The 69,915-nt window shown below is 55.7% G+C and overlaps 1 protein-coding gene across 2 annotated transcripts; it reads left to right on the top strand.

Annotated features, from left to right (window-relative positions):
- Positions 1–29,337: 29,337 nt before the first annotated feature.
- On the top strand, positions 29,338–65,101 carry OLFM1 (olfactomedin 1). Of its 2 annotated transcripts, none has more exons than XM_089913951.1 (6): positions 29,338–29,832; positions 41,536–41,685; positions 46,408–46,563; positions 49,221–49,440; positions 56,871–56,977; positions 63,377–65,101. In XM_089913951.1, exons 1-6 carry the CDS (start codon positions 29,767–29,769, stop codon positions 64,049–64,051), a joined length of 1,374 nt encoding a protein of 457 aa, XP_089770077.1. In that variant the 5' UTR covers positions 29,338–29,766; the 3' UTR covers positions 64,052–65,101. The 2 variants fall into 2 exon arrangements, with proteins under 2 accessions (XP_089770077.1, XP_022434006.1); XM_022578298.2 differs by lacking the exon at positions 29,338–29,832 and adding an exon at positions 39,420–39,648.
- The last annotated feature ends 4,814 nt before the right edge of the window (positions 65,102–69,915 follow it).

Genomic DNA, 69,915 nt, shown 5'->3' with positions numbered 1-69,915 from the left:
TAATTGACCATAAGTGTGTGGGTTTATTTCTGGGCTCTCTATTCTGTTCCATTGATCTATGTGTCTGTTTTTGTGCCAGTACCATACTGTTTTGATTACTGTAGCTTTGGAGTATATTCTGAAGTCAGGAAACATGATTCTTCCAGCTCTGTTCTTCTTTCTCAAGATTGTTTTGGCTGTTCAGGGTCTTTTGTATTTCCATACAAATTCTAACATTTGTTCTAGTTCTGTGGGAAACACCATTTGGTATTTTGATAGGGATTGCACTGAATCTGTAGATTGCCTTGGGTAGTATGGTCATTTTAACAATATTAATTTTTCCAATCCAAGAACTGGGTATATCTTTCCATCTGGTTGTGTCATCTTCAATTTTTTTCATCAGTGTCTTATAGTTTTCCTAATACAGGTTTATTACCTCCTTAGGTAGGTTTATTCCTAGGTGTTTTATTCTTTTGGATGTGATGGTAAATGGTATTGTTTCCTTAATTTCTCTTTCTGATACTGCATTGTTCAAAAAGACACGTGTACCCCAATGTTCACAGCAGCATTATTTACAAGTACCAAGATATGGAAGCACCCTAAACGTCCATCAACAGATGAATGGATAAAGAAGGTGTACATATGGAATACTGGCCAGTCATTAAACAAAGAATGAAATGTTGCCATTTGCAACAACATGAATGGACTTGGAGTGTATTATGTTTGGTGAAATAAGTCAGATAGAGAAAAACAAATACTGTATGATGTCACTTATGCATGGAATCTAAAAAATAAAACAAACTAGTGAATATAACAAAAAAGAAATAGACTCACAGATATAGAGAAAAAAATAGTGGTTACCAGTAGGGAGAGGGAAAGAGGAGGGGCAATATAAGGGTAGCAGATTAAATGGTACAAACGTACGTATAAAATCGACTACAAGGATATATTGTACAGTACAGGGAATATAGCCAATATTGTATAATAACTACAAATGGAGTATAACCTTGAAAATTTGTGAATCACTATATTGTACGCCTGTAACTTATATTGTACATTGGCTATACTCCAATTTAAAAGGTTTCACTAGTGTTTCCCTAATGTCCTCCTCTGTCCCAGGACCCACCACCCCCCCTGAGACCCACAGGACATTTAGTCCCTACGTCTCCGTGGGCTCCTCTGGGCTGCCTTGGTTTCTCAGACTTTCCTTGTTTTTGGTAATAACCTTGACAGGTTTTCAGGAGGGCTGATTGGGGATCTTGTAGGATGTCCCTCAGGTGGGATTTGTCTGATCTTTTCTCATGTCAGTGGCTTTGGGAAAATGTTACTCCAGTTACTGCTCCAGACTCCTCTGTCTCCAGTTTAGACTGGGGTGGTGGTTCTGGGGAGAAAAACCACAGAAGTGAGGTTCCCCTTCATCTCGTCCTATCTGGGGTACAGGCTGTCAACACAACTCATCACCCTTGAGGTTGACCTTCACCACCTGGCTGAGGTGGGGCTCATCGGGTTTCTCCAAGCTACTTTTAGTTTCCCAAAAGGGACCTATTTTATTATTAGTGTTTCCTGTAGACTCACCAGGCAAGGGGCCTTTCCCCTGGGCCCAGAGTCCCCTGAAATGCCATGTGCAGTGCGTTTGTCACCTACCATCTCTTCATGGGAATGCTGGTGTGCATGTGAGGGCCACCACTTTCAGGGGACCCAAGAAGGGCCTATGACCTCCTCGCAAAAAAGAAATCACAATTAAAAACAAGGACACCAGTGTTTGAGGGTCCATGAGCCTGCTCACGGCAGCTTCTCTGCCTGGTGGCCATTCCCCTCTTCTCCCCAGGGGCTGTCGCCGGCCAGCCTGCCCCCCGGGCACTGACCTCCCTTGTATGGGGCCTCAGCCTGGCACCAGCTCTGCCGCGGGATTCTGCAGAGCGAGGGCTGCAGACAACAAAGCCTAGATGTATGTTAATGAGGCCGAGGCAGGGAATTTCATAGCTTCCCTGCCCTTTTCAAGTATTTATTTCTCAGCTCTGCCATTCTTCGCTTTCAAGGGGCCTATATCCTAAAATGGTACTTGATTTAGTGCTAATGATGGCAACTGCCTAAACCGAGCCCCGGAGCCAGGGCCGCAGCTGGGGAGCAGGCTCGCAGCTCCTTCCTCCCTGGGAAGCCTGGGGCCTGGCTGTGGGCCATGCCCGGCGATATCCTTGCCGCCACCTTCCGGTCTGTCTCCCTCCCTCCCTCCCTCCCTCCCTCCCTCCGTCTCTCTCCTCTTCTTCCTCCTGTGCCTAAATGGGTCTTTACCAGAATCCTCTCCCTTCTCAGAAAGACGGCCCACTCCCAGATAGACACCCAGCACCGCTTTCAGGTTTGGTTCATGCTACAGGATGATTTGTGTCCCCCAGATTCCCGTACTGAAGTCCTAACCCCAGGATCTCAGTATGTGACCGGATTTGGAGGTAAAGTCTTTCAAGAGGTGGTTAAGTTAAAATGAGGTTTTTAGAGCAGGCCCTAAACCCATCTGACTGGTGTCCTTATAAGAAGAGATTTGGACACAAAGAGAGAGACCAGAAACGTGCAGAGACAGACGGAGGCCATGTGAGGACACTGCAAGGAGGGAGGAGCCGTCTGCAAGCCCCCGGAGGGAGGGAAGCTGGGAGAAACCAGCCCTGCCCAAACGTTGCTGGAGACGTCCAGCCTCTGAACAGGGAGAGAATCCACTTCTGTTGCCGAAGCCCGTCTGGGATGCTGTGCTGTGGCTGCCTGGGCAGACGTCCCACCCACCACGAGGGTGTCTGGGAAACTTGGTCTGTGTTTCCATTCATACACTCGCCCAGCCGCCCTCGGGTGTGGGGACCCAGGGTGGATATTTGAAAGCACACTTCCTCTCCCATTTCCCGGGTTTGCCTGGGTCCTCTGGGGGTCCCTGGGACACCAGGAGTGGGCGGAGGTCTCAACCTCATGCCTGGCCACCTTGTCCGAAGTTGAGGGCCTGCACGCAGGCTGGCAGCCTGCGACCGGGAGCTAGGACTCACCATCCCTGGCATGTGCCTCTTTCCAGTCCTGGGGGCCTGGAACCCTAATCCTAAACTTAAGCCCACGAGGGCACAGCGGAAGGGGGCACCCCCCCGCCTACAGTAAGACCTGTGCGTGGGCGGGACCTGGGGCTGCCAGGTAAAATGCAGGATGTTCTGTTAAATCTGAATTTCAGCCGTAAGACCCAGAAATTCCACTCCTATGCTCCCTACTTAAGAAAAATGGAAACGCGTCCACACAGAATCCTATACATGAGTGTTCAGAACGGCAGGTGGAAACAGCCCAGATGTCTGCTGTTCAAGAAAAAATTTACACCAGGCACATGTTAAAAATAGCAAGACAGACTTTATTCGAGCCACTGTAGTAGGCGAGAGAGACTCCAGTGTAGAAATGAGCTCCGTTCCAAACAAAGGAAGTCACCCGGGGATGGACACTCAAGGACAGGGGGCGTATGGGGGGGAGGGTGTCAGTGGATGGAGGTCACTTGGAGGAACTTGGTATCAAGTGGGGGATTCTGCTATCCTGGCCCAACAGGGTTCCTGCTAAAGGCTGGCCAAGGACTTTGGCATCGAGCATGGGGGACGAGGGATGGGATCAGGTACCAGGGTTGGGGGGACGGATTCTCGATACATTGGCTTTTAGCAGAATTCTTTGCTAAACCTGGGGTTAGCATGCCAGGGGCAGGCAGCAGGCTGAGGTCGGGAAGAGGACACAGAGTAGCCTGACTCAAGTTCAGGTGAGGAGACAGCCCTTGCCATCACCGCTGATGGCTGGATAAGCAGATGTGGTCCATCCACACGAAGGGGTTTCATTAACACGAGAAGGCGTGAGGCCCTGGCACACCCTACAACGTGGATGAACCTGGAAAGCACAGGAAGTGAAGAAGCCAGTCATAGAAGACCACGTTTCACACGATTCCATTCATAAGAAATGCCCAGGGGCTTCCCTGGTGGCGCGGTGGTTGAGAGTCCGCCTGCCGATGCAGGGGACACGGGTTCGTGCCCCGGTCCGGGAAGATCCCACATGCCACGGGGCGGCTGGGCCCATAAGCCATGGCCGCTGAGCCTGCGCGTCCGGAGCCTGTGCTCCGCAGCGGGAGAGGCCACAACAGTGAGAGGCCCGCGTACCGCAAAAAAAAAAAAAAAAAAAAAAAAGAAATGCCCAGAAGAGGGAAATCTGTAGGGACGTAAAGCAAAGTAATGACTGCTTAGGGCGGAGGAGCTGGGGCAAGAGAGCGATAGCCAGTGGGAATAGGGTTCCTTTCTGCGCTAATAAAAAGTCCTAAAAAATGATCGTAGTGATGACTGTGTTTACCTGCAAGCACACTAAAAACTGTTGAATTGTACGGTTGAAATGGATGAATCGTGCAGTATGTGAATATATGTCAATAAAGAAGTTTTTAAAAAAACCGGTGGGGTAGATGCCCACCCAGCACACAAGAAACTCGACTGATAGCTGCTTTCTCTGAATGGTTATATCACCATTATCCTGAAAAAAATGAGAATTCAGATAAACAAAAATCTATGCATAAACATGCCTCCTACAGTATTGGTTGCTCACCTGAAATTTACGTGTAACAGGCATATTCTGTATTTTTATTTGATAAATCCAGCTACCCGCCCCCCAGGCCTGTGGCCATAGAGCTTCTTCTCCAAGTTCAGCTTAGCCCCAGAGGAGTCTCAGCCCGCTCTCCAGGCGCCAGCAAGTGGCTCCTTGTACGACAGGATGGACCAGTGGTAATAACAACAACAATGATAATAAATCACAACCTCTGAAACAGGACGTAAGACAGCTACTACTGCCTGCTGTTTATTGGGTTTTCACCTCGGGCTCTGTATCCAGCTTGATGTCCCAGGTGGGGCGTCTCAGTGAACCTGGATGGGACTCCCACGCAGCAGGATAATTAAGCTCAGGGAAGCTGCCGAAACGGACTCGACCCTTAGGTCATGGGCAAGATCACACCAGCTCAGGGACCCTACAGAGGAAAGGCGTCACAGATGCCAGCCGAGTGAGGCCCTGAATCTTCCCGCAGGTGTCCGTGAGGATGCACCGGCCACCCTGCAGGTGTGCGAACCGCTCCTCCTGGGCCTCCCAGGGCCAGGGTTGGATTCCAGATGCTGGGAGGCTGGTGGAGCTCGGGCGTGGGGGTGGGCAGACAGGGTGCACGGCGAGTTACAAAATCCACACGGATCTCGGACTGGGCAGCGCTGTGTCCGCGGGAGTGGAGCTGCATCCTTGTCTGAGGCCCTGGGGCCTCCGAGACTCAACAGCCCAAACGCCCAGTGGTTAAAAGCAGGCAATAGCTTTCAGGAAGCGCTGCCTGACCTCCGTGAAGAGAAAGGGAAATGAAACCCTAAGTGCTTCTCTCAAAATTTCTCTAGGGGAGGAAGAGAAGCGTGTTCTGCTGACAGCCCAAATCCTCTCTGCGTGTATTTGCAGAAACCCCACCCAGCAGAGGTCCTCTGTGCTAAAGTTCAGCTCTGGCCGGGCCTCTCCCCCTAACGCCTGCCCTGATGTGCGGGGCTCTGCCGTGCCCGTGGCTGACATCGTGCAGCTGGGTTTACGGGAGGGGATTGATCCTGGAGCCCACAGACAACCGAGAATGACGATAAGGACAGCTAACAGCAGGGTCCACTGCTACCTTCTCCGAGCAAACACAAGCAAACGGGTGTCCAGTGAGGCTAAGAGTGGACATTGTACGCAGAAGGGACAGAGCCCGAATCCAAACCAAGCGTCTCGCTCCCAACTGGGTGCCTGAGACACTGTTATTTGGATGATAAATTCCTTGGAAACAACAACACGTGTTTTTCCATCTCTCAGCATCCCTGCACTTTCCAAGACGAGACCTGGCCAATGACAGGTACGGCCACCACCACCAGCCTCGTCAGAGCCCCACTCTGTCCCAGGGCTTAGACCCTGTCTAGCTGGGGCCGACCCTGCTCTGGGCCAGGCCCTTCAATCCTTTCAATTGTCATCAAACGGGCCTTTAAGGTCACCAAAGAGATTGGCCGGAGGGTCCCACCTGCCTTTTATTCCTGTTAAGTGAGTCACCCAGACAGCATTTCCGGACCCACAGGCAGCCTCTCCCTGAGCCGTGGAAACTTACTCCTTGGCCCAGGCCTGATGTCATCGTCAGGGTGGGGTGGACAAGGGCAGAGGGGCTTTCTGCCCAGCCCCCTGCACCTGGGGCCAGCCTACCCTCTTGGGGGCAGAGGAATGAGTGAGGGGCTTCTAACCCCCTTCCAAATAGCCTTCACCTGGAGAGGCACTTTCTGCCCCCTAGTGGTGAAACTACGGGCTCTCGGTGGCAAATCCCTCCCAGCCCCCCAGCCCCAGTCGAAATCCCATGGCATCTCTCTGTTGCATGAGGGTAGCAGGGGAATAAGTGTTCCCCTACGTAGATCCAGGAGATCCGGCACATCAGAGTATGAGTGGGTGGCACCTACCTACCGGGGCTGGGGCAGGAGCCCTGCATCTCTAACCAGCAGTGCCCACCTGCCCGCCCAGACACGCAGGCCTGTCACACCCCTGGCCGGCCTGTGGGTTAGGGTGCCAGGTGCCATTGGTTGGCTCCCTCTGCTCCAGTAAGAAGGATGCTCAGAAGGACCTGTCTAGGGCTTCCCTGGTGGCGCAGTGGTTGAGAGTCCGCCTGCCGATGCAGGGGACACGGGTTCGTGCCCCGGTCCGGGAAGATCCCACATGCCACAGAGCGGCTGGGCCTGTGAGCCATGGCCGCTGAGCCTGCGCGTCCGGAGCCTGTGCTCTGCAACGGGAGAGGCCACAGCAGTGAGAGGCCCGCGTACCACACACACACAAAAAAGGACCTGTCTAGAGGGAGCTGTATCTTTGGGTCCCAAGCCACCTGTGGTCTGGGCTGAAGGTGGACACCTGTGGGTTGTCTTGTTAGCTGCAAACCCAGACCAGGGCTTGGAGGGGTGGCCCCTCCACGGGTAGGTTGTGGTGGTCTGAACATCACTGTCACTTGCCCCGCCCTGGGGCCATGGAGAGCTAAAGAGATAATAGATGTACGTGGACGTTCCCCAGTTCTGAAGCTGGGATGCACTACACAGATGGGAGGTGTTATTAAACCAGTTTATTTCCTGGGACATCCCCCCCAGACAAATCCATTTCAAACCAATTAAACTGAAAAATGGCTGCAGACAATGGTACATTGAGACTCTATGAAGTTTTTAGCCTTGGGCTTCTACTTTTGTGGGACCCCTGCCCGGGTCTGCTCAGCCAGCCTGCGGCCCCCAAAGATAACTGGTCCCAATCCCTAAAACCTGTAAATGTTACGTTATATGGAAACAGGGTCTTTGCAGATGTGATTAAGGATGTTGAGATGGGGAGATATCCCTGGGTTATCCAGGTGGCCCCATGTTATCACAAGGATCCTGATAGGATGGAGGCAGCGGGACGTTTGACCCAGACAGAAGAGAAGCCACGTAAAGACGGAGGCAGAGACTGACTGCAGTGATTCATTTGGCCACAAGCCTGGGGACGCCTGGATCCTCCAGGAGCTGGAAGAGCCTGGCAGGTTCCTCCCCTAGAGCCTCTGGAGGGAGCGAGGTCCTGTTGACACCTTGGCATCTAGAATTGGGAGAGAATGAATTCCTCTTGTTTTTGGCCACCCAGCGTGGTCTTTTGTGGCGGCAGCCAGAACACTGGCCGGGGGGAGAAGCCTCTTGGGGCCTGGGTGGAAGTCTCTCCTGTCCTGGCGGCCTGGGCTTTCCCAGCTGCAGGGCTAGATGCTGATGGAAATAGTGGCTGCCGGCCGAGCAGCGCTGAACCTGCTCAGGTCTGTCCCTCACCTGGTCTGGTTGGTTTGGGGTTCGTGTTACTTTCACGTTTTCTCCACCAGGCCACGCTGACCCCGCCCACGGCCTTGGGAACCGTGAGACCTCCACGGAGCCCCTTTCCTGGGATATGTCATGAGAGGATGTTACGCACACCTCAGTTCTGAGGCTGGCTCCTCAAATAAGACCCAGAAACGTCTTGGCAGCACTTAAACCCCAGGGGAAGCCAGCCTCCCGCACGCCAAGCCCTGCAGCAGTGCCTCCATCCAGAGTGGTCTCAGCAAAGCTCTGCTCCCCGTCCTGGAGTCCAGGAGCCCCGTCTACCAGTTGCCCTGAGATGGATGACTTCACTGGGGGTTGCAGGAGCTCACTGGGCGTCCTGGCGGTGTCTGGGGTGGCCCTTATGTCCTGCCCTGGCCCAGTCTGTTGGTCACCTGCCATGTTGCTGTAAACAGCTTCCCACTTTCCTTGGAGGCCTGGGGGTGTCGAAGCTCGGCTGTGCAGCTGGACACAGGGAAGAAGGATGGAACCCAGCTCCAGGACATGGAGCGATGCCCATGGCCTGAGGGGCTGAGGGGGCTTTGGAGGTTGTAGTGGACGACGAGAGCGCTGGGAGATCAGAGCATTGCCTGATTCCAGCAATGTGCTCTGCTCGCCCAATTCCCTGCAGTTAGGAGACGCTGATGACTAGTTCCTGGGCCAGAGGGGCTTCTTACGGCCCCGAATGCCATCTGAGGACCCACAGCCAGCTTCCTACAAGGCACCTTGGTTCATTCACTCACACATGCCAGCAGGGCCCACGGCGGGGAGAGCAGACGGTCAGAGGCACTCCCAGCTATGGGGACTCAGTGTGCGGGGCCCCGGGGCTCAGCCCCGCAGTCTGGCCTTGCCACCCCTGCAGGAACTGTGGGCTCCCTCTCGAGGCCCTGCAGACCCTCTGACCTGGGCTCAAGGCACCAGAAGCCGCAGGGCCAGGGGGTCTGACCTTCCAGCCAGCCTTGGTGGAGACGCCGATGAGCAGCCGTGGGAGCTGGGCTGGGAAGAGCGTTGAACAATAATTCACACTTATCTAAGCTCCATCCTATTGGGAGGGAAGAGGGAGTTTGCTGGCTGTCTACTGGGCCAAAGCTTCCAGAAAGTCTCTTCCTGATTGGATTCTGAACTTTTATCTCTTAAGTCCCAGAGTTGAAGGCAGCAAGGGATGGGGGAAAAGCCTTTTTCATGGGTGACTTTTTTCTGTACGAAGTCAGGTCTTATGTGTGTGGACTCTAATACAATGATCATTGAATGCCTTTGGTTACAGGCCCTTTCCTCCTCGGATTTCAAAGCATTATCGTGCTGAAATATGACGGTTTCTTGGCAGATTGGATCCCTCATCCCCACCGACAGGCCATCCGTCATCGTTGTGCACTTGGAATGACAATAATTACAGCAATAATAATAGTGTTAGCTCGCATCTGTAGGGTGCTTTATGGCTGATGAAAGTCTTTCCGCATCCTTCATCCTCACCTCATCCCAGCGAAGGACCTGGAGACGGTGTGGAGGCAGCAGGGCCTCCGTGCACAGAAGAGGCGTGAGACCAACACAGCAGGAAGTCAGGCCTTAGCTGTGCCCCGACTGGGGCCCCGCTCAGGGATGGTCTGTTCCGTACCAGGGGCCCAGGCCTGACCCCCCACCTTCTCCCTTCCCTGGACGGTGACCTCCAACGCCTCTCCTGGGATCCCTCGTCCACGCCCCAGGTCTCTGGGGCTGTTCAGCCTCTGTACCGTGAACTGCCCCCACCCACCCCAAAGATTGGTGGAAGCAGAGAGCTGGAGGCAAGGGTCTCAGTGCCCTGGTCCCTGGAAACACCCTTTTCTAGGGGTGTCAGCCTCCCAGCCAAAAGCATCTTGGAAACCACCTTGCCCGTTTTCAGGTTTGAGGGAACCGAGGGGCAGGGGAGACAGAACTGCAGACCCTCTGACCTCCCATCCGCTACCTGTCACCTCCAGGCGTTGGGCTCCCCAGCGGTTCTGAAAGCCAAGCCCCAAGGGTCTCGTTGCCTGAAGGTTCCTTCTTTCCTAGGTGTGGGACCTCCCTGCCCTGGCCACGGCTGAGGCCATCCGAGGGCTGCCCGGGGAAGAGGATGCCTCAGCACGTGCCTCTCCTTCCTCCTGCCAGCCCTGCCCCCCCAGGGCGAAACCAGGGTGTGGCCGGACCCTTGCAGGGCACAGCCAATGCCCACTCTTTCTCCGCCTGGCAAGCCTGGCACTGGAGAGTTCTTGCTTCCTAGAGATGGTTGAACCTCCCTCCTGGGCCACTGATCTGAGGATGGTCACGTGTCCCTCCCGGAGACGCTCAGAGATCCCTCTCTGCCAGCTGAGAAGATGATGTTTCTGTACCCAAAGCATCACCTGGATTTCTCTCACTCCAGGGGCCCTGGCTGTGAGCCCCCGCACGAAGCATTTCCCAAAGCTTGTTCCTTGGCATACAAGGCCCAAGAGGATTCCTAGGAAATGGCCGGCCTCATCTTTCCACTGCAGACCCACTGTGAGCACCTGTACCTGCACAGGTGGAAGGCCAAGGGGTCTTAGGGGAAACGGGGTCATGTGAGTACTGGCATCTTGGCAGGAAGAAGCTGCCAACCCCCTTGCCAGCTGCTCCTGGGGGAACTGCTCACTCAGCATGTTTGGGGAGGATACACAAATGTTAGGATGTTACGTGTTGAACAAAAGATACCCCTTTCATATGAGCAACGGGATCTCAGCTCTAACACACACATGTGCGCACACGCGTGTGCACACACACACGCACACAGTAGAACAAGCCCAGGACAGAGCGCCGAGGACAGCCACCCAGGGAAGCAGGGGGTGGAGTGGCCTGGATGAAGGGGTGAAGGCAGCTCCCGCACTCAGGCTGTGGACACAGCCTTCCGTACGGGTCCCCCCGGGCAGGTCGTGGACAGGTGGCTTCCCCTCCAGCTCCGAGCCTCCTCAGTGGTACCGGGATTAGAAGGTTAAGGAAAACGTGCACAGTTTGGAGGAGGGTCAGGGGATGATGCCCGGCCTTGGTCCACAGCAGCTCCCGTGATGGTCTCTGCTAGGTGAGATGACCAGCGCTCGTTTTCGTCTGTCCACTGTCCCTGTGTTTTCTAAATGTATGACTTTCATAATCACGAGGGCGATAAGCAGCTTGAAACCTGCAGGCCCGCCTGGGAAGGCGGATCCCCCGGGGCAGAGCAGGGAGCCTGGCCCTCCCTCTGCCCCCTGGTTGCAGCAGCTTCCTGGCCGCCCTGACTAATTGGGGCCCGTTGTCCATGAGGGAAAGGGAACCACCCCTGCCCTTGCTGGCCATGGTCAGGGCCTGGGATCTGCTGTCCACGCCCCGCACTTAACAACAGGCAGACTGACAGCCGCCCCCTTGAAATGGAAATAGTGACCTACGTGTTCCACGCAAGCAGGGAGATGGGGTTTGCCAGGCCACCTTCCCTGCCACTGCCTTTGCCATCATAAAGAACCGTGAAGGGCACTTGTTCCCGATGCCACGTCCCATCTTCATGCCCACTGCCCCGGCCGAGGGTCCAAGAAAGGTTCTCACGGTGGGGCTGTGGTGGTGGCTCCGGCAGCAACGGGGCCGGCTCTAAGAATGAAGTGGGACAAGTGTTCCCAGGAGAGGAGCGGCACCCCAGAGGCTCAGAATGTTGGGGTGGCCTCTGCATGGACCAGAAGGAGAACTTCCCAGTCATGGGAGCAAAGGCAGGAAGCAAGAGGAGGCTGGAGAGTCTGCGATGCTCGCCCAGATTCCGTGGGAACTGGGGCTGCAGGACTGGAGGTGATGACAGGACATCACTCCTGAGATCTCTGTCCCGACATCGCGCCTGTGCCCCGGGGCCTGTCCCGCGAGGCTCAGCAGAGACAAGCTGCCTCTGTTCAGTGCGGTCCTCAAACCTAGAAAGGATGTAAACTCAGCTGGTGAGCGTTGGCCTCGAGATTCCCGGCCCAGAGCGTCTCGTTTGGAGGGGCCGGTGGGGCCTGGGAACCCGTAGTCAACAGGCACCCTGGAGATGCTGATGCTGGAGGCCCCTGGGTCACACGCTGGGAGGCACCACCTTAGGGGTCACGTCCCTGCTGGGTGTTTTGCCTGCTGTGAGCCAGGTGCCCGGTCTGTAGCCAACCGTGCGCTGGGAACTGCAGGAACACAGAGATCGCTGTCCGTGGGTGCACTTTTCTGCAAAATTATTTGCATAATTAATGTGATGCAAAATTCTGCAAAAGGCGAAATTCCAGGGATGAGAAGAGATTAGAGGTGGTCAGGGTTGACTGCAAAAAGGCAGTGTAAGAGAGTTTTCGAGGGGTGGGACGGTTCTTGATGGTTCTGTGCTGGGGGATGCAGAAATCTCTCAGTTACTTGCAGACTCATTTGCCTCCTGCCTTCTGCCGGTCACCCCAGGGATGTCCTGCTCACCTGGTATCTTGGACCGGAGTGAATCCAGCTGAACTCATCACCCAGCCCCGACACACACCCCTCATCCTTCTGTCACCCTCAGCTAGGAGAGTGGTGCCAGCTCGCTTCAGGCCCCCAGATCTCTCCAGGATCATCCCGCCCAGCTCCGCATCCCGTGCCTGCCCCCACCACTCCCAGACCCTGTCCTCTCTGGTTCCCAGACACCCGTGAGCCCCACCCACTTCCTGTCTCCCCCACTGTAAATGCTAAGTTCAGGTCACCTCCTTTCTCCCCCAGGTGAAGGTCACAATCCTCTCACTGGCCTCCCTGGATCCAACCCTACTCTCCATTCTCTACCCGGCCGCCAGGGTTCTCATTTTACTGTGTTCACTCCTCCCGCTCCCGAGGGCCTTCAGAGCACAGATGGCCATGTCTGAAAATGTTTACAGACGTGTGAGTATACATGGGTGAGTGTTCACACACCCGTCTCCTTGTTCCTACGGCTGAAAGGGCCTGGAAGCAACAACACCCCAAGGGCAACAAGCACACCCAGATCCCAGATCTTGGTTTCTAACAGCATTCTCTTCTCTAACTAAAGGCTCTGGGGCTCCTTGAAGAAATGGCCGATTCTAGACTGGGCAAGCCAAGACTGGAGCATCTTGCAGCGCCAGGGAGTAACGCAGTGTCCTCACGCACACACACAGACACGCACAAATATACCACGGTGGCCTGTCAAAGGGGCGAAGTCACCAACCTGAAAGACTTCCCAGTGGCCAAAGACGGAACTATTTGAACAACAAAATAAAGTAGCATCCGGTTGTATCTCAAAGTTTAAAATACATGTGTGTGCGTTCATACTGATTTAGGAAATGATGGAGCCAGTCACTAAATGGGGTGGAAGAGGCACAGCTGTCCCGCAGAAGAGCCCCAGGTCACGTGTGCAGCGACCCCGCCCTCAAGGAGGTGAAGGGTAACTCCCACTCCTGCAAGTGTGGACCGCACATCGTGACTTCCTTGCATGGAATACGGGGCCGGTCCCTGATCCACGGGGGCCACAAGGACAGCCCTGTGACCACGGATGCTGAGGCTACTCCGCGGCCCTTAAATCCCTACACGTGGGGCTGGGCGGAGCACGGGGCTCTGGGTCAGTGGTCAGCAAGTGTCACACTGTCGTGACGATGTGACCACCACAGCCCAGCTGTCCTGGTGTGTCCTTCACGCGCTTGCCAAATCCCCCTGCGGACTCAGAGGGAACCGGGGTGTATCCTCCAGCCACTCACCGGCCTTGGCAGGAGTTGAGCAAACAAGACACCGTTTGAACGTGACCTTTGGCTGGAGCCTCCATCCTCCGTCTTCTGGGTCGCAGCTCCTGGGGCAGCGGAAGGAGACGCTTCGCGCAGTGTTTCTCTGGGAGAAGGTCGCGGGGGCTGCTTGGCCCAAATGGGACACAAAAGTGGGACGGGCTGTACTTGGAAAGGCACGACAAGGTCTTTTCTAAGTACGACACGCTCTGCGCTCCACCCCCAGAGCAGTGCCATTAAATCACACTTGGGCACAAACAGTGTCTCCAGAAGGTTCCCACAGGAAGTCCCATATGTCGGCCCAGGAGCCCAGGTTGCTCTGTAATTCCCCACCGTGGCCTTTGCTGGTGGAACCTGACCTCTCTGCGGGGACTACCCCACACCCCACTTCTCAGTACCCACCTCCCCAAACCCTGGAGGTGGCCCTCCAGCCATGTTGTTCCTCTCTCTCCGACTTTCCCCTGCATGGCAGCACCCCTGCATGCCTGCACACCTGCATGCCTGCACCCAGGGAATGTGACCCTTGTGCCACCCTGATGAGCCCTCCGCCTGACCCCTGACCCACTCTCCCAGGCCACACAGAGAGATGCTCGAGCAGAGGACAGGATGGGGGAGAAAGAAAGAGAAGAGGTGGGGAGAAGCCCGTCAGGAGCGTCCCGGGAGCCACGGAAGAGAGTGCTTCCGGAAGGTGCCGTCTGCGGTTCTAAATGCCGCCAAATGGAGTCAGATGCCAATGGGAACTGACCAAAGGGCCTGCCAGGGGTGGGGCCGCTGGACAGGGTGCTGGGGCAGTTTGGGCACAGGGTGGGGGAAGCGGGGAGGGAGCTGGGTCAGAGAGTCAGATGCTCTTCGGAGTTGGTTTGGGGTAAAAGAAGGCAAAGAAATGCAGTGGGGTCTGCAGCACCCCAAGACTGGACAGTCTGGGTTTCTCATCGTTGGGGAACGTGCTGGTGAGAGAGATCCAGTCATCGTTTTGTGGGGGGGGGGGTCAGAAGCAGAAGCCAGTGGGCACGGAGGCTGCCCAGGGCCCAGGCTGTGGTGTGGGTGGGTGAGTGGGGAGGGGGAGTGTGGGGCTGTGTTTTGTTGGCTGCTGACTGCCCTGCAGCGCTGACCGCCAAGGATACAGGCGCCATTCGGCATCTGTCAGCTGCCATCCAGGACCATCACAACAAGCTAAACGTCCTGCACTGTGTAAACACGGGGCCGCTTATGGGATTCTGAATCCTCAGGCTTTCCCATAGCTGCTGGGCTGGGATCTCACCACCAGCATCCTGGGGATAATGGTGGCCTGGATCCTGGGAGAAGGGGCGAGGGACCATCCCTGTTGTGTCTGAAGTGAGACCCACCCACTTGTGTGCTGGGCAGGCTGAAGGGACAAGCCGGAGCGTGAGAAAGGGGTGCACCCCAGCCCACAGAGCTGCCTCCCCTCCTGCCCCGGGCCAGCAGAGCATGCTCTCAAGGGTCAGGGAACAGAGAAGGGGGCTGAGCTTCTGCCACTGTGCCGTGAGGGCTGAGCAGCCCTGGCCTTGAAGGGGTCTTTGGGCTCCCCGGCCAGGTGGTTCCTGCTCTGGCTCAGAACGACCCTTGAAGCCAGCTCCCCTCAAATCCTGCCTGTCCCACACTCCAGGTCCCCAAGTGACCTGAAAACTCCATTAAAGGCACAGCGGTCACTGGACTGGAGGACAGGAGCGCCTCTGGGCCCCATGGGAGGTCGCCCTGTCTTGCTCTCTGGATTCTCGGTCCCCAGATCCCAAACAGAGAGCCACCCTGAGAGATGCAAGTGGCCAATAAGCCAGCCTGAGCTGTGCTTTGCGTCCTTACTTCTCCCCGCTCTGGACCCCGTGCTGAGCTCTGAAAATCAGTTTCAACAGGAACTTGACTAGGTGTGGAATGTTTTTGTTTCATCTCTCCTCACACTCCCAAATTTGCCTGGTTGGGTTATTAATGGGCCTATTTTCTTCTGCTCTTTGGAGAGCAGAAGGCTGCCTGAGGGGGAAGTACCACGGGAAATGATGGGGAAAAAGCCCGCTGACCTCAACATGCCCACGTCTCCCACAGCAGCTCCCTGGCCGGTGGTGAGGGGCCCCATACAGATGGCCGTCTGTTTAAAGAATAAATCCCCCACGTCGCAGCTAATGGGGATGGATGGCCCTGCACCTGCTAAGAGAATTGAGAGGTTCAATCAATACTTTTCGTCTGTGACAAAACAGTGTGTTACACAAGCGCACCATCGCTCCCTGAACACGGCCTTGGAAACTAGATGCTTGGGAGCTGCTCATCTGAAAGCCAGTCTGGCAGCCCTGTTTGCAGAAGGGAGATTTGGCCACCCCAGCCCCACCTCCACCCCTCCCCCACCCACCCCTCCCCCACCCCACCTCCCCCCACTTCCCTCACCTCCCCCTACCCCTCCCCCACCCCTCCCACCTCCCAACCTCCCCCCCACCCCCTCCCCTGCCTTCACCCCACCCCACCCCACCCTCTCCCACACCCCTCCCACACCCCACCCCACCTCCATCCCCTCCCCCACCCCCACCTCCATCTCCATCTCAACTCAGCTCAGCTCACCTCAGACTCGGGAGGATTCCTGGGGGGATTTTGTGCAAACTCCATTCCCATTTCCAGGAGTAATGTCAGCTCCTTCCAAAAATGTCTCCTCCACATCTTGTCCATAACATACCAGCTGGAAAAAAAGTCTTCAGTGGGCACCGTGGTCTGTGGCAGTCATTGCCAGGCCTGGAGTCACACCCGCATATGCTGCCCCGCCATCCATAAGCTCCCTTATTTCTGGTTCACGGGCAAGGGTGAGAAAACTGACTGCAACCAGGAAGCCAGAAGCCCTACCCCGGGCACAGGAGCCGTGGGCTGTGTGTGGCACAGGCGTGATCTGCCATGTGGGGGGCGCCCAGACCCCAGTGGCCAATACCTTGTACAGGAAGGGGCTGCCTTCCATTCATTCCAAGACAGGAGGGTCATGGGTCAGGGGCCGGATGTGGAGGTTGACCCTCCACAGCTGGTGGACGACTCAACTCACAGTGGACATGCGAAGAGCCAGGCTCTCTCGTTCTGAATCACAGCAGCATTCCAGAGCTGGAAAGACTCATCAGATACATTAGGCTAGGTGACTGCCTGACACCCTGGCTCTGCCTGCCCACTGACCCCTGCTCTGCCTGCTGTGTGCCCTCTGACCTTGTGTCACAAGCTTTAGACAGGCCTGGCCCCACGACACCTCTCCCCCTCTCCTGCTATAACACTGGACATGTTGCACTGAGTTCAGAATACTCAGGGTCCTCAGGCCACCCAGGGGACCAGACGTAAGGGCAGTGAGGAGGGAAGCAGCACTGCGGACCAGACAGAGTGGGGAAGAGACAAATCTCCAGGTCTGTGAGGTGAGCTGAAGGCTCTGAGGAGTGGACGTAAGCAGGCAGATATAGGATGGGAATAAGAAAGGGGAGGCAGTGAGTGTGTGTGGAGAGTCTTAGGTTTCTGCAGCTGTGTCCACAGGGTGGCCCTGGTCACAGGGTCAGTGCCAGGCAGCTAGCACTCCTATGGGAAAACCTGCTGTCCTTCTGGTGGGCACGAACCTCAGGAAGGAGCCCAGGCAAGAGTGAGGGGGACCCAGAAAAGGAGAGAGCCAAGAAGGGGAGCCCATATTCTATACAAAGGCTCAATCTGGGACTGTGGCTGGACCCTGAAGCACACGCCCATGAAGCAGACGAAAAGCAGGTGAATTGGGATTTAGGCTCAGTCATCCACAAGTGTGACAGAGTTCACAGTTTGGGTCTAACCAAGTAAACTGCCTTAAAAATACCAACCTTTTGGAGCCATACAACAGAATCCAAAGTCTCCGAAAAGCAATAATAGTTTCCAAGGGTATTCAACGATTGGAGAGTCAGGAAAATGTGGTATGTTTACAAGGAAAAGATCCAGAGATGGACCAAATGTAAATCAGTGGACAAGGGCAGCCATTTTTAACTATGTCAATGAGGGAAGGAAAATACCCTCACAATGAATGGAGAGATAGAAAATCAAGCAGAGAAATAGAAAATGTAAAAATATCCAAATGGAAATTTTAGAATGGAAAAATAAAACATCATAAATTTAATTTTCCAGATGGGCTTAATTAGCAGATTGGAGATGACGGATGAAAGAACCAGTGAACTTGAATATATTGATAGAAATCACCCAACGTGAAGAAGAGAAAGAAAAACCACCAAGAAAATGAATGGCATCTTAGAGGGCATCCTTAAAGAAAACCCTCTCAACCAAGACGTTTACATCCACTTAGAGTAACTTCAACAATGAAGAATAAAGACATTTTTTGTTATAAGACAGGAAAGAGCAGCCTTCTCCAGATGCTACACTACATGGAATGCTGGGGTGTTCCTCGGGCAGAATGTAACGATGCCAGGTGAAAATGTGGACCTTCAGGAATGAATGAAGGGTATCAGAAATGGCAAGTATCGAGGTCAATAGAAAGTGACCACTTTCCCCTTAATTTCTTTAAAATACATGTGACTGGTTAAAGGAAAATGTAGACACTGTCTTTGGGATTCATAATGCATGTGAAGTAGTACATTTGACAATGATAGCATGAAGGATGAAGGTGTGACTGGATCTAGGGAGTTGTAAAGTGGCACAATATTAACCCACACAGACTGTGAAAAATTAGGGAGTGTATATTGTAATTGCTAAATAATCACTAACATAACAATGCAAAGATATACAACTCAAAAGTCCAAAGGTAAATTATAATGGAATTATTTTTAGAACAGTCAAATAATCCAAAATAAAGTAGGAAAGGAACAACAATAACAAACAACAAAAAACAGAGGAAAAACCAGAAAAGAAATATAAAATAATACACCTAAATATTAATAGAATAAGTACTCCTATTAGAAGTATCAGAATGGATTTTTTTGAAAAGCAAGACCCAACTCTATACCGTCTACAAGAGAAGCACTTTAGTAAGACAAAAACAGGTTGAAAGTAAATGGATGAAAACATATATACCATGCAAAGAATACAAGTAAGAAGTTGCAGTAGCTTTATTAATATCAGATAAAATAGACACCAAGACAAAGAATGTCGTCAAAGGCAGAGATGGACATTTCATAAAGATAAAAGGGCCAATTCATCAGGAAGACAAAACAATCGTGAAAGTGTGTGCACCTAATAACAGAGCCTCAAAGTACATGGAACAAACATCAACAGAGCTGAAGGAAGAGACACAAGATTGTAGTAAAATATTTTAATGCCCCTCTCCCGACAATGGACAGAAGAGCTGGAGACCAAAACTTGGAGGACCTGAACAACACTATCTATCACCATGACATAGTTGATATGTATCAAACACCACACCCAACAAAGGAAAATGCATGTTTTTTCTAAGTGCATATGGTCTGCTCACCAAGACAGACCATATTCTGAGGCACACAGCAAATAAAATAAATTTAAAAGAATTGATGTCAGACAGAGTATGTTTCCTGACCACAGTGGAATTGACTTAGAAATCAAGGACAGTAAGATATGTCGGAAACTCTCAAACATATGGACATCAACAACATCCAAACAATCCATGCTCAGGGAAGAAATCACAATGAAAAGTAGAAAATACTTCAGACTGAATGGTAATGAAAGGACAACTTATGACAATTTATGGGATGCAGTTAAAGCAGTGCTTTGAGGAAAATGTATAGCTTTAAATGGCTTGTATCAGAGACAAATAAAGGTCTACAATCAATAACTTAAGGTTCTACCTCAAAACTAAAAGAAGAGCAGAATCAACCCAGAGTAAATAGAAGGGAGGAAAGATAAAGATAAGGAAAGAAATCAAAGAAATAAGAAACCAACAAAAAAATAGAGGCAATAAACAAAGCCAAAAGCTGATTTGTCAAAAAGCTCAAACGATTGGCAAAACCTTAGTAAGACTAACCCCCCAAAATGAGAAAAAACACAAATCATCAATGTCAGGAATAAAAGAATCGTTGCTATTTCAGATCTTAACAAGATAATAAGAAGATAGTATGAATAACTTAATGCTGATAAAATTTAAAATTTTAATTTTAAAAATTAAAACATTAACATTAAAAATTAATAAAAGAATATCATGAGTAACTTTACGCTAAAAAATCCGACAACTTTGGTTAAAAGGAAAACTTCCTCAAAAACGTACCCAAATTTACACTAGATGAAGGAGAAAAGCTGAATATTTCTACAGCTATTCTTTAAAATGAGCTTTTTCAAAATAAAAACGAACAAACCTTCCCTCCAAGAAAATTCCAGGCCTAGATGGTTTCCCTGGTGAATTCTATCAAACATTCAAAAAGATATAACATCAAATTTACACAAACCCTTTCAGATAACAGAAGAGCAGGGAAAACTTCTCAACTTGTTTCATGAGGCCCGCATAATTCTAATATAAAAACAGACAAAGGCATTGCAAGAAAAGAAAAGAACAACTATGAATCAATATTTCTTATGATTGTAGACAAGAAAGTCCTTAACAAAATACTAGCAACTCAGGAAATCTAGCAACGTTTAAAAAGGATACGCATTACAATTAAGTAGGATTTATCTCAGAATACAAGGATGGTTTAACATTCGAAAATCAATCAACATAATTTACCATATTAACAGAATAAAGAAGAAAACCCACATGATCATGGTAATAGGTATAGAAAAAAAGCATTTGACAAAATGTTTTTCTGTAATAGATACAGAAAAAAAGGATTTGACAAAATTTGACAAAATTAGATACAGAAAAAAGACATTTGACAAAATTTGATAAAACTCTCAGGGACCTCAGAATAGAGCTATTCAGGGTAGGTACGTGAAATCTACGCTAACACCATACTTAATGGTGGCGAAGGTTTTCCCCGTAAGATTGGGAACAGGCAGGGATTCCTGCTCTCGTGGCTCCTGGAGAGTCTAGTCATTGCAGAAGGAAAACAAAGAAGTAAAAGCATACAGATCTGAAAAGAAGTAATCCAGTCTCTCTTTGCGGTTGAAATAATTGTACTGTCTCCATAGGAACAAGGACCAGAGACCTTCACCTCTGGGGCCCAGGTTGTGCCAGGCCCTCCTGCACTTCTCCCAAATCTGTGCCCTCTGAGCAAACCCCAAAAGGAAGCATGATGCTGGTGCCGTGGATCCATTACTTATGAGACAGAAGCTCCGTGGAAACCTCTGATTAACCCTCTGCTGGGGCCATCGCCTCACAAGCCCGGAAAGTGCCCCCTGTTGGGTCTTAGTTCCCACCAGGACCTGCAGCAGCCCCGCGTTTCTTAACCAAAACAAAGACTTTCAGAAGTAACCCAGAAGTGGTTACGCACTTCATCTCCGTGCATCGGGATGGCCCGGAATGTCCTCGGGGGGATCTTCCCTAAATGGCAGAGTGGCTACAGAATTTCAGACTGGCTCCAATCTTTTTGTCATTGCTGACAAAACGCTAGCGGGAGAGCCCATGGAAGATGATGTGCCTTATTTTATCTTTCTTTTTTCTAAACCGCGACCTTCCCTAGCGCATTTCACGGCCTTTGCTTTCCTTGTTGTCTTTGTTCTCAAATTGCACCCGGGGGAACCAGGCAATCAGGTGAAGCTGCAGACTCCAGAGTGTGTCTCTGCAGATGCGGACGCGGGGCTGAGTGGGGCCTCGTGTGGAGGAGGGGCAGCCGGGCAGGGGAGAGCCTGGCTCTGGATCCTGAGGGGCCTGGGTTTGAGGCAGTGACTCCCCTGTCCCTGCCTCAGTCTCCCCACATGAAAAATGAGGCAACAGCTGGAGACAGACAACGGCTTCTAGCCTGGGCCTGGCTGAGGCTCATTGTTTAGCAAGTGGGAGATCTCTGGCCTGTCTGTGTCTCCTGATGGCTCTTGGCTGCAAGCGTGGAATTAGGAAGGAGGTCTCCAGCCCTGGGCTGGGGTGCAGGGTGGCTCTGACCCTCATCCCAGCAGGGCAATGTGGTGGGGCGAGAAGATCACTGCTGGACGCCACAGCCCTGCAGCTCTGCTGCATATAGGGGCTCCATTTCCTCACTCTGAAAAAGTGGAAGCAGCGAGGCTTAAATAGAGATGCAGTGAGAACAGACTTCACACGTGCGCGTCCCCAGCGCCGTGAAGCACAGCAGGTTTAACAATTGCACCGTCCCTCCCTCTCCCCCCACCAGGAGGAAAGCCAGGGGCTGGGTGGGCTACCAGGATGGGAACCCCTCCACGGGAACCATCCAGGCCCGGGCTGAGGAGCTGGGCTGGGCCCTCAGGTGAGATGTAGGGGACACCGAGTGCACCCAACCCCACAGCAGCAAAGGTTGGCGAGCCCTGGCCTCAGGGTCAGGTGCCTCCCACCCGGGCTCACACTGGGTCATTCCGCCTGTCCCTGCAGCCCTGTCTCCTCTGACAACCCAGCTCGCAGAGCCCATCGGACCCCTGGGGGTTGCCCACTCCCAGTAGCCCATCTCTACCTGTGGTCACGCCCTGGACAGCAGATGGCCTCCCCCTCGGCCCCTGGACACGGCATCTCCTCCCAGGCTACTCACCCACGACCACGCCCCACCCAGATCTGCGTCTCTCCCTGCAGGGGAAGCCTGTTTCCCCACCCAGAGCCCCAAGCCAGCTTCTAGACCATCCTCGACTCCCAAGCCCCACACCCAGCCCTCAGCACGTCCCATCCCCAGTCTCAGGACAAAACACTGCATCAGCGCTCCTTAACGTCTCCACAGGCTTCTCACTCCAGCCAAGTCCAGTCATCCCTCTTGGGACCCTTTCAGCTGCCCCAGGGCAGCAGCCTCCGGTGGTCCCCCTCTGACTCCCCAGCTCCCTTCTTCACAGAGAGGCAGAGTTCCCAGAGTGCAAGTCACACCCCGCCACCTCCCTTCTCCAAACCCCATGGCCTCCAGAGGGATGCTGCCCACCCTCCACATGGACTCCTCAGACGGCTTGCCTGGCCACCTTCTCCCCAAAGCCGTCCCGGCCCAGTATCCTTACCCTCACACACCTACCACGAGCAGCATTTCCCCAGCCTTTTTACTTGCTTGCTTGTTTGTTTTCTGTCCCTGATCTCGGTTGGAAAACGATTCTCCAGAAGATGTCCATATCCTGCTCCCTGGTGCCTGCGAACGTTACCTCTTACGGAAAAGGTGCCTTTGCAACTGGGATCAAGCCGAGGACCTCGACGTGGGGAGATCATTCTGGGTTATCCAGGCGGTCCTCAAGGCAATCTCAAGCGTCCTTATGAGAGGGTGCCAGAGGAGACTGACACCCACAGAGGAGAAGCGAGGGGAAGATGGAGCAGAGAGTTTGAAGATGCTGGCCTGGAAGGCTGGAGTGATGCAGCCGCCAGCCCAGGAGCACCGGCGGCCGCACCGGCGGCCACCAGCAGTGGAAAGGCAGGAAACACCCTCCCTGGAGCCTCCAGAGAGACGCCGGCATGACTCCTGGGGAGTTAGTCTGAGCAATAGGAAGGGTGGGATCGCTGTGCACCAGAACGGGGAGCAATGTGGCGGGAGCTGGCCTGGCTTGGGTGGGGTGCACAGAGCTGTGTACCAGCCGGGCAGCGGTCGGACTGGAACTCGGCTACCAGTGTGGGGTTCAGGGAAGAGTCGGCACCAGGTGCAAATGCGCGACAGCATAGAGATGTGGCTGGTGTCGGGGCCTGGAGGAAGCACCTGGCAGAGACCTTCAGGAGGCGGGAAGGTGGTGAGGACCACAGAGGGCCTGGTGGAGGCCACGGGGTCCAGAGGAAGGAAGGGCTCCAGGGAGGAGGGGACATTAACCCGCTGGGGTGCCGCTGATTTTTTCAAGTGAGATAAAGACTCATTTTTGATAGCTGGGTTTGGCAATTTGAGCTGGACCACAGCAGCTCTGAGCAGTGGGCTCAGGAGAGACCAAGCGGAGAGCCTGTGGACACAGTGAGTGGAGACCTTGATTTCTGGAAAGGGGAGCAGAGAGGTGTGGCGATGGTGTAGGGAAGAAAGGGAAAGAGATGTCCTTAATAAGAGGGGAGAAAACGGCCACCTTTCGTGCGAATGGCCCCACGGGGAGGAGCAGACTCATGTCGGGAAAGGGCCGTGCGAACGGGGCAGACAGTCCCCCGGGACAGAGCAGGTACAGCGCCTGGGACTGTGGATCTCCTGGTGGGAGCCCCGATGTGCTCAGTGCCGTGTGTGTGGGGAGGGGACCACGTGTGTAAGAGCAGCTGGGGAGTCGGAGCTGGGGAGGGGCCGAGGCCGGACTCCTGGGAGCACAGGGCGCCCTTGTGGGGAAGTCATTAGTTCACAGGGACTGTTGGAGCCGGAGCTGTCACAGGAGTCATCTGGGGGCAGGGAGGCTGGGGAAGGCCATGGGGCTGAAGCCCGAGAGTGGCTCCAAGGATGGTTCCTGGGAGCCCAGCTGGACAGGTAGGAGGGCAGGCTGCAGGGGAGGCTTTCGGGGGCTGCAACCAAGGGAGGGGGGTCTCGGTGCCACTGGCTCCTGGAGGAATACTTGCAAAGTGAACATCACCTCCCACCAGGCCTGGGGGGTCGTGAGGGAAGACCTGTAAGCCCTCAGCACAGGCCGGGCACACAGCAGGGATGAGAAAGGTACCAGCGCCATGGTCTCAGCTGCCCTGCTCACCACTTCCACCGTGACAGTGCATTGCACCCGGAAGCGGCCACCTTTCCTCCCCAGACGACTTCCCAAGGTTAGAAGCCTCCGCCCGGCTGCACCAGCTCGCACGCTGTTGAGGGGAGGCAGCTGGGGCCCTGGGTCTGAGCCCATGGCCGTCGCCAGGCCGGTGCCCGCAGCCCGGAGACGGCTTCTGTCTGGCCAGGCCTGTCACATAGTGGGTCTCAGTCAACCCCTGCCATTCAGTTCAACAAGGACAGTGGGTACCCAGGGAGGCTGAGAAGGGAGGGTGGAGGCCTGGGCGATGGGGGCTGGGCACAGCGCCTGGAGGAAGGGGCAGCACGTAGCCCGCCGGCTCTGAGCACTGGAGGCCCGGACGACTCAACTCACGTGGGTTGGGCCCCCCTTGCTAGGAAATTTGCAGGGAGGAGAGGGGAGAGTTAGTGCCGTTGCCTTGGCAACTTCTCTGTCACATTCTAATGAGGGTGACAGAGGAAGGAGGCCCGTCTTAAAGGAGAACGAAGCACATAGATTTGGTGGCGTCCTGAGGAGTCTCAGCAGGAACTCAGCTCCTTCTGAGCTCTCGCCTGAGTTCCTGAGGACAGCAGTAGAGAGGCTGGGGTGACCGGGACCTGCTGTACCGGCTGAAGGGGCTCAGGGCTGGCATGAAAGGACAAGAGGTCACTGATGCTTAAACCAAGCCCCAAGCCCACTTCTACCTGGAGCCATTGCTCTGGGGGCTTCATAGACTCCCAGGTGGGAGAACCGGAGGGTGAGAAGAAAGACAGGAGCCTCACCTGGTCAGCAGAGGGGTGTGGCCGCATCGGGGGCCGTGGCGCCCCCTTGCACACCGACTTCAGCCACCCCAAAGCAGTGAACGGGAGCAAAGGACTCAGGAAGGGCTGCTGGGGGCACGGGGGTGGGCACTGGACCCAGAACAAGGACCAAAACACGAGGGGACTTGGGTGGCAGGAGTGGATATGAATATGATAAACCCCGATAATGTAAAATAATACAAGCCCTGAAAATGCAGAGAAGGGAGAGGGGAGGCCAGAGGAAGAGGAAAGGAACATGGCCCTCTTTCTAAGCAGATGTGGCCAACGTGGGCGGGATGGAAGCCCGGGGCAGAGGCGCGTCCACCTCCAGATGCGGAAGGGTCCATGCAGACTTTTCTTCCTCCGTATTGCAGGGTTCTTCCAGGAGATTGTAGCTCGTGCCCTGAAGATAAACGAGCTTTCAGGTAGCACCATCTTTGGTTTGACTTCGTTTTCCCATCCTCTGTCAAGTTCAAGGGCAAGCTAGGATTTCCTTGCGTGTGGGGGTGATAGGCCCTCCCATTAGCGCCTGCTCATCTGTCCTCCGCCTCCAGCCTGTGAGCCTGGCACGTCCTGGGCATTTCCTTGGGCTGCGACCCCCCCCCGCCACTGCTTACAGCTGGCAGGTAGGGGCTGCCTCATCCCGCAGAAGGGGCGGGCATGGGAGGGTGACCCCCCCACGGCACGGGTCAGGTTTGCTTTTAGGGGACATGATCTGACACTTCTTTCTGGTATTTCCTCTGCACCTACACATGGAAAAAATGTCTTATCACGACCATCCAGCCACAGCACCGCTTATTCTGGGCAGTGGGCTTTTGCTGCTGCTGCTACGTTCTTCTTTGTATGTTAATTTTTTTAATTAATTTATTTATTTTATATTCATTTTTGGCTGTGTTGGGTCTTCGTTTCTGTGCGAGGGCTTTCTCCAGTTGCGGCGAGTGGGGGCCACTCTTCATCACGGTGTGCGGGCCACTCACTGTCAGGGCCTTTCCGGTTGTGGAGCACAGGCTCCAGACGTGCAGGCTCAGTAGTTGTGGCTCACGGGCCTAGCCGCTCCACAGCATGTGGGATCTTCCCGGACCGGGGCATGAACCCGTGTCCCCTGCATCGGCAGGCGGACTCTCAACCACTGCGCCACCAGGGAAGCCCCTGTATGTTAATTTTTTTTTTTTCCGGTACGTGGGCCTCTCACTGTTGTGGCCTCTCCCGTTGCGGAGCATAGGCTCCGGACACGCAGGCTCAGCGGCCATGGCTCACGGGCCCAGCCGCTCCGCGGCATGTGGGATCTTCCCGGACCGGGGCATGAGCCCGTGTCCCCTGCATCGGCAGGCGGACTCTCAACCACTGCGCCACCAGGGAAGCCCCTGTATGTTAATTTTTAAAGCAGTAAAATCATGAGTCTGTGTAACTGTTTAAAACAACTTTCTTAAGATATAATTCACGGACCATACAATTCACCCACGTAAAGTATACAATTCAATGCTTTTGGTATATCACATTATTATTTTAATTGTGGTAAAAATTAAATATAGTAAAATATATAAATATACTTAGTAAATTTTTAAGTATAATTCAGTGGCATTAATGACATTTCCCATCTTGTGCAAATGTCACTGCTATTTCCAAATTTTTCACCACCCCAAACAGAAATTCTGTACCATCAGGTAATTACTCCCTATCCATCCTCCCCTCCCTCGGTCCCTGGTAACTTCTAATCGACTTTCAGATCTGTCGAACTGAAATTTGCCTATTCTAGATACCTCATGTACGTGGAATGATACAACACTTGTCCTTTCGGGACTGACTCATTTTACACAGTGTAATGTCCTCAAGGTTTATCCTTGAAGCCTGTGTCAGAATCCTCTTCCTTTTTAAGGCTGAATAATATTCCATTCTATAAATACTACATTTTGTTTATTCATTCATCTATCAACAGACACGGGCTTCCATTTCTTTGCTGTTGTGGGTAACGCTGCTATGAGCATGGGTGTGCAAATATTTCTGTGAGAATCCGCTGTCAACTCCTTTGGGTATCTGCCCAGACATGGAATTACTGCTTCCCATACAGTCAGTCCCCTACATACGAACCTTCAAGTTACGAACTTTCAAAGACGCGAACGTGCATTCCATCAACGTCAGGCGTGAGTGAAACCGCAGCTTGCCCTCCATCTTCTATTGCTGTCGATCCTTCAGCTCTACCATCTCCCACCTCCTCTCCCCCCCTCCGGTCAGTAATTCTTCTTGCCTGCTCCCTCGATGCCAGCCCCTGGATGTCAGCTGTTGTACTGTAGTACTGGACTTTTCAAGGGACTGTAAGATTAAAAATGTTTCCTTTATTCTTTGTGTTTGTTTGTTATGTATTGTTTGTGTGAAAAGTATTATAAACCTATTACAGTACAGTACTATCTAGCCGATTGTGTTAGTTGGGGACCTAGGCTAACTTTGTTGGACTTATAAACAAATTAGACTTACAAATGCACTCTGGGAACGGAACTCGTTCGTATGTAGGGGACTTGCTGTAGTTGTATGATTTTTAAAACAAAAAGCAATTCTTGCTACTCTTACATCTTAGCTCTCAGCCCACCTGAGGAAATCAACACAGCCTTCCTCCCCCGTCCATAAAACATAATCCCAAGACTGGGTCACATCCCATCTCCGTGACCATGCCGCCCACGCTCCTGAGCCTCTGTCCCTTTCTGCGCCCCTGGAGCTGCTGAGGGAGAGACTGGGTGGAGTCTGGGGCGCTGCAAGGCTCAGTCAGCTCCTTCCTCATCCTTCTTTCAGGCTTATAAAACACTTTTACCCATTCCTGCCCTTGATCTTGTCAACAGCCTGTGAGACATGCAGCACCGCATCATTCAACCCCATTCTACAGGAGTGGAAATGAGGCTCAGAGAGCCACTCCCAGGAAGGGCCAGGACCAGGCACCAGCCCCTCCAGCTCCAAATGCAGCGTCTCTCATGGGTCACCAGAAGCCCAGAGGCCATGGGGCTGACAAACAGCTTTCTCTCACTGAGGAGAAGGAGAACACGCAGGTAAATCAGACAGAGGAAGGGCAGAGAGAAAAGAGCCCCCCACAGCTGTACCTCGCCTTTCCTCCCATCTCATCTCAGACCCACAGGGTCCACTCAGTCTGGGGGCATCCCACAGGAACTCTCTCTGCTTATACACCTCCAGGGCTGGGAAGCTCACTCCTTACCAGAAAGGCCATCCCTGGACCAGAAAGTCCAACCAGGCTTCCCTGGTTGTAACTCTGTCCCCTGGCTCAGAGGACAGAATTCCTTCAAGGCAGAGCCCCCTCAAGGCCAGGGTGGACGCTGACAGGGCAGGAGTTGGCATCCCATCCTTGCTCTGAGATCGCCTGTTCTGGTGACCCCATGTGAGTTATGCCCCCAGGCTCCCGCTTCCCCATCTGTGATGTAAGAGGGCTGGGCCACATCACCCCCGGCTGCTCTGCATTTTGTAATTATCAGGTCTGGAGCCTCTTGTTGCTAGATATTTCTTTTATAGAGTTTATTTTCCAAAGAGTAAACGCTAAACACTGGAAAAGAGATAAGAAAGGTGCTTCTAAATACCTATTGCCGTCTTAGCTTCTCAGAAAACAGAGGTGTTTAGGGACTTCTCCCCCCAAACGGGGGATTTAAATGGAAAATGTGGCCCCCAGGATAAGCTCCCTGGGGTCTAAGACGTGGACCTGAGGGGGGAAGGGAGAAAGCACATCTCACCAGCTGGAGGGTGATCTCCAGGCCTGGGGGTACAACAACGGGCAGGGCTCGGTGGTCTGGAAGCCCACCGCACTCTCCTAGGCACCTGGTCAGCGAAGGCATCTTGGGTATGCAGAGTTGTGTCTGGCTTCCATCTGAACCCATGTGCACACACCCCAGGGCAGACCCACGGGCCTGTGCGTGCCCACCTCCATGTATGCACGCGAACCGTGAAAACAAGGACAGACCTTCACGCACACGCCCCACCTGGGGACAGAACCCCCAGCACGCAATGTCTGTTCCCTCTTCGCCCTCTGCTAGCCACCGCAGAAGGAGAAGAAGGAGACCTGTCAGTGCCAGATGACCCACTTTCTAGCTCTGAACACCCCCCTTTAACCCCCCCCCCCGCCCACCGCCAATCATCCTTCCTGGGTCTCAGCCTCAGTTTATCTCATTAAAGGGTGGCCTCTAAGGTCACCTCCCGCAGCTGCCATTCCCCATCCCCACTCCGCGTCCACTCGTTGAGTCCAGGGGGGCCCGGGTCTCCAGCGCCGTCCGCCTGCGTCCCCATCCCAGCTGCCAGGGCCCTGGAGCGCCGCCGCCGCCGCCGCGGCCAGCCAGGGTGGAGTTTTCTCTCCGATTAAATTTCCCCCGCCTTTTTGATGTCACATCCTGTCCCGGTCTGCTTCCCCGCCGCCGCCCTCCCCACTCCCGCGCGTGAGCGTGGCGCGCGGGGCCCTCTGCGCCCCCCCCGCCCCTACCTTTCCCCAGCAAACTTTTGGCACCCGGGCCGCCCAGCTGCTCGCCCCAGCTTTGCGGGCACGGGGCCGCTAGGAGGAGGGGCCGAGGAGGGGCCTAGGGGCGGCCCGCCCGCAGCCCGCCGCCCGCCGCCGCCGCCGCCGCACGCCCAGCAGGGCGACCGCGGAGCCGCTCGACGCGCTCGAGATGCAGAGCAGAGGCTCCGCGCAGCAGACCCCGCGCGCCGCCTGCTCCGGGTGCTGAAGGCGCGGGGACACCGCCGGGCGCCGCCGCGGAGCCAGCAGAGCCGGGAGCGCGTCCGCGTCCACGCAGTCGCCGGCCGCCCAGGGCTCCCCGCACGCCAGGACGTGGGAGGTGTTCGCGAGACATGCGACCGGCCCGGAACCTCCTCAGCCTCCTCTTCCTCATCCTCATGGGCACGGAACTCACTCAAGTACGTGCATGCGACGCCATTTTCCTCCCTGCCTGCGAGGCGCCCGCCCGGCCCCGGGGAGCCCGGCAAAGTCGGGGAGCAGCTACCGCGCGGCCCGGCACCCCTGCCCGGGCGCCCAGCCAAGGGCTTGGGGAGAGGGCCAGAGTGCCAGCCGCACCTGGGGTGGAGGAAGGGGTGAAGGCTGACCCGAGAGTGCTGCCGTGTCCCCCAGGACCCTCAGCCCTGAACCCTCCCTCCTGGACTCCCGGGCTGACCACTCCCTGCTGAGAAGTTCAAAGGGCAGCATTGGGGGTGGGGGTCGCCATTTGGCTGCTACTGTCACCTGGGAGGAAGACAGGGCAGGATGTCCAAGCCCCTGGCATTTTCAGAGGTGGATCTGACCTAACTCCCACCCCCTGCATCCCTCTTCTGGAGCATCCTGCATTGGCTATAATGCTGCCCTTGGGGCTCCCTGGGCTGGCGGTGGGAATGGTGCCGCGGAGACCAGACCGGGGAGGGCAGGCGGCGTGTCTGGGGCTGGGGTGCTTTGTGGGCTCCATGTGGAGGGTTGGGGGGCGGTTGTGGCCACATTCGCGGCATGAAGTGTGAGTGGCAAGCGTGTGTGGGGACCGCTGGGCATTTTAAGTGGGCTCGCCATCCCTGAACAATGTACTGTTAGAGAGCCTGTCTCCGGCTAGTATTCTCCATTTTAAAAATGCGTTTCGGAGCTGGCACGTCTGGGAGGAGAAGGGCTGTCTGGGAGCGCCGGACTGGAGGTGTTGCTTTGGCACCAGGGTGCTGGGAAGAGCCTGCCAGCTTCGGGAGCCAGGCTGCTCAGAGTGACATTAAAATGCCCTTTGGATGGTGCCACTGTGCCACGGTCTGAGCTGGGAGAGGCTGCAAGTCCAGGAAGTGGATGGGCTGCCAGCACCTTGGCCCCAAGAGCAGCTGCCCCGACCCTCCTTCCCTCTCTCCCTCCGTGCCTCCCTCCCTCTCAGAATAAAAGAGGAAACAAAGGAGAGACGAGAGGGTGAGAGGTAGATCACAGGAGAGAAGGCTCTGGAATAAGCTTCCCGTTTTGCCTTGAAGCCCTTGCCGGCTCCCTAGCTCTCCCGGGAAGTGCAGCCTCTGCCCCAGCATGGGAAGGGTTTATTGTCCCACCTAACCTCGGAGACCCTGCTGGTGCCAGGCAGACAACCAGCCAGGCCCCCTGGAGAGGTTCTGCATGGTCTCTGGGAGTGAAGTTTTCTTGGCTGCAGGGAAGGCCTGTCCAAGGGGCACACTCGTGCTCTGTGAATGGACACCGTATGTATGCATGTGCACACACACACTCACACACACTCTTCCACAAGCGCGCACCCCACAGACATGGAGCCAGGCAGCGTGTGCCTTACTTAGACATCTCGGGAAAGAGATGGCTGGTCTGGGTGGCCCTGGAAGTGGCTGCCCTTGGGCCCTCCAAGCCCTACTGGCCCCCTCACCTGCAGGCTCCCTGAGCCCTCGTTCCCCGCCCCCCTCCAGAGGTTCACTTCTCAGTCTTTTTAAAGATCCCCCGGTCTTGGAAGAAACTTTTGGTTCAGCTTCAATTGGAAGCTTTGTCTCGGTGGTGAGAGCTCCCGCCTGTCCACGCTGGCGGCGCCAGCCATCTGAATGTGGCCCGCCCCTGCCCACGCTGGCTGCACCCACACCATCCCGTTCAGGACCCTGGTCAGCTCCCCGAGCCCAGGCCCTCCAGGGGCCAGGAAGGCAAACGATGTTTTCTTTGGAAGGCTCCTCTTTCTGAAGCTGAGCTGTGGCATCTCTCAGGGAAATGCCTTCCTCAACACAGCCCGGAGGCAGGCCCTGCCCTCCCCGCGCCTGCCTCTGAGGCTGTGCTTTCAGAATCTTCCATCGGGAGCCCAGTATCCCTAATTGTGGTGGGATTTTGGAGCAAAGGCTCACCTGGCGAAAATCTCTCCAGCCAGCTCAAATCTGTGAAGGGGTCAGAGAGTGGCTGGCTCAGCCACCAGCTCCAGGGATCCCGGCTACCCCGGTCCTGCCCAGGTGGGCTTCTTCGGGGTCAGGCCAGGTGCCTCTCACCTTTACCAGTCACCTCTAAGGCAGGGACTGGAATTGGGAGTGGGTGTGGGTCCAGGGCTGGGCTGCTCTGAATAATCTGAGAGCTCCTTGGGGACACCCCTACCTAAGAACCTTGCTTTCTTGATCCCGAAGTAATTCGATCCGAGGAAGCCACATTGCATGGTGTCAGGAGAAATGCTGCCTACATGGGCGATGAGCACAATACCTCTGGGCTTCAGGAAAAGGCGAGCAGAGCAGCGGTGACTGAGCTGTGTCTGTCTCCCCTCCACCCTTTCCCTCTTCCAGTTTAGGTAAATTGCTCCCACAGCGGCACCCTCAGTCTTAGGGCCCTTCCAAGGGACGTGGACACAAGGTTCCAGGGCCACCATGTTTATGGATTAGGACCCGTCCAGATGGGAACAAGTCAGAAACGTATGGGTTTTACCTGCGCTTCACAGGCGCTGCTCGAAGGATTCAGGCAGACGGGCGGGGGGAGGGGGGGAGTGTAGAGCACATGGCCGGGCCATCTGTTCTCCCGACAGCATGCTTATGAGCCACTCAGTCAAATGCCAACTAGTGATGGACGGCCTACTACGCGCCAGGTTTGTGGGCCCAGATGAACTCTGTCCTCAGGTGGAAAGATGCTTGACTGGGTCTTGTTCTGTGATTTTCAATAAAAGGCTGGTGTTTCAAGCTCCTTGAGAAGTGTCCTCGGAGTTGACCGCTCATCTTGGGGGGGGGGGCAGCGCTGGGGCTGCCTGAGCCCCGCCCACCCCAGCCCAGCTCGCCTTCCCTTGAGAGAAGCACGTCATCCCCCGTGTGTGATGGCATGAAAGGGGTGGGCAGCTCTGTGACAATGACCTTGGACCCGGCTGCCCTTCCCCTTCCCCGTCCCACCAGCCACTGTCTGGTTGCCATGAGAAAGGCTCTGAGCTTCAGCCTGAACGTCTACCATTTTAAAACAAGGAGGATGAAGCTAGCTGATGCTCGAAGATGGTTCTGTCCCCCTCTCCTGCCACATGCAGCTCTCAGACGCCAGCCGGTCGGGCTTGACTCGGTCAAAGCTGGGCTAGCGATGCTGAGCGCAACTGTCTGTCACCCGGGCCATGGTGCTTAGTGGGGAGACCTAAGGCTCTGCCATATCTATTTGTTTAAGAGGCATGAGGACTCTGGGGTCAGAGTGGAGGGAGCTGAGAACGCTTTGGAGGAGGGGTGCCATTTGCGCGGGGTCCAAGGTTGCACCTGGGTGAGCCGGGGCAGGAAGATGGGAAGGAACAGGTGGGCAGCAGCGGGGCTGCACACAGACGCCGCGGCACCGGGGCTGTCGAGTGACCTCAGGCTTTACGGGCCGACTGCTGTGGGCTCTTCTGGAGCTTGGTTAGCTGTGTGCAGGTCTCAGCACCTGAGAAGAGATGTGAGTGGACTCGGCGGCGGGCAGGTGAGGGTGGGTGATGGGTGCTGTGTCTGGACAGGCAGGTGTCACGGAGGGGCTGGTGTGGAGTTAGCCCCTCAGAATCCCATCACTGAAAATCTGTTCGCTCCTCCTCAGATTCAGCCAGAGTGGAAGACCCCAACCCATCACCCTGAACAAATTGAACAAGAATAAAACCGTCCATTCAGACGGAAGCATGAATTTTGTCACCTGCTTGAATCAAAACTTTGGCCCAATGATCCCGCTGACGTCCTGTTCATGTGCCCCAGCCCCTCGTGTCCCCCAGATTTTAGGCCCACGTGTGCCCTGGATGCTGGGGTGTCAGTGGTCCAGGGAGTTGGGGGGTTCAGGATCATGGGGGTCTTTTCCTAAACCAGTTAGTTCAGCATGCATGGGATTGATCCCGTCTTTGCACTGAGGTTGGCCGCTGCCTCGGGGGCTGGCCAGAGACCATCTCCAGACACGCAAACAGCCCGCACGAGAGAGTTGCTCCCGTTTCCAGGGAGAAGGCTCTGTACCAGCAGCGGGGGGGCGGGAGCTGTAACTCCTCAGCACCAGGCGGCCGCTTCATCTCCGGAAGCAATCTGCCCCTTGTCCCACGCACTTTAGCTCTCCGCACTAAAAAGGAAGGTAATTTTCTGCCTTGGGTTGTATTTATTACTAAAGTTATTGGGCCCTGTAATCAATACTTAACATCCCATGTAAAGTAATCCAAAGCTAATTACTGGCTAAACTGAATCAGACACACGCCAGCTGTGACTGGTGCTGCTGGGGACAGGAGCCGCTTCTCGGCTCTGAGAGGTGCCCTGTAGATGCTCTCCCCCGCCGGAAGCAGCAGCCGTGAGGTCATTCCCATGGCTCAGGTAAGGGGGGAGAAAATGGAACAGGAAAATCCACATCTCTTCATTTTTTCAGATTATTACATATCAGAAACTGGCCAGGAGCTTAAAGCACTGGGGAGAAAACCAGTCACGAGGGTTAATATTTTTGGAGTGTCATCAAGTGTCAGACATCCCCCCCACACACACACCAGGAGCTTAATCTGGGTCGGGTAGAAGCCGCCCCAGTGACCCTGTGTTGTCGTCCTCGGTCTCGAAATGAGGAAACCAAGGCTCAAGGGGCAGAGGGGGGCGCGGGTGGTCAGTAACCTGCCCAGTGGCCCAGCAGGTAGGTGACAGACCCCAGATGCAGCTCCACGGTCTGTCTGACACCCGAGTTCATGTTCTTGTTAAGATGGAGAGAGAAGAATAAAAAGTAGAGAAACGGCTCAACCCCACTGAGAACCAGTAAGAAAGGGGGCACCTGGTGCCATCACGGCAGCTCATAGGGCCTTTGGAAGAGGGTTTGAGAGCCGTGTCTCTAACTGTGTGGCCCGTTGCTCGGCCTGCTCTGAACTTGGAGCTTGGCTTTTCAAAAGGGAAGAGCCTGCGGGGGAGTGGGTGTTTCAGACCCCTTGGGGGTGGTCTGCTTCCTGCCACTGAGGCTGGGTGAACCAGACAAGCCCTTTCACCCCAGGGGGTGGAGGGCGCCTTCGAGGGTGCACTGGGTGCCCCGCCTCGGTTCTCTCCAGCCTAAAGGTTCATGCAGGGAGCCCCACACCCCTCAAATCTCCCAGCATCTGCCTGACGACTGGGATCCAGGAATTAAGAAAAAAGACACAGACCCTCTTAGCTGATGTAACATCTAAATCTCCAAATCGCCCCACACGCCTGCGGTCCTGGTTACGCTGTTTGTTACATTTGGTGTAATTTGTAATTATGGGGCAGCCGCAGCGAAGAAGGCTCCTCCTTGCTCAAAGGGTCTCCCCTTCTTCTGCACCCAGGTTAAGTCCCACGACGAACACGTAGGTGACAGTGGGCAACAGTGGCTCCCTCACTCTCGAGCGGTGTTTAGAAGACATGGGCTTCCCCGTCTCCTCGCTCTAGTCTGGGCAGTGGGGACCTGGCCTGGGTGTCTCTGAGGTACGGTTCGATGGCATTTAAAATCGGTTGGTCAGTAAGAGGGCGAGTGACTGGGAAGAGTGTGGATTGAATAGTCCAGCGGAGAGAAGGGGTGGAAGATGCCGAAGCCCCAGGCTTTGCCTCTTCAGGAGCCCTCACCTGGAGACGCTCATCTAGGGCAGTTCGGTTCCTTGCAACAGTGTAGTGAACACACAGGACACCCTCCAGGAGCTTAAACCTCCCAGCACAGATGTCCCCAGGGTGCACATGGCTCTCACGGGCGGCTCTGGAAGGAAAGTCACTCCCACTTGCTTCAAGTGGTGCTTCGGGGGTGTGAGGGTCAAAGACAGAACAGAGGCGTATTCATAAATATTACAAATAACTTTACTTATCACTCCAGGATGCTGCTTGTAAATCTGACAGCATAGCGGGACTCAAAGGAGAGCTCTCGGGATCGTAAACACTTCTGCTCTCCGATGGGTGGGTGCCTGTGCCCCACCCAGGCAGTCCAGCCCCCAAATCTTATCAAGGTGACTCTGCACAGGTGGAATCAGTGGTGCGTGGCCTCTGGGGAGAGGGCATTGGTTGAGTCACCCCATAAGCAACTCGAGGGATTGCTCCAGAGTCAACACCAACCGTTGGTAGAGGGGCTGAGGTTTCTGAGGCCACGTCTGGGGTCCACAGGCAGAGGGTCCTCGCTGGTCTGAGATGCTGGTGATGTGTTGAGGGCGGAGTGTGTGCTCCGGGGAGTGGCCACGTGTGGAAGCCTCTAAAATCCGGCAGCACCAAGTCCTCTGCTCTGAGCAAGTGTTACATTCTGGGGTGTTTCCTAACCCTAACGCAGCTGGACCCCAGAGCTGACTCTTAGATGTTTTTATAATGACACCACCTTCTAATTCATGTCAAGATCAATTACTTACTCAGTAGAAACCAGACCATCCTCCACTAGTTATGATGAGTTCCCTTACCCAGAAAATAGGAAATGGTAATGTTTGTGGGGCCCCAGGAGCCACGCGTTCAGCCCGGAGGGCAGGTGCCCGCTGAACTCTCCTGTCCCTGTCCTTCAAAGTGCCTCTCCCGAACTGGACCCCATTTCTGTTGGGGCAACTAAGACAAGGTGGGGCTGTGGCCTCCCTCCCATTGTCTGGATGTGACAGTCTGAGGCAACATTTATGAAAGGAGCATGGAACTTTCTAGAGCGGGAGCAGAGGGTGTGGGAGGAGGCCAGGGTGGGCCTCGGGCAGTCAGCTGGTGGGTGGGAGGGGCGAAAACAGTGCATCTATTCAATTCTGACTAGGATGTAAAGGCATGGGGGTGGGGGTGTGAGTCAGCTTTTTCTCCCATCCCTCTCCATGCTTTGACCTCCTGGGGTCAGCTTAGTTCCCAGGGAGCTGTAGGAATTCCAAGGTGCAGCCCACGTTTGGCAAGCCCAGTGTGAATAACCCAAATCTTTTCAAAAGACTGCTTCTCAGCCATGCCTCAGGGGATGCCATAATACCCTTTTAGGCTCCCTATCAGGACTGCAGGCTCAGGAGAAATACGATAAGGGGGTTTCAGATCTCCAGGCTGGCCGTAATTGCCTGTCCCCTGGAGAGTCTGGGAGAGTCCCGGGCCAGGGGAGCTGAAGGCATTCCTCAACCCTTGGGTGGTCTAGACTCCAGCAGGTCTTTGGAGCAGGACTTGGCTTCATGGGTGTAAATGACCTGGATTTCATTTCCTCCCCTGAACAACCCAGCCAGGCTGGCACTCTTCTAATTTAGAGTACCCATTGTAAATCCCGCGGGACATCACTGCCATGAAATCAGATCAGAAGTTCTTCAGGATCAGGAGAGGTTTATTTGAATTCTCTGTATCGGCTTTGATTGGAGCTCACCTTCCTAGAACATAGCTCTGGGTGTTGGGAGCTGTTTTCACGTCCAGGAATACCTCTTCCGCATTTGTATGTCTGTATCAACAGCATCTCTTGTGGGTGGTCGTTAGCCAAAAGCAGCTCTTTGGAGAGGGGGCAGAGGTGTCCAGGGGCATTGAATCCCAGCTCTGTCACAGGCTCTCGCACCAGTCGCTCAGCTGAGCGTCCCCTCGGAGCACCTCTGGTCTTCTGCAAAGCGGGGATGGCGAGGATGGGCACCCCTACTGGCTGCCGTGTCTGCTCCTGCACTGACTCACTGAATCCTTACACATCCTGCTATTATTAAACCCGTTTTACAGATGGGGAAACCAAGGCACAGAAGGGCTAATTACCTCGGCCAGGGTCTCACAACCAGTAAGGGGCAGAACCAGGGCTCAAACCCAGGCTGTCTGGCCCCAGAGTCTGTACACGGAGTGTCCACTCCGAGATGCTTCTCTTGGCAATGCACGTGCTCGGTTGGTTGTAGGGAAGTTTTCATTCACGCACCATGCCCGGAGTCTGATCTATCGCGTTGCTGTTGCTTCTGTCCTGGGGTTTACAGCAGGCTGTACCTCGTGTCGTGGTTTTGATCTAGGGTTTGCAGCACACTGCACCCCACATCTTGCACATAGTAGGTGATAAGTAAATACCTGCAGCTTCCGCAATGGACGGCGTGAGGTTTTGGAGATTGGATTGGATTGGATTTGAAGTTGTTCCAACAAAATAAGTGGTCCATGTCCTTCTGCAGTGGGAAGCGGGTGTGAGTGATTTGGGTCGGCACAGCTTGCGGCCCTAAATCGGTGTTAAACGTTCATTGAAGGAGAAAGGCAGAGAGTGGGGGACTGCTGCCCCCACCCCCAGACCCAGCTGGCGGGACTCAGAGCACCGCGGTCGCGGAGCAGAGCCTGCAGTACCCGCTGGAGCTGGGAGATGGCGCCCTTCCCCAACTGGTGAAATTTGCTGCTTCCAACACAGAGGCTGCCACAGATACGTGCATTAACCAGGATAACAAACCAAAGGAGCCCCTTCAGCTCATGGGTCTCACACCAGTGCTCAGGCCAGGACCATCCTGGCTGTAACTGAGTCCCTGCTACATAGGGGGACGCAGCAGAGGAAAGCTTAATGGGAGGCCTAGAGGAAGTGCCTTTCATCTCCTGTTACAAGCCTTCTGCAAATTCTAAAGCACTATTAAGATGTTTGACCCAGTCAGGCCTGTGCTTCCAAGGAGACTTACATGTGTCCTGACACCCATGCTGCCGAGGGCTGGGGACTTGTGCCAGCCTGCCCTGCCCCTCTCCCTGGGCATCAGGACCCCACACACACCCGGAGAGCCAGTGAGGACACCCCCCCGCCCCCCAGCCACAGACCCCAGGCCCCTGACCAGGGCTGCACCTGCACCACACTCACCACGGGTGGGGCCGCTTTAGCAACCCTGCGCGGAGGCCTGAGCCCCAAACCCACACCCAGCTTCTGCACCCCTGCTGCATGCCCACCTGGACCCAGGAGCCCACACTGGGCAGCGCCACAGCTGCCAGAAAAGGCCTTAGGGCTCCTGGCTGTCCCGGGCTCCCAGAAGGGCCTTTCCCCTAGCGCCCTCCCCCAGCACTGGGGCTGGAGACCCCCCACCAGGGGCTGCTTTCGGAGCCCGCCAAGAGTTCGCCCTCCTGGCTGGGTTTCAGGGGGCTGCCGGGCTGGAGGAAGCCTGGAGCCACCGCCAAGCAAGTCCCCGGCAGCGGGGCGGAGGCCTTGGGCATGGATGGGGTGGGTCTCAGGGGGTTGCCTGGGGCTCGCTGGCCGGCGACCTTGAGGGTGGAAGGGCAGCGGCCAGCCCATGCGCTAGGGACGCCGCCGTCTGCGCGGGCGGATTTTGACGACTTGGGAGGGGGTGGTCTGTCTTTCCTCCCGGGCCACCCCCTCCCTACTCCTTGGTGACGGGGCTCTGCAGGCCTCGCTGCCAGCAGCCAGGGGGCGGCGGGGAGCCGGAGTGGAGAGGAAAAATCCACCCATTTCCTGGGCAGATTGCGTCGGCCGCCGCCCGGACGTGTCCCCGCCTCCCGGCCGCGGCCCCCGCGCGCAGCCCGCGCGGCGCTCAGAGCCCGAGCCGGCGGCTCTTCCCGGCGGCGGGCGGGTGGCAGAGGACGGTGGGCAGCGGCGGGGCGGTCACTCTCCCGGGCGCCCGGGGCGGCGCGGCCATGGCCGGGGCTCGCGGGGCGGCGGCGACGGCGGCGGCGGGCGGGCGGCGGCGGGCCGAGGGGGCGCGGGGACACGGCCGGGCGCCCCTGCCCGCCGCGGAGCCCGCCGCCTGAAGGCTGCCCGGGGCGCGGAGCCGGCGCCGGCGCGGCGCGGGCGCAGGAGGCATTCCAGGCGCGATGTCGGTGCCGCTGCTCAAGATCGGGGTTGTGCTCAGCACCATGGCCATGATCACCAACTGGATGTCCCAGACGCTGCCCTCGCTGGTGGGCCTCAACACCACCAAGCTCTCGGCGGCCAGCGGCGGGACGCTCGACCGCAGCACCGGCGTAAGTGCGCCCGCCGCCCGCCCTGGCGGGGCCTCCTCGCCCGCTCCCTCCCGGTCCCCAGCCCCGGGCGGGAGGGCGCCGCGCGGGGGAGCCGGGCGCAGGGGCAAGGGCACGCGCGGGGGCCACCCTGCTCCCCACACCCCAGTCTCGGCCACTCCTCCGACCGCGGTCCCCTCTGTGTGGCGCTTGCTGCCTCTGCCCGGTCCCCTCGCGGGGCCGGGGAGCCTGCCCAGGGACTCAGAGGCTTGGAGTCCTCGTTCAACTAATAAGTCTCTTGTTGATAAGGTTAGGGAACTGAAGCAGGGGTCTTGGGGACTTGTCCAAGGTCACTCAGCAAGTAAGGGGTGGAGACGCGGTGGACCCCAGTCTGGCTGGGTCCAGCCGGGGCTGGGAACTGAGCCCGCCCCACTTTGCAAAAGCCGGACTGGACCGGCCGGAGTGGGGCCCGGGCGGGCGGGCTCCGAGCTCTTGCCCTCAAAGTCCCAAGGCGTCTTTCTCTCCCCATCCCCATGCGGAGATCCATAAGGTCCCCGCCGGCGGAGGGTGTAGAGGGGCCGGGCGGGGCCCGGGGAGCCACAGCTGCGGGGCTCGCCCCTTGCCTTCCGCGCGATGCGTTGGGGGAGGGGGTGAGCGGCCAGGGCCGCCTCTGGACTGGACTGACTTAGGTGGTGGCGGGAGCGGAGGCTGAGCCGGAGCCACCGGGGAACGGCCGCTGGCGGGGCCGGCGGAGGAAGGGGCGCGCCTCAGGCTCGCCCCCTCTAAGCCGAAAGGAGAGGTGAAGGACACGCGGCTCCCTCTCGCGCTCCCTCTGGGCTGTCAAGGGCGCAGTGCTCGGGGAGGAGGTCTCCTGGCGACCCCTTGTAAGATGGTCATCCGTTCACCTCACCTGCTCTTTCGAGAACTGCAGGCGGCATTTTCTTCCTGATGACTTTGTTCCTACCTCTGGGTCCTGAGATCCTGGGGTTGGAAATGAATCAAATGAAATGTATCTACTGTGGATTCCCTCCACCCAACTTCTCCCCATACCAACGCTAAAGATAGCAGGGAGGTGACTACCTGAGGCCACCGGGCAGGCTGCAGGGTCTGTACCCGGGGTGTTTTCGGACAGTGGTGTCTGTCTGCCCCGTGTACATGGGCGGGACCACCTGAGCTGGGTTGCAAGGTGACACCAGCCATGTCACCATGTCAGCAGCCATGTGCAGCTCTGGTTTCGTGACCGTCCTTGGGCACACCTCAGGTTTGAGGTTGGGTGTGACCCCTGCCCAACATGTCACCAGCAACTTGGTGACATCTGCCCAATGGCTAGTGGGTGGCAGCCTGTGCAGAGTTGAAGCCCAGCATCTTTGCGGGCAGCCTTCACCAGACCGCCAGTAGGAACACTGCTGGGGCTCGGGGTCATCGCAGCTCTGGGCTAAGAGGCTGCTGGATCCCGGCTAGTACCACTGGTTCTGCTTCTCCAGTACCAGGGAGCAGCAGAGAGAGGCTGCGCCAGCCTCCCATGCTCACCTTACGGGAGGAGATCCTATTTCTCAGTTACGTGCCGTTGTGAGTCAACCAGCATGCAGTCTCCGGTCCCCCCTCCCCTCCACCTAGCCTATCAGTTGGGTCAGATGCCAAAACTCCAAACATCCCCTAAATTTAAAAATCCCTTGAATTAAAAAAAATGTTTTAAAGAGTCATGCCTGTTTGACTCCCTTCCAGCCCTGGGGATCCTGATGGGAGACCGTCTGTGTTCCTCCCTGTTTTTACCTCCCCACGATCGGCACATGTCTTTGGACCACTTCTTTCTGCCCTTTCCCAGGGGCTGGACGTGGACGGTCATCCCGGTGCGCTGCTTTCTGGTCTCACCTTTCTCCCTCCCTCTCCCTCGCCCCACATGCTCTCCAGGTGCTGCCCACCAACCCTGAGGAGAGCTGGCAGGTGTACAGCTCTGCCCAGGACAGTGAGGGCAGGTGCATCTGCACGGTGGTCGCCCCCCAGCAGACCATGTGTTCACGGGATGCCCGCACGAAACAGCTGAGGCAGCTACTGGAGAAGGTGAGTCTGTGCAGGGTGTGTGCGCGTGTGTGTGCATTTGTGTGCCCACGCTAGCAGCAAGGTCCGTCCCAGCTCCAAGACCTCACTCTTCCCTGGCATGGCCCACTGGGAATACTGGTGAATGAATGAAACGGATGGATGGAGGGAGGGAGGGAGGGAGGAACTGAGACTCCCCCAGGGCTGCCCAGGAGGAGGCGAAAAGCTCCACTGGGAGCCACGTGGGCTTTAGCGAGGGAGCAGTTGGGGCTCCTCTCCCACAGCGCCGTCTCTGGGTCACGCCCACAGCCTGCGGTCCAGAGGGCTCAGAGCTGTTGCCCAGCAGAACCTGGGAGAGCTCCCTCGGAGCCCAGAAGCAGGGCCGCTGGGTGGCATCTTTGCCCCCTGCTGCTGAGTGGTTGGACCCGGTGACAGCCAGGCCAGGCGTTCACGCCCATGGCTGCCTTCCCGGTGCAAAAGCAGATTAAATCGTCACCTTTGTGACCCACCTGGGCACAGCACTTGCGGTTTGAATCCGTTATTTCACTTGATCTTCACAAGAGCCAGGTGAAGGTGGCGAGGTTTTCACCCCGTTTTAAGAAGTGGAAATCTGGGTCCAGGCAGGTGGGCTGACTCTCCCAAGGCAAACAGCCAGTGAGCAGGAAGCCGGGTTGGCTCTCAAACCCGGGGCCGGCCTCCCACCTGGCCCGCGACCTCTGCCCCCCACAGAGGCTGGCGCTCCCCATGGATCTTGGCAACCCGCTGCCTGGAACATTCCGCTTGGGAACCCTGGGGTCTCAGGTAACCTGAGCGCCGGTTGTCCTGGGAGCTACTGAGGGGAGAAGGAGAAACGGCGGCCCTAGTACTCCACTCACCGCCCTCCCCAGGGAGAGGGTGCGTTTCACATCAGGCCCCTTCACGCCCTGCGGGAGAGGGGTCACACCTCCCACGCCACACACACATGCTCACGTACGCACACGCGACACACACATCACACATAGCACATATAACTGAACAGATACACGCAGGCCACACACACACCTCACACGTACACACACCACACAACACATGTACAAACACCACATATAACTGAACAGATACACAGAGACCACACACACCTCACACGTACACACACACCTTACACACCACACATGTTACACGTAAACGCTCACTTAGACACACATACACCACACACAAATTTGCATGTGCATACACACACTCACACACACACACACACACACACACACACACACACCCCCTCAGTAAAGCCGAGACTTCTCCATCAGCTGAGGAGCGCTGGGGGGCCTGTGCTGGGAGGAGAGCCACCACCCCGGAGGGAGGCCTGGCAGCCGGCGGAGTCTGTCTAGTTCGGTTCAAGCCCGGCTCATGCACAGACCCTCACACGGGTTCTGGCAAAGCAGGTCCCTTTCTTGAAGTCAGTGGGGAGGGAGGGGCGTCCCTGAGGCTGTCGCGGCCCTGCTGTATGGACGGGGCCCGGGCAGGAGGAGGGCTTGGGGCAGCTGCCGCCTGGCTCCCCTCTGAGGACCTGTGTGTTTTTGTGCTGCCGTCTTTGGTCACCCCAGTAAATCACTTTAAAAGAATTAAAGAAAAATGTATGTAACAGGTTCCACAAACATTCATTGACACCAGACTAGACCGAAGCCTAATTGGGCCTTTAATTATTCATTATTGCAGAGGAGGGAGGTGGAGCTCAGAGGGGCCTCGGGTGGCTGGGGGGTGGCCCCTCAAGCCCTTGGGAGGCCGTGGTCAGTTCCAGAAAGCTCTGTGAGCCCCTGGGAACACAGGCCTTGGAGGCCTCCTTCCTGCCTGTGTATACCACAGCGTTACTGCTTAAACATTTAAAGCCCGCTTTTACACCCTCGTGGGCACTGTGCTGCCGCCACTTCTCGGGGCAGAAGCCGTTTGTTGTATAGAGGGCCTGGCTGCTGTGTGAGAAGGGCAGGGCTGTACGTCCCTCACTCCTTCCCCAGCCTCCTTCTCCTCTTTCCTTCTCGGTGGGCACCATCTGAGCATCTGTTCTGTCCGTGGGCCTGTGGTCCCAGCTGTGCCTGTGTCTCCAGCCTGGCATCCTGTTCAAACCCACGTGAGGAGCTTCCAAAGGTGGAGCCTTCAGTCCCAAGCCCAGAGGTGCTGCTTTGAACTGGCCTGCGGTCTTGAGAGGAACCTAGCACCAGTGTCTCGTGAAAGCCAGGCCCTCACCCCGCGTTAGGGCTGAGGACCCATGGCAAAGGGCGGGCAGGGGCCTCAGGCTCTGTTCTCTTTGAAGAAGCTTATGGCCCAGAGCTTCAAAGTGTGGGCTCTGGAGTCGGTCCGGGCTTTGCATGGTGGCTGTCTGCTGTGTGACAGTAGCCAAGGCACTTAACTTCTCTGAGCCTTTGGTCTCCTTCTGTGTCAAATGAGACTTGAAATAGCGCCCACCTCCCAGAGTTTTGTAAGGATCGGATGAGATCCATAACGCAGTGGGCTCAGCGGTGCCTGGAACGTAGAAAACGTCCCATAAGTATTAGCGATCAGTGCTCGCCTCCAGGCCAGCTGCGTGGGCAGGTTGCTGCTGCCCTCAGCACCTGAAGCCACCTTGGGCGAGGTGGGGGATTGTGCCTTTGGTAGCTGTGTGACCTTGAACTCCTCAGTTGGCTTCTCAGGGACACATCCTACAGGTAAGAGAATGGACGCGCCCAGAGGCGGGGCCTCTAGACCGGGAGCTCAGAGAAGATGCAGGAGTGTGATGGCCGCCTGGGGCTTGATTACCTGCTTTCTGGTCAGCCGGAGAGGGAGGTGCTCATCCAGCCTGGGAAGGACTATAGGAGGGGCGTATTAAAGCGACTGAGTGACTTAGCATCTTGAAAATATGTTTTCTAAATTTAATTTAAAAACTTTTAAATGTGTTAAAAGCATCCTTCTCTGGCAGCTGAACAGCCCAGAGGGCTGTGTGTGGCCCCAGCAGAAGAACCAGGCTGAAGCCCGCGAGGGTCCCGCAGCGTCTGCTCGGCAGGTTTTAGCGGCAGCCTTGTGGGTTTTGCTGTCCATCAAGAATCCCCCTAGGAGGAGGAGGAGGAGGAGGGGTCTTGACTGGAGCTGTCATTTTTGTTCCTTCCTCCCGCCCTACGGCTGTGCATTAGGTGCTGGGCCTTGCGCTTGCAATGAGGCCTGTCCACTTCCCCCCGTTGTCCAGCAAGGCAGTTGAGACAGGGGTGTGGGTCACTGCCATGCAGGCATGGTGCCAACAAGGTGATGGTGTTTCCAAGTGGTGTGCGGCCACTTCTGGCTTGGCTCATCAGGGAAGCCTCCCTGGAGGAGGTGGCATTTGAGCTGGGCCTGGAAGGATAAAGGGAAATACAGCTTTTCTCAAAAGAAGTCCTCAGTTATTCAAAGTGACAGAACAAACTGTTGAGGGGGACAGGAAGACCTGAGGTAACAGAGCAAGTATATTTCAGTTTCCCCTAAAACATCGAAACAGAAAGGATCAGAGCGAGTCAGAGTCACCCACATACTGTATTTTACAAACCTGAATTTTTAAACTGAATACGTGTGCATTACTTTCAAATAACAAGCCATAGAATCCCAGGCAGTTTTAAGCGCTGAGCTGAGTGGTATCAGTTTTTCCTCCTTTGGGTTTCTCTTTCTCATTTATTTTATTTGCGGGGGGTGAAGGACATACCTTAAGAAGTGCAAACCACACTATCCTCTCTTCTTTTACTGACCAGGCAAAGCTAAGCCTCATACCCAAATGATTTAGTTCCAAAAAAGGGAGGGTATTTGCAAATTCAGCAAAAAAGAAAACAGAAATGAAGATTTGCGGTTATGGAGGTATCTTCCCACTGGTAATTGGATTCGATTCTGAGAAAATGACCCAAACAGCACTTTGGCCACCCTGAGCCTCTTCCACCTCCCTGCTACCCCAAATGCATTGGCACAGAAGCGCAAGCCAGTTTCCTGAAAATAAAATGCACTGGCAGGTGGCTGCACTAAAACTGTTTTTCTTTGAAGCTCTCTGGAACCCTGTTGAATATTAAAGTTTCATCTTGAGGCTAGACTCAATTCAGATCTGCCTGTAAAGGTGTAGAACAGAGATTCTTCATTTGCTGGGTGATTGATTCCTGAATCTCTGTTCTGAATGTACATGTTTTCAGAACAGTCACCTACCTATGATACTGTGGGATGTGACGGATGACGTGCAAGATGCAGAATCTGGGAGCCCAGTCCCCTGCTTCCCGAGCACTGTGCTTATGCAATCAGCCCTCTGAGCGAGACACCCAGTGAGATTTAGGGGGAAAGAGGTCTGCGCCTGGAAATGGGGGAAGCCCAGCTATGCTGTTCATCTTTGTTGGTGTTTATGCCTGCCTGACTGATTTCATCCTGCAGAATAAAGAGACTAGAAACAATCCCCTGCCCACGCACCCCAAAAAAAGAAGAAAAAATCACCCAAAGCCATATGCCTGGAGCTATGACCAACAGGGAACCAGAGGTCCCTGCACCCCTGGTTGTAAGAACACGTCCTGGAAGATGGCAGAAGAAATGTTGACCGAACCAATTTGCTCTGTTTGGGGGGTTCTTGGTCATAACAATCCCTGCTGCTGGTGATTAACTAGTAAGTCACGCACGAGCCGCTTCTGGCTCACAGTGGGCTGGCCATGTGGAAAAGGCCACTGTCGTTCGTTAGGAGGCAAATGAGGTCTGCAGGCACCTGCCGCAGCTCCGTCCTTGAATCTGTTGCCTTTTTGACAGGTGCAAAACATGTCTCAATCCATAGAGGTCCTGGACAGGCGGACTCAGAGGGACTTGCAGTACGTGGAGAAGATGGAGAGCCAAATGAAAGGACTGGAGTCCAAGTTCAAACAGGTGGAGGAGAGTCATAAGCAACACCTGGCCAGGCAGTTCAAGGTATGTGTGCTGCGCCTCCTCTCCTCCTCCCCCTCCCCCTCCTCTTCCTCTCCCTCCCCCTCCCCCTCCTCCCCTCCCCTCCCCTCCTCCCCTCCCCTCCCCTCCCCTCCTCCCCTCCCCTCCCCTCCTCCCCTCCCCTCCCCTCCTCCCCTCCCCTCCCCTCCCCTCCCCCCTCCCCTCCCCTCCCTCCCCTCCCTCCCCTCCCCTCCCCTCCCCCTCCCCTCCCCTCCCTCCCCTCCCTCCCCTCCCCTCCCCTCCCCCTCCCTCCCCTCCCCTCCCCCTCCCTCCCCTCCCCTCCCCTCCCCCTCCCTCCCCTCCCCTCCCCCTCCCTCCCCTCCCCTCCCCCTCCCCTCCCCCTCCCCTCCCCCTCCCCTCCCCTCCCCCTCCCCTCCCCCTCTCCCTCCCCTCCCCCTCTTCCCTGCCCTCCCCCTCTCCCTCCCCTCCCCCTCTTCCCTGCCCTCCCCCTCTCCCTCCCCTCCCCCTCTCCCTCCCCTCCCCCTCTCCCTCCCCTCCCCCTCTCCCTCCCCTCCCCCTCCCTCCCCTCCCCCTCCCCCTCCCTCCCCTCCCCCTCCCCCTCCCTCCCCTCCCCCTCCCCCTCCCTCCCCTCCCCCTCCCCCTCCCCCTCCCCCTCCTCTTCCCCTCTCCCTCCCCTCCCTCCTCCCTCCCCTCCCTCCTCCCTCCCCTCCTCCTCTCCCTCCCCTCCTCCTCTCCCTCCCCTCCTCCTCTCCCTCCCCTCCTCCTCTCCCTCCCCTCCTCCTCTCCCTCCCCTCCTCCTCTCCCTCCCCTCCCCCTCCCCTCCCCTTCCCCTCCCCCTCCCCCTCCTCTGAGACTGCATGATTCCCCTTCATGCTCCCACTCTCCCTCCAGAATAGCAATTTGAGGCCAGGAAGGAACCCAGCAAGGATGCTCTTTTCCTTGCAAAGGGCAGCACTCCTTGGAAACAGAGAGGCCACCTGCCCTCACCCTGGTTTGGCAAAACTCACCTTGAAAGGGGCAGAGTTGAGGTGCGGTTTTCACACCTATTAGCTTCTGAGGCCAGGGCCCAGGTCCCAGCTTCTCCAGCCGAGCTGCAGATTAGCCGGGAAGGCACGTGACTGGTCCTTCCCGACTCAACAGCTGCTCCAGGTGAGCCACGTTAGCCAAGGATTAGCTTAATTGATTACAGCCATTTCTGAGCAGGGATCACTCAGGGCAGCTCTTCACATCTGACCTAATTTAGCTGTGACAAGGCTCACTGTAGATTTGCAGGGAAGGAAGAGAGATGCCAACATCTTTCTCACTTCCCAGTATGTGTTCCTTTTCTCCATGTAACTCTGGACACTAAAGCTGGAGTTGGTTTGACCTAAATTTATATACACAGATGTACAAATATGTATATATACACCTAGAGTTTACTCAGCTTCAGCGTGGTTAAATTGAGAAATTATATGCCCCTTAATTGAGGTACACATGCATGTTAACTAGAAACCTAGCTCAGATGTAAATGAATGGGTCAAATCACACAGCCCCGCTGGACTGCCCTTTCTATGCTAATGTTGTCCTTTGATGTATGCTCCCGGCATGCAGCAAGAACTAGTTCGCTTTTAAAAGCAATACGTTATATAGATGAGATGGCAAGCTAATGAAGTTATAAACCTATATTATAAATAAAATAACAGCAGGTTGATCCTGTTGAGGAGAAATGAGCCTATCGCAGGTGGACGTGTCCTTACTTCAGACATGTCATCAGGAAGTATCTCGGCAAGAGATTTTGGCCTGCCCGACCCCAGAGAGCTTGTGTCTCTCCTTGTAAGGCCAGCACTCCCTTCTCTGGGGTAGCCTCTCATTCCCCTAAGGGTGTCTTCAGCACCTGTGGGCTCTTTGCAAGCACTCTGTCCCACTTCCCAAATCTGGGGCACTATGGCTCTGAGGGAAGAAAAGTAGCCCTTGCCTTTGACCACACTTTAATTGCCTTAAACACTTTCGGCAGAAATTGCTGTGAGGGCATCTACATAGCTGTTAAAGCAGTTTGTCTGGACTGACTCTAGCCTTGAAGTGTGATTTTTCTTTTTAAGTGACCGTGAAGTTATTTGTCTGTTAATGGCTATCTGGTTAAGGCAGGCTAGTAAGCTAGTTCTTCAACAGTTTTCATTTTCTTGCTTGCAGGGCTAACTTAAAAGAGTTTTTTCAATGCTGCAGTGACTGAAGAAGCAGTCCACTCCCATGTAACCATGACAGAGGGCCAGAGAGCTTTTTTGCACCCTGCATTTTTACTATTATTTCCCGTTACTTAGCACCATACCCCTAAGGAACCTTGAATACAACCAGGATCTCTTTTGCATGCGACTGTAGATGCATTTCATGAATAGTCTGAACCCTTGTCAATGCATTTTCTGAAAAAAAAAAAACAAAAAAAAGAAACTTTGTGTATGTGACTTAAAGCATGTAACCTTCAGATGTTGCATTCTAAACTGACAATAAAGACCTTTCCCAAATATGTTGGTGTTCTGAAGACTGTTTAATATGCTCTTCTAACTCCTGTGGACCAGAATAAATCAATCTATAAATAAAGCGGGAGTGTGGACCTTTTCCCTCACCTAGGGAGAAGCCAGGCCAAGGCAGGGTGTTACAAGTTTTTGCACGCATCGCACTGAACCCAGCTTATTTTAACCTTGCAGGCGATAAAAGCGAAAATGGATGAACTTAGGCCTTTGATACCTGTGTTGGAAGAGTACAAGGCCGATGCCAAATTGGTATTGCAGTTTAAAGAGGAGGTCCAGAATCTGACGTCAGTGCTTAACGAGCTGCAAGAAGAAATTGGCGCCTATGACTACGATGAACTTCAGAGCAGAGTGTCCAATCTTGAAGAAAGGCTCCGTGCATGCATGCAAAAACTAGGTAGGCCCAGAACCCTGCGGGGCGGGGCACCGCGCCGCCCACCTCCCCACTCAGCTCGCTCAGGCTTAGGGAGTGGTGCTGAAGTGGACAGCGCCCGCCTGGCGTCAGGGAGCCATGGCTGGATCAGGGCTCCTGGGTAGGGCTACCTTGACAGATAGTCGAGGGAAGTAGGCACCACCTGTCCTAGGGCCTTGTCCAATCCTGTGTAGAGGCCAGCTCACAGAGCCCATCGAGCTGCACATCTGGAAAAATGATGTTAGATGTTACCTACCATCTGAAGAACGTGTGTGTGTGTGTGTGTGTGTGTGCGTGCACGCGCGTGTGTATTGGGTAACTTTTTAAGACACAGGTTTTCATAGAATGGGAAACGTACATCTTAAGATTCCCTCCAGCTTGCGAACGAGGGCTGATGGAGCTCCCTGAGATACTGAATCATGCAGAAAAATCCATCACATCACAGTGGAAGACTTGCCATTCGCAACAAGCCAGGGAGTCCCTCCTGGTGCCTGGAAGGGGTGGGACTGGAGCCAGCGGCCCCTGGGCTCCTTCGGAATCTTATCTGTGGTTGATACCCACTCGCCTTATCAACTTTCGTGTTAATTTTGCTTTAGCAAATCTTAACGGCGTCAGCGTGAGTCCACTTTTAAATAGCACGTTTTAAATCCCAATTCCATTTTCAGGTTTTCTTAGGAAAGACTGGCTGGCCCTTCCACCCACTGTTCTCTAACACAGAGGTTGTTCATTTTCATAAGGTTTACTTTTTAGAGTAACTTAGGGTAGCTTTTATAAAGGGTAATTCTGCTTTATGAAAAAGTTCCCTTTAGGTTTTATCTGATGTTTTCACTTGATTCCCTTTTCATCCCCCACCCCACACACGCTACAAATGCCTTATTTTAAACTTAAAACATCCCAAAAGAACAAATACTTTAAAAAAAAATCCCCATTGCTATTAAGTGGGAGAGAGAGAACGTTCAAAGGGCAAGGAGGTCGAGTCAGCCAACCTTTTTGTTTGAACAGGTTCCCACATCTAGTTTATTTTTAATGCCGTTCTAGGTGCCCTAGTAAAGCTCCCCAGTCCGGGAGAGGGCAGTGAGCGATGTTCGGAGCATTAGGACGAATCCGTTGTGATCTGTACACTTGCATCACATGAGGGATTATCTGCTGCGTTTTTTCAGATGTGCTTCATGGCACCCATGTCCTGGTGTGTCCGGGACTGGGTGACCTGGGACAGTCCCGGGGAGGGGGTCTGGGCTGGACGGTCTCTACCAGCTCTTCCCATTTCAGCATTCAGGAGTCAGCGGGAATGTTTGAAATGCTACTGCTTATCAGGCTTATCAGTGGTTATGGGACTACATGAATACTTCTGGTGGGCACTGTCTTTGGGTTTCTACCCATAAAGCTCCCTCTACCCTAAGCTCCCGTCACCTCTCTCCAGACCCTCCAACGCTCCCCCTGAGGGCTCTTGGCCCCTGGGGGTTTCTTTGTTACTTATTTCTCCACAGTAGCATTTTTATTCCCCGGTAGACAGACCGTGTAGAAACCAGTGGGAAACCAAGATTAAACCTTCACATTTTCCGATTAACGGATGAAGGAGCCAAGTGGAAATTCAGAGGGGGCAAAGTTACAACTGACGAGAAGCTAAGGGTCTTTCCGGGAGGACTCTGCCCTTCCCAGACGAGCAGCCTTCGTGCCCGAACTCGGCCTATTTTTAGAAGCTGGGTGAATTCACTTTAGGGCTTGGGATCTTGGGGCTTTCACATGGTTCCCCTTGGGCTGCTGAAATAAGGAGAGAGGATGAAGAGGCCCCCGGAGCCCTGTTCTCCACCACTGAGTGCAGTCACTTCTGCGCTCACAAAGACCTTGACCTGTAGATGGACCTGCTGAGTCTTCGGGCAGGTGGGTGGGGGTCCGTCTTTCACCAGCACTCGGGTGGGTGATGTGGGTGAACACCAAACTGAGAACCCCCATCTGGGGGAGGCAGTGTCCTAAAGTGGTAAGTGCCACTCAATGGCCCCGTGGCTCAACCAAGGCACCGACCACTTTGCATTTCAGCCGCCTCTTCGTCTATAAGTTGAAGGCGTAGGAGTCCCTGTGCCCTGGGGTCACTGTGTGAGTCCACAGACACCATTCACGTCACGGGCTGCGCACCGTGCCCAGCATAGAGTAGGTGGTGATAGGACACGTAGGCAGGTGGGTACGTAGTACCCGATAGCTAGACATGATTGCTAGGTAAAGAGACAGCTAGACCGATAGGTAGGTAGGTAGGTCAGTAGGTAGTTAGACAGACAGATGGTAGATAAGTAGGTTAGTAGGTAGGTAAACAGATAATAGGTAGGTAGGTAGATAGATAGACAACAGATAATAGGTAAGTAGGTAAGTCAGTAGGTAGGTAGGTAGACAGACAACAGGTAATGCGTAGATATAGCTGCTGTTGCTTCTCCCACTTCCTAGGTTTTCATTCAAGCTCGGTAACTTAAAGACCCAACGAATATCCTGTAGCTGCTAATTTTAGTCTTTATCTTAGCCTTGCAAATAGCTGCCATCTTAGCAGCCTGTTTCTTTGCCGGGAGGTTGCCGGTGAGCAGAGAACAGGGGAAGCCAGCACTGATGCTGTCCTGGGCGGTTAGGACTTCTGAAGATGCAGTGTCTCAGAGGTCGGCAGTTCCTTCCTCGGCCTCCCCCGCCCACCCCCGGCCCCCCGCCACCTCCGCCTCTTGTCTCCTGGGTCTGAAGTCTGACTGTAGGTTCCTTTTGCTCTGGTGAACAGCATCTCGGTTACCTTCCTGGTGTAATGATGGGGAAGAGGGTCTCCCTGCAGTTTCCCCAAAGTGCTCTTAATTAGGTCTCTATTCTCTTCAAATTGTTGTTGCTGACAATTCCATACACAGGGAAAAAAAAAAAACAAGGACTGCAGGTTCCATTGGTCTTCTGTTTCCATTTTAAATCCCTCTCTTGGTGGCATTGTGTGTTTTTCCTAATGTGTTCCTCACGTTCCCAGCCAGAACGTGAATCTGAAAGTCTGATTTCTGGAACTGGACCTTGGGCTCAGCACCTCTCGGGCATCATCCGGAAGGGAGGCGGGTCCCCACGGCTCCCCTGCAGTTCCTCTGGTTCCCGGGCAAGGCAAGGGAGAGGCAGAGCTGCCCGGCGACCCCGTCCCCCGAGCTTTTACTGCCACTCCGTGGACAGCCTGTGGAATCAGGTGCCCCAGCGCTAGACCAGCCAAAGGCAGAGACTTAAGATCCGACACAGGACGTCGTTGGTCCTCATGCACGTGTCCCGGGCATGTCACATGCCCGTTAGTGTCAGGCCTCAGTCCTGTCTGTAAAAGGAGGGGAACTGGCTGACTTCAGGGCTTCCCCCAGCTGGACCGTCCTGGTTCTCCGGTGCTAAAGGCCTCTGTAGGGAAGGTCGAGGAGACAGAGAGAGGGGCCCTTACCTCCTCCCCAGAGGCCGGGATGGAGCCGGGTGAGTGAGCTGCTCCCAAGGACGGTGGATAAAGTTAGCCCATGCGGATTTACACTCAGGATTGAGAGGGAAGTTTAGGGTGTCTCAGTCTGCAGGGGACCGACTAGGACAGCGAGGAGGGAGGGGACCCGAGTCCAGGTGCCGCCCACAGCAGTGACCTCAGTGGTCCCAGCAGGCAAGCAGGTGTCCCCCCAGGTTCCTTCCGGGAAGTGCTAGGGATCGCAAGAGGTCTCTCAGCGTCCCCGTCCCTGCCCAGGTGTGGAGGGGAGATGGGCGTCCAGGGTGGCCCTCGGGGCTCTGGGCCTGGGCTTGCAGGGAGGCTGCTCCGTCCCCGGTTAGCTCTTCTGCAAGGACGTGTGTCTGTCTGAGCTCCCAGCTCTGCCAGCTCTTCCAGCTTAACTCTCCGGTCTTTAGGGATACAAGCTGGGACCGAGGCAGATGGGCCTGGAGGCGGGGCGGTCCCGGGACCCGTCTGCCTGCTGTGGAGAAGTCAGCCCCCTCAATCTGGTCTCTGGCCTGGTTCCTTGGCGGGCACGTCGCCCTGGGGCCTGCTTAGGCTCCTGTCAGAGGTCACTCGGGCTGTTGTTCAGAAGTGGCCTCCTTCTAGGAATAGCGGGGACCAGAGGATTTCATCTACGGAGGCTGCTTTGTCCAGGCTCCCAGCTTTGCAAGGCGGCCCCCCTCCTGAGACCCGTCCTGGACTCTCAGGGCCCTCCCAGCTGAGGGTGCTGTGCCTGGAGCCCAGCCTCCTCTGAGATGGACCTGCTCGGTTTCCCTTCCCTCCCCATCCACGAAGCCCAAGCGCTCGTGACAAGAGAGGGACACTTTCGTGAACGGAACGTGCCAAGACTCTGCCTCGCGGCTCTGCCGTGGGGCTTTTTTAGATCCTGACAGTTCCCGAGGTCTTGGCAGAGCCAGTCTGGATGGAGAACCAAAAATAACTCCGTGACTCAAGCAGGGCGGGCAGCCTCCATCCCCAGTGGAGAGCCGAGCCCACAGCCAGGAGTTGGCCGAGCAGGCCTCACGGGCCAGCTGGACCCTTCTCTGCTGCCTCATCCGTGATTTTAAGGCTCCCTCCGAGAGACTGGGGGAGGGTGGGCTCAGGCCCTCGGGCCAGGGTGCACTGGGGGAGACCTCAGCCCAGGGCAGGGCGGGGCTGGAGCTGGTGCAGATGCCCTCCTCCCGCCCCCCAGCCCCCCCGCAGACGGTCTCCCCTTCTCTGCAGCCATGTGTGGGCCGAACGCAGTGGGACCATCCGGGGCAGCCCCGAGCCTGGACTTGGCCACAGTCTCAGTGTGAATCCATGGCCGCTGGCCTCACTGGGCACTTATGCGTGACGGGCATCCTTCTAGAAGCTCCCCACTGGTTAACTGCTTTAATTCCCACCACCGCCTCTGGGGTGGGTATCCTTCTGGCAGATAAGGAAGCCGCCCTCAGAAGAGGCGGCCCACCTTCCCCCCCCCCCCCGCCCCGTCCCCTCTGGCGGGTTACGTGGCAAAGCAGTGGGCTGATGAGGATTTTCTGGGAGATGCATAGTTATACCTCTCAGCTCCTGAGAGGTGAGTCATTTGTTCGTTCATTCATTCGTTTTGGACAGCTCCCCCAGGCTGAGCCTTGCGGGGGGGAGGAGCGTCCTGCCTGGGGTCGTGAGACCCGGACGCCCGGGGCCACGCCCAGGGGGTGTGCAGGCCCAGCCTGGGTCGGGGAGGCAGGGTGGGTGCCGTCCAGAAGGGAGCGGGCTCTGCAGAGGCGTCGGTGTGGGTCCAGCCACAGAAGACAGGAGGGCAGGAGCGGGGTGGGGGTCTGGCTGTCCCGATGGGGGTGGGCCTGAGCAAAGGTAGGGAGGCGAGTAGAGCTGGGCAGGTGGCCGAGCCGGGCCTCACCCGCCAGCGTCACCTTCTGAATGTGATGTAAAGGATGGATGTCTGTCTCCTTCGGGGGAGGTCGTCCCAGGCCGGGTGTGACCGCTGAAGGCTGGGCAGGGCGTTGGCGTGAGTGGACGTCTCACTGGGAAGTGTGCCCGCGATGGGGCACCAGCAGGCATCTCTCCCGGGGCCCCCGATCTGTGACACCCTTGGGGCCATGGTGCCTTGGGACTTCTCCTTCCGGGCGGCAGACAGGACCACTGTCCCTGACTCAGCGGTGGGGAGGCCCTGCACGGGACATTCACACGGGGCACTTTGCTGGCCTCTGGGCAGCAGGGAGATGGGCTGTCTCAGGTGTTCGATGGCCCCTGTTAGCATTTCCCACCCAGTTCGGAGGGTCTGCTGTCTCCCGGGGACAGCCCAGAAGCCCCCAGGGTCACAGAAACAAAGAGGGTGCTGGGGGGAGACCAGCCTAGTGTCCTGCTTCTCCCCTGCCCTCCCTCCTCCAGACGGAACCCTCAGGGAACCCCACCCCAAATTCTCAAAACCCTCGTGGGATGAGAACCTGGTCTGGGGCTCTCGTGGGCATGCACGCTCTCGCGAGATTTCCAAGGACCCACTTTTTTCTTACTTCTGGTTGCAGTAGATGTTGGCTAACCTGCACGTAATGTCCAGTCCCTTTGTCCTCTGTCTGTCCTCCCTCAGATGGGGGGTGTGGACAGGGCCGGCCTTGAGGGGACAGTATTTCAGTGGGAAAAAGTATGCAATTCCTCCTGAAAGGGGAACAGGCAAATATACACTGGGAAGGGATGGGCGAGTAAAAATAGTTGAGTTCCTTTTTCGAATCTGGGCCAGAAGCAGCAGCCTGGGGAGCGGCACCGCTGGGTCTTAGGAGCGGGGCAGCGTGACTTGATGGGAATTTGGCTGTAAAGCCGCCTTTCTTCTGCTTTGCAGTCAGCTCTTAATCCCGGTCCAAAGCCTCCGTGTTGCCCAGATGCAAGCTCTCCTGACAACACAAAGAGACAGAGGCCCCAGGCACCGGGCTGGGGGTCCAGGGCGTCCACTTCTCCAGTCTTGTTCAGTGATGCTGATGGATCTACTTGCCCCACTTTAAGTTTGAGGAGAGAGTGGGAGGCACCCCAGACAGTGCAGAGGTGGCCATGGGCCCCTCCCCGAGGCCGGGCCACCTCACTTGGCGGGATGACCCCCGGCTAAACCACGGTCCCTGGGTTAAGTCACTGGCAATCTTCTGAAAACGCGCAGGTCTCCTCTAAGCTTTGCAGACTGACCTCTACATCTGCTAATACAGTGGGAGTTTAGCAGAGCTGGGTAGTTACACGCAGGCCTGGCCTGGAAGAAAGGGAGGGTGTCCCAGTAGGCACACGTCCTGGCAGGGCAGGACCCACTGCCTACGTTGAGGGGCCAGTCGGCTTCTGAGGCTCAGTGAACCTTTTGCCCTTCTGAGGCTGTCTGAGTTTACTTATTCCGGAAGGCTTCAGGGCTACGCACACAGGGTGGCATCCAGGTGGCAGGAGGGGGATTTCTGCTGGGCATGGTGGCTGCCCGGGGCTATCAGGGGCAGTGGGAAGGGCGCTGGGCTGTCGGGAATGCCCGAGTGTCGGTGTGGCCCCGAGCGTATCCCAGCCCGTCTCCCGCCTCCATCTGTGTGACGGGAGGGCGCCATCACCCCCGTGCTCTCTGCTCCGTCAGTGACTTCAAATCCCAGCCCTCCGGCCCCTGGGCACCTTCTCCAGGCAGTAGGGAGCCCGCTGTCACCCTGCAGGGAAGCTCACAGGCCCTCCAGGGGGAAGGAGCGCCCTTCCTCCTGCGCTGGACCACAGATGCACTTTCTCCTTAGGAGGTCCAGCGGCTGCCACCCCTGCTTCCCAGAGGAGAAAACTGCGTCTGGGCGAGGCTGGCCGCCCCGTCGGGCGGTGCGGCCCTGGCACCCCCGGCCCTAGGCCCAGGGGGCTGCACCTCCCTCTCCCCACCTGCCCTGGCCTCCGTTGCTCTCTGCTTGGGGGAGGGGGTGGTGGCCTCTCGCCTTTGGGGCTGGGCCCAGGCACTCACTCCCCCGCGCCGTGTCCTCTCTTGCAGCATGTGGCAAGCTGACGGGCATAAGTGACCCCGTGACCATCAAGACCTCCGGCTCGAGGTTTGGGTCCTGGATGACGGACCCTCTGGCCCCAGAAGGTGATAACAGGGTAAGTGCTTCCTTCATTGGGTCTGGGTCTGGGGCAGGGGGGCTGTGGACGAGGGAAACTTGGTGCCCCCGGGGTGGGGTTCCAGGGACTTTGGGGAGAGGCCCAGGTCCCTTGCCGAGGTCCCTGTACTAAGGCAGAGTCACAGACCGCGGGGTGGGTCCGAGGACGCCTGCGACCCCCTCCCCGCGTGTGGCTCTGCCCCTGGGAGCGGAGGGGCTGCCTCCGGGCTGAAACCTTCCCATGCTCACAGCACTGTCCCTGCTCCGCTCAGGAACAGCATGGTCAGGCCTTCTTGTTTTAATGACTTCTCATTTGCGTTTCATTTGCCATTCCTTTCATGGCTGATGGAAACTCATGTTCTTTTTTGATTTAGGAGAAAAGCCATGTTCTTTTTTTTCTAGACTCTCCCCCCTGGGTAAAGACCTCATGAGAGAGAGACGACTGAGCGGCACGTCTGTCTTGATCGGGTTGGGGTGGGGGCTGCGTTGCGTTCTGTCGTTGGAGTCCCTTCGGGGCGTGGGGAGCAGAGGGCTGGCTGGCTGGGAGGGTGGCGCCTGGCCCACTGGGCCCGGGGAACATCCGTCCATCACCACAGCGTCCTTTGGGAGCGTTTCAGCGAAGGGAGGTTCCGAACGCCCAGGGTTCTGGCTCTTAGTTGGAGGAAAGGAGCTGTGGGCATCCCTGTCCCTTGGTGGTCCACCAGCCTGACCGCTGGCACCCAGAGAGAACCGTCACAACAGTCCAGGGCCTCTCTTACCCGGCCCCTTGCCTGCAGGAGGTTTAGAAAATAAACACTTAAAAAAAAACTTCAACTCTTCCTCTGGGCAGATTGAGAAAGGAGCTTAGGAATTTGAGAACCTCTGAGCCTTGTCTGGAGGATTTTCATTGGGGAGGGATCTTGAGACTTCTGATGTCTGCTCCTCCCCCAGCCCCATTCCCACCCTTTAGACAGTGTGATCGCTTCTGTTTAGATCAGGAAGCGGCACATTCTCCTTCTGGGGAAGACGCCTGGGGGGCCATGACGGGCTTTCCAGCGATCTGGGCGTCTGTCTTTTTATACCACAACCTCCAGTGGGAGGAACCCCCGTCTCTCCCCTTCCTTACCCACCCCCCGGCAGGCCAGCAGCCTCTTCCCAGACCTCATCCCCGGGTCTGCAGGCAGAGAGTTCTGGAAGGAGGGGCCCGGCTACAGGCTGCAAACCCGGGAAATGACCGGGTCTGGTATTTTGGGGGTGAAGTTTGTTTGTGTTTTATTTTCTGAATGGTGACGGCTAGCTGGTCCTTGGAAGTTTTCTAAGAATTTAACTGGCCAATTAATTACCAGTTAATTACCAATGAACCATTTGATTGGCCAGTTGTTACCCTGACGACTCTTCAGTTCCATCTGCGTCCGCCTGGGAAACACCACTTTGGTTCTGAGTTTGGTTAGGAGCGTGCTCTTGCTGCAGGCGTCAGTCATAATAACGGTAATGCAGACGTGAAAACAAGACGGTGACGCACACCCTGAGCGCATGATGTTTATATTGAAATACAAGAGGAAGTATTGGTTTCTAGGACGCAGCGACACGTGTGCCCAGCCCTCAGCTGAGCGCACCTGTGCCTGTCCTGGTTTGGTCCCACGGCTGCCGGAGATCCTAGTTGTCTCTGCTGTGTTGATGAGAAAACGCAGGGCCAGGAGGGTCACGTGACTTGCCCAAGGCAAGGTCTCAGGAAAGGCTGACCGGTGGGTTTATTAACCATTTATTTACCGCGATATTCCAGGTTGAGTCTCCCGAGTCACCCTCCTCTCCGTTGCCTTCTCCCCACCTCCTGCCTGCCCTCTGCCTGCCCCACCACACACACCCCACTGACCCAGCAGGCCTCTTGGGATCCGTGAGCTGGAACCAATGACCTTGGTGCTGCAGAGGAGGAACCCCGGTCTAGAGGATTTCGCCCCATCTGACACCGCAGATGTGCCTCTGGGTCCCCACGTTGATGTCAGTTTCCTTTGTTGTAGTGAGCGCTCGTCAAATTTTCTTTTCTCAGAGATCACGTATCAGGGCTCCTGGAATCCCCCGTACCATGAGGATGCAGGTTCATCTGCAAAGCCGCTGAGGTGGTGATGGATGCTTTGGGGAATTAGACATCTCTTTTCTGCTTGATGAGTTGATCACCGTCCAGGAAAGGGGGCCCTGGTGATGGACAGAGTGCAAGCAGGAAGGCGGAAGGGGGGCCTTTGTGGGAGCTGACTGCGTGGGGAGGCAGGGAGGGGACCAGCTCGCTGGCAGGGGACCCTGGGGGCCTGCTCCAAAGCTGTGGGCAGTCGGCAGTCCTGCCCCAAGCCGTGAGATCAGCACAGCCACCAGCTCACAGCCTGCTAAGTGACACGTCCCCAGGTCCTGCCGTTGATCTAGAAGGGAGCTGGTTTCTTTTGTTTTGATCTTTTCCATTCTCCGTCCAGTTTTGATCACACACAGGAGACCAATAACTCGCTCCCCCCCCCAAAAAAAAACAGTGTCAGCTTCAGTGCAGGAGGCCACAGAGGGCGAGGAAAGGGGGGTGTGGCCAACAGCCAGGGCGGGGGATTGCCCTGGGACCGCTGTCCGGGAGCCCTCAAAGGGGCTTTCGGGTCCCCCGCCTTTGTGCTGAGCTGTTGGAACCAGGTTAGCTCGTTCATTAAGCACCACCTGTGTGTAGGCACTGTGCTGGGCTCCGGTGGTCCTCCACCCTGTCCAGAAGCTTCCGATGGCACCAGAGTTCCAGAAGCCATGCTCTCGTCACCCCAGGCTGTGTCCCTCCCCCGGGAGAACAAGACGCTGAGGCGCGTACCTCTGACTGTGGACCCTTCTAAGGTCCGGCATCCACCGTCCCTCTAAACAGCCGTGCTTCCACCGTAGAAGTCCCAGGCCCACTCACATCAGACAGTGGTAAGGGGACCAGCCGGCCTCTGGCCCCCAGGAAGTTCATGTTCAGAGGGGTGGTCTTATCACTAGAACGCCTCTCATTTCCCAAACAGCAGTGAGCTCAGTTTAGTGTTTAAAAGTCCTTCCCTGTCATCTAAACAGTGTCACAGCTATCCAGGTATTTTATTCCTACAGAATCCGTCTTCCTGAAGGTCGTATTATCCGAACTGCACGGTCACACTGTTTCGTGTGGTCGGGGACGGTCTTGGGGCTGCTGACCTCGCCCCCCTTTCAAGCCTCACTCCTCAGTGAAGCCTCCCACCTCCTTATTCACCTGTTCAGCTAAGGGCTCCCTTTAGAGCATCTTTCCCACCCGTGCCAGCTCCTTGAGGTCAGGCCCTGCCAGGAGGACATGTGACAGATGCCTGCCCCACCAAAGGGAGGAGAGGATGTGGTCACGTTACTAAGCCAGGCCCTTTGGGCGGGGCTTCCCTCCCCCGCTCCGCCCCTCCCGGATACATCCCTGCATCACGTAAGATGGGGCCAGACTCGACAGCACCGCCCTGCCCTGCCCTGCCCCGAGATGGCCTTCTTCACTAAAAAGCACATGAAAATAATAGGGACAATTAGGAAAACCCCACATTCTCCGTAAACTCCACCGTGTGGAACCAGAATGCAGTCAGGATGTGGGAATACCCAGGTTTTCTTACAGGGGAGCTGGCGTTGGGCGTTTTGATTCCAGTGAGCTGGCAGGCCACATCCACTCAAGGCGTGGCATTTACAAAGAAAGAGTCCGGAGGTGGCTTTGTTTTATCTCTTCTGGCAAAGGGACCCTCGTGGATGGGGGAGCTTGCGCACTGGCCTCAGACCTGCCGAGGGGACTCTTCTTGCAACTTGCCCGGGGGGCCTTCCTTCTGCTGACAGAAGTACCCACAGCGGGGGCTCTGAGCCCTGATGCCCCAAGGGCCCCTTTCTCCCTTGGGCTTCCCTGGCTTCTGTTCCCCGGTGTGTTCTCAGCTCTCCCCCTTCCTCAGCCTGGGGCCCCACGGTCCTTCCCGCAGGACAACGGCCACAGGGAGCTGCAGCCCGCATGGAGCGTGGCCCTGAGGTCACCAGCGCCCGGAGGGCAGGGAACGAGTTCCCATCACTTGGAGAACAGGAGGCGCATGGCCACCTGGGCCACCCGAGGCATCCTGCCGGGCGGTGGTGGGTGAGGCGGGCATTGTGGTCAAGCCCAGGAGTGAGCGAGTGGAAGGTCGCCGTCCCTTCTGTCTGTGCCCGTGAACAGAACCTGCTTTATGGGGTCGGTTGGGCATTTCAGAGGACTGCCTCGGGAGTCTGGGAGGAAGTGGCCCAGTGAAGACAGGCAGTGGGTGTGTCCTGTGCGAGATGCAGTCTGCTTTCTGGTGAACAGACCGTGTGGCCCTGGGCGAGACCCTCACCCCTGGGCCTCTCTGAATTGAGGACTTGGAACAGGTGGTCTCGGGGACCCTGCCGAACGTTAGAATCCCCTGGAAGCTTTAACCAGCCGATGCCCGGCTCTACCCCCAAGGTCTTTGCCATTGTTCTGGGGTGTGAAAGCTCCCAGGAGACCCAGCCAGGTTGAGGACCCTGGTCCCAGGCCTCCGCGGTTCAGATGCAGCGGTTCTGGGCGGCATCCTGGAGGGGACGGGATTCCATCTGAGCCTTGGAACGTGGAGCAGGCGGGGCAGGACAAGGCATTTGAGGTGAGATCAGAGTGAACTCGTGGGGGTGGGAGGCACTGCCAGAGGTGGGCCCTCATCGCAGGCCCTGGGGGTCCCATGATGCACTCCTCTTTTGCACAGAGGGGCTCACTGGTTGCCTAAACCCTCCAGGCCGAGAGCTGGTTGTTACACATTTAGCACCTGTGCTGATTTTCTCTCCCACCCTAAATTGCCTTTTCCAAGTGTTGCCCACTGCGACCAATTTGCCAGTTTATCGGAGGAAAAGGCAGTTTAAAAATCCTTAGAAATTGGATGCTGACTTCACGCAGCTCTGCCCACAGGAAGGAGGTGTTGATCCCTGGGGGTCCAGGGATGCATCAACCCAACCGGGTCCCCACCATCAAAGACCCACTCGTGGCGGAGGCAGAGCGAGCTGAGATGGGGGTGGTCAGGAGAGGGTGCAGAGGGGGGCTGTCACTTGAGCTAAGTCTTGAGAGAAGCAGTGAGCTCCCTGTCTGGGAGGTAGCCAAGAGGAGGCGCGATGTCAGGGCGTCTGCACATCACCCTGCGGACCTCTGACACCTTCCGCCCAGCCCTGCACTTGCCCCGTTCTAATGCGTGGCCCGCATCGCCGAGGGCTGCTCTGACGGGGGCTAAGGATAATGAAAAGCCTCAGATGAGACCCAGTCTTTAAAAAAAGTGTTGTTAAAAACAAAAAGCACATCTGCCTCTAAGCATCTGAATGGATGTCTCAGGAACAAGGTTACAGGTTTTGGGTTTTTTTTTTTTTTTTAATTTTTAACGCATGCGCAATACCGTGTCTGAAAACTCCCACATCCTTAATCCCTCCTGCAGCCGGCAGAGCCCTCGATGGATAAAGCAGCTGCCTTCTCGCCAGACAGATGCACTGGGAACGGCATTAGCCCGGCAGATTTTCCTCTGACTAACTGCATTGCTTTCTAATTTGCTCCCATGTTGGTTGAAAATGACTAAAGCGTTTTGTGCAAAGTCTAGACAGCTTTCGAGTCAACTGGCATTTAAGCAGTCATTGGAAAGCTCTTCTTCTTGTGACCCCAAACTTGGGCCTCTGCTGGGTTTGTTATCTTGGTTGATTTGAGCAATCAGAGCCTTCTGGAAGCCCGGATTCCTCGGGGAGAGGCACTTTCCCAGGACTGGGCGTGATAGAGTGATTATGCTCGGAGCATCCCAAGTGCCAAATTAATGACATCCCCCCGCCGGACTGGTGGTTCAGTCCGGCCTGCTGTGAGGGCCTGGACGAAAGGAGAGGCCTGACGCACGCGCCCCCTGGGATATCGGGCATTGCCCTTCCTGGAGACCTTGATAACGGCCATCCCTGCAGACTGCCCGGTGTTGTGGGCACTTGTCCTCCTGCGGGCCCAGGCGGCTGTGCCCTCTGCCACAGCGTCCTGCTGGAGGGCGGTGCCACATGCTGCTGGAGGGCCAGCCTTCCCAGATGACCCAGAGCCTGGGGGCAGCCCCACCGCTTGGCGGGAACAGCAGAGGGTGGCTGCCAGCCACGCCCACGGCGCAGCTGCGGGGTCCCAGGCTGTCGGTCCCCACACCCCTGTGCGTGGTGTCCTTTCTCCAGGCTGGACGCTTCCTCCCCTGGTGGGGAGACAGCCCTGGCCCCTCGTGAAAGGCACCCCGTGGGTTTGGAGGAAGGACATGACCCTGTTTAGTCTGTTCTCTCCCAGTCCTTCCAGCTCCTTCTCTGGGTGCCGAATCACTAAATGCCAAGTCCAGGAGGGGATGCCTACCCGGGAGGGGTCCCCCCCGCTTCAGCCCCACTGACAGGTCCGCTGTGTCCGCAGGTCTGGTACATGGACGGCTACCACAACAACCGCTTTGTCCGCGAGTACAGATCGATGCTGGCCTTCATGACCACGGACAATTTCACGTCCCACCGCCTCCCGCACCCCTGGTCCGGCACGGGGCAGGTGGTCTACAACGGCTCCATCTACTTCAACAAGTTCCAGAGTCACATCGTCATCAGGTTCGACCTAAAGACAGAGACGATCCTCAAGACGCGCAGCCTGGACTATGCCGGCTATAACAACATGTACCACTACGCGTGGGGCGGCCACTCGGACATCGACCTCATGGTGGACGAGAACGGGCTGTGGGCTGTCTACGCCACCAACCAGAACGCCGGCAACATCGTCGTCAGCAAGCTGGACCCCGTGTCCCTGCAGGTGCTGCAGACCTGGAACACCAGCTACCCCAAGCGCAGCGCCGGCGAGGCCTTCATTATCTGTGGGACCCTCTACGTCACCAACGGCTACTCGGGGGGCACCAAGGTCCACTACGCCTACCAAACCAACGCCTCTACCTACGAGTACATCGACATCCCCTTCCAGAACAAGTACTCGCACATCTCCATGCTGGATTACAACCCCAAGGACCGCGCCCTGTACGCCTGGAACAACGGCCACCAGATCCTCTACAACGTCACCCTCTTCCATGTCATCCGGTCTGATGAGCTGTAGGGTCCCCTCGGCCTGGAAGCCGAGGGTCCGCGTCCTCCACCCACCTGGAAATTCCTGTGGAACAGCTGCCAAATGAATATTGGTGAGACGAACAAGGCTAATTTGGAAAAATCAGCAGCAGCGTGGACTCCGGCATCACGGGGTGGCGTTGCCCCCCGTGTTTCTCCACCTCCAGCCGGAGGGCGGCCAGTGTGGCACCTCCAGCCGGAGGGCGGCCAGTGTGGGAAGAAGCCCCCGTATACACGGCTGGAACTGCAGCCCAGGGCTCCCTGGCTCCCCCACCCTGGTCCCCTTTCTGGTCAATATACTCAAGAAGTAAGGCACTGACTGTTGGCCAATTCTTACTGAGAACAACCCACTGTTAGGATCGCATGGACATGTCCGTAGATCATGGTCAGCTCGATGGACCTGAGTGTCGTGTCTCATTGAAGCCCCCCTCCCCCGGGCCTTGCTCGGCGGCCGAGGGGGCCACGTAGGCTAGTGTGACTCGCATCTCATCACCGCTGCCGTCCTTGACCACGTGTTGTGTCTTAGATGCACTTAGATGCTGAGACTCCAAGTAGCCCGTGGACCCGAGTTAGTCCCCAAGAGCGGTGGCCGGCGTGTGTGGCGTGGACAGGCTCAGTGCCGCACCGTTTGAATCCGCGTACCCCGTAGATACATCGTGCAGTGTCCGTCTGTCGTTTCCTCGAGGTGGTGACTTGTCTGATGCCGTGAATGTTGTAAATGCAATGCCGTAGTTTGGATTAGTAAGTGGATGGTTTTTGTTTCTAAAGAGGAATAAAAAAAAACCACATCAATGTTCGCCCTTATAGAGAGATGATCAAGTTCATGTTGCTAATCGTGAAAGGAAATATCCTCTTCTTGTTAAATTATCTAAATAGTGTAACCACAGATGAGAAGGGCTCATCTAGGGAAACTTCGGTTTCCAACGGGAAAGAAATGCTCTTGAGGGCAACAGTGTGCGGAAAGTACATTTTTTAAGTAAAAAAGAGGGAAACTTTGTACTATCCGGTTATCTAAGGAACAATAAAAATATTAGGAGATGTTTTTGCTTCGTTTGTCATTTCAGAAGGTTTTAAAAATGACCAAGACTTCCAGATCCTTGCAGACGTATTCCAGAGCGAGTGCCCCTCTCAGAAGAGGACAGGGCACGGGCTGGACACGAGCCCCATTGGGGCCCTAGGCACTCATCCCCCGCAAGGGTCGGAGCCCGAGGATCAGCTTGGAGGTCCCTACTCCTTGGGTGAATCTGAATCCGAGGGCTACAGCACTGGGAGTCCCACCCCACCCCACCCCGGCAGGCTCCTCCAAGACACAGGTGGAAGGAGCCTGGGACAGGCACCCGCTTTCGAGGTGGCAGGGGGCATCCGCAGAGACCCTGCCGAAAAGTGGGCAAAGGTAAACCCAGGCCCTCTCTGGCCAGCACTGGGGATCCAGGAGGTGAGTGGCCAGCCCTGTCTGGGGTCTGGGTCCCTGAGCCCTGGAGACAGAGAACCTCGTGCATCGGGGGAGCCCAGGCCACCACGGCCAGGCCTGCAGATACCAAGCCAGGCTCCGTCTCTAAGTGGGCCCTGAGGTCTCTGCAGGACAGAGCCGTTCTGGAGTGCCCTGGGGGTTCACATGGCCAGAGAAGGCACAGGTCAAAGTAACTCTCCTTTCACAAGACAGTTCAGGACCGGCCTTGGCACTAGATGCCAAGGCAGGGTGTGGCACGTGGTGACCATCCACTCCCTCCCCTGCCCTTCCTCTGCTCTGGGGCGGCTGGCCTCCTTGGCAGGGTGGACAGCAGGGCTGTGATGTGGGCCTGGGGAGAAGCTAGCAGCCCCCGTGAGCTCAGCCCAGCTGGCACCGCACCCAAACCAGAGAGCAGAGGGGCTGATGTGTTTCCAAAACAGCCTTCTTCAGTTGCCATCACTTGTCCTGGAAAGAACCTGGGCGGGTCCCCAGGCAGGGGTGTAGGCGGCACTTAGAGGGGGTGTAGCTGGCGTTCATGGCGCTGGTACTCTCGGAGTCAGTCTGAGAACATCCAAGAACATCTGACTCCGTCCCCGGGGCCCCTCGGAGGCTGGAGCCACTGAGACAGCAAGCTGGTCAGGCAAGGAGGCAGCGGGGGCGTGGGGACCGTGTCTGCTAGTCACAGTGGGTGCCCTTGGGATCCAGCCAATTGCTGGGAAGATATGGGATGAGAAGTAGGGTGGAATCCCCGCTTGTCCTCTCCAGCCCCTCCGGTGGAGTAACACACGGAAGCAGAAAAGAATGACCACTGGCCGGGGCTTGCCCACTGTTGGGAGCCCTGAATCGCAGTCAGCTCGCCCATGAGAAATTGGGTGGGCCCTGGACCACTGGGTGGGGAGGGAGGGAGATGCCAGAGGACCCTGGAAAAGTCCTGGGGGTGTGGGCCAGCAGGGCAGCCTGGGGGAGGGGTGGTGGCCTTGCATAGTTAAGGGCCACTCCTGGGACCCTTCCCCACCCCCCTCCCCCGCACCGGGGGCCACATCTCTACTGCACGCTGGGGGCCACCTAGACACTGCACTGCGAGGGGACAGTGCCGCCTCGGGCCTGGCCCAGGCCACCTCTGACCCCAGCGCCCCTCAGCCTCTCCCCTCCGCCCACACGCTGCAGTGGGGCTCACCGAGCAGGTCTCCACCTCCGGGCACAAGGCGCTCCAGAGCCCCTTGGCCCCTTCACCTGTGCTCTCCCCACGTCCTTCCTCCCCTCCCAGCTCAGAGCTCCCGCCTTCTGTAAGCTTCCCGTTCCCCATCTCCAAGGAGGAATCACTGCTTCTTTCCTGTTCCTTTAAATCCTTCCTCCATCACCCATGCTCTGGACTGCCCCATCTTCCCAGCATCTGTGATTCTCTTAGACCCAACATATTCTTTAAGATTTGGGTTTTTTTTTTTTAATTCACCAAGCCCAAGACAAAATAATCCAAAAAAATCCTTTCTTGCTTTCTTGTTGCTGCTGGGTTTCCTTCGCCAGATACCCTGAACTGTGACGAGGAAGCGGGGTGGGAGATGGTAGGAAACGCCTGACCCTCAATTAGAGCCTCATTAGCTGCAAGTCCTCCCCGAACGAGAGGACTCACACAGGCCGCTGCCACAGCCGTGGCAGGACAAGCTGCAATTAAAACTTTTAGAAGTGGGAGGCGTTTTCCTACTTTCATGTTTGCAAATTACCTTGGAGGGAACCGGCACACGCAAAATCCTCCCCGGGAGAGACAGGAGCTGGTTCTTCATAGAACAGCCCTAACTTCAATAAGACAGTCTAAGACGCCACCGACTTTATTCCCGGTGTGAAGCCATGATGGGAGTCTGTCCAGGCAGGATCAGGCAGGGATTGTTAAGTAATTACAGCTGCAATTATGGGCCGAACTCTTCATAATTTCCCCCTAACGGCATAGGAGACGGCAAATGTACAAATACCTGCTCTGAGTCACCAGAAGACAAAATAACGAACGACCTGATAGGTTCAGAATGGATTTGCTGTCTCCGACTGAGTATTTGCTGGGGAAAATAATCCTCCAGGATATTAAATACGCAAGAAAAATGGCTCCATCCAGAGAGGAAATACAACAACCGGCTTGCCACCAAATCTCCCAGATTCCAATAACTGAATATATTGGCTGATGGCAGAACATCTGTAGATGAATTTTCTTTATTAAAAGTTTGGCCTGGAATCAAAACCCAGCGGTTCTTTGGTGGGTACCGGAGGCCAGAGCATGAGATGCCCAGTCCTGGGTGCAGCTGGGTAGGCCTGGAACTTTTTCTAGTTTCCGCAGGTTTCTTCTTGAAGGAGGCCTGTGATGGGTGACCCCACACAGCTGCCCATGGAATTCACCTCTAGCTCCTGGAGTCGCGATGCCCTTGTCGTTTAGGGAAGGCGTGCGGTGAGGGTGGCCGAGCTCTCGTAAGTGACCAGGAAGGAGGCATCTCTTGGGTTCTTGGGAAGTGAAGGGTCTCCAAACAGGGGCCAGGCTCCACCCGTGAGAAGGGAAAGGAAGGCGATGGTGATTTCAGGTAGCTGAACGGGCCAGGGTGGGGGTAGAACGTTGTCTTTAATCGGAACACTTAACGTAATCCCATTGGCAGATTATAAGTGGTAAAGGTCGGGCACAGTCACCGCTTAGAAGCCAATGTTGACACCAGCTTCCCCCGCATCCCTTTGACCTCACACCACCTGTAGAAGAGGCACCAGGCTCCCCGTCCTCAGATGGAAACTGTCTCAGGACATCTGAGCTTCCAACCCACGAAAGAGCGTCCACGTCCACAGGACAGCCCAGGCCAACACGGGGACACATCGGAAAACTTCAGGCCGTTGAGGGTCCCTGGGGAAGGTAGCAGCTGGGCCGGGACTGTGGGTGGCAGGTACGTCCTCGGGGCACACAGGGAAATGAACCCCCAGAGGCAGCTCCTAGAAACTGGAGCGGTCATTTGGGAGGGAGGGGGACTTGGGTCCAATCCTTGTCCAGACACCTGTGTAGGCGTGGCCCAGGAAGACGTGACACATTTCACTGAAAGAAGCATGATCCGGGGACTGTTGGTCCGTGAAGAGTGAGGCTGAGTGTCCAGGGCTCAGGAGCTCGAAGCCGGATCATCCATCTGATGCCCTGCGTCATCAGGCCCAGGCAGAGCAGAGCCTTCTAGGTGTGAAGGGGCTGGTCTGCTCACCATCCGGTAAGACATCCCTTTCTTGGTGGCCCAGATCTTCGGTATTGAGAGGCAGCTCTCATGAGAACCATCTGCATTTGATTTCCTTTGGGTGAATTGTTTCTGAAAAGGTTTCCTGGAGCAGGATTTTGCCTTAATAAATCTATTGTTAGAGATTATTTTCACAGGCTATAAGAATGAGATATAGAGTCCTTTGAACCCAATAGCAAAGAGAGGCATCAATTTGTGCCTAAACCCTGCTTGTAAATCACACTGCCTCTTGCTGTTGTCACATAATTTTCCCTGAAGGTGACATTAGGGACATGGAACTCATCCTTTTCATTGATGTGTGTATCCCATTGTGTAGATGTGGCATGGTGTGTGTCACCAGCACCCCCACGGTGGGTATTTGGGTTGTTTCTAATAGTCTGCTCTTAAAAACCATTCCGCGGTGAATAACCTCGTGTAAAATCACATCACGTATCGCACATGGTATGTGTGTCTTTGGAATAAACGGTCTGAGGGTAAACGCTTCTGTTCTTCTGCCCAGTATTGTTGAATTCCCTTCCACAGGGGTTGCACCACTTTACCTTCCTTCTAGCATTGTACGAGAGTGCAGATTTCCCCATGGAGTGCTTGGAAAATCTTCGGGAGTTTTGCAGTCTGGGAGGTAAGACGTGGTATCTCCCAGCACTTTGAATTTTCACTTCTCTTATGAAGAGTTAGGGAAGCATCTTTTGTATGTTGCAAAGCCATTGACAAGATTTATCTGGGAACTCTCAGTTCCTACCTTTTGCCCATTTTTCCCTACTCAGCTGCCGAGAATTTTCTCCCATATAAATGTTAGGAGTTCTTTGTATAGGTGGGAAGTCAGCTTTTGTGTTTCTGGGAGTTGCAAATATCCTGTGGTTTGTCAATCTTGATTTTGGTTATGGTGGGTTTTTAAAAATGTAGTCAGAATTATCAATTATCCTTCTAATGCTTTTGGCTCTCGAGACACAGTAAGGGCCATCATGATGAATGGACTCATTTTTCTCTGGTGCTGATGTGGGCTTGCTTCTTACGTTAAGACTGGCAGTGCCTTTGGGGTTTATGGAGAGTGACGTGTGGGTCCACTTTGACCTTTTTCCAAAAGGCTGCCCAGCTGTCCCAACATGAGTTATTACATGGCCCAGCTCCCCACCCCGAATCCTAGGCTGAGGGTCCCACGTACTT

Source organism: Delphinapterus leucas, chromosome 6 (assembly GCF_059928025.1).
Source record: "Delphinapterus leucas isolate spDelLeu-1000000601 "Yukka" chromosome 6, BTC_Dleu_Yukka2, whole genome shotgun sequence".
Lineage (NCBI taxonomy): Eukaryota > Metazoa > Chordata > Mammalia > Artiodactyla > Monodontidae > Delphinapterus > Delphinapterus leucas.
This window is presented reverse-complemented; position numbering and strand designations above follow the sequence as displayed.

Coding starts and splice junctions, on each gene's coding strand:
- OLFM1 (XM_022578298.2), top strand. CDS start 39,499: ATGTCGGTGCCGCTGCTCAAGATCGGGGTTGTGCTCAGCACCATGGCC. Junction 39,649..41,535: donor CGCTCGACCGCAGCACCGGC/GTAAGTGCGCCC, acceptor CATGCTCTCCAG/GTGCTGCCCACCAACCCTGA. Junction 56,978..63,376: donor CCCCAGAAGGTGATAACAGG/GTAAGTGCTTCC, acceptor CTGTGTCCGCAG/GTCTGGTACATGGACGGCTA.